The 60,948-nt window shown below is 40.9% G+C and overlaps 3 protein-coding genes across 6 annotated transcripts in view; 1 reads left to right on the top strand and 2 right to left on the bottom strand.

Moving 5' to 3' along the window:
• Positions 1-733: 733 nt before the first annotated feature.
• On the bottom strand, positions 734-24,094 carry LOC310925635 (NAD-dependent protein deacylase sirtuin-5, mitochondrial-like). 4 transcript variants are annotated; one of them, XR_014592805.1, is made up of 11 exons: positions 24,041-24,086; positions 22,947-22,978; positions 22,759-22,862; positions 22,547-22,680; positions 22,102-22,331; positions 21,904-21,987; positions 21,469-21,522; positions 21,250-21,373; positions 20,245-20,360; positions 19,608-20,152; positions 734-829 (listed from the first exon to the last, which is right to left on the bottom strand). XR_014592805.1 is itself a non-coding variant. In XM_083887622.1 (10 exons), the coding sequence occupies exons 3-10, from the start codon at positions 22,847-22,849 to the stop codon at positions 20,080-20,082; spliced, it is 906 nt and encodes a 301-aa protein (XP_083743748.1). In that variant the 5' UTR covers positions 22,850-22,862; positions 22,947-22,978; positions 24,041-24,086; the 3' UTR covers positions 19,165-20,079. The 4 variants fall into 4 exon arrangements, 3 of the variants coding, with proteins under 3 accessions (XP_083743748.1, XP_083743749.1, XP_083743750.1); XM_083887622.1 differs by lacking the exon at positions 734-829 and having other exon boundaries at positions 19,165-20,152; XM_083887623.1 differs by lacking the exons at positions 734-829; positions 22,947-22,978 and having other exon boundaries at positions 19,165-20,152; positions 24,041-24,094.
• Positions 24,095-37,752: 13,658 nt separating this feature from the next.
• Positions 37,753-39,163, top strand: il10 (interleukin 10; the record flags this gene model as incomplete). Its single annotated transcript, XM_083888304.1, has 5 exons — positions 37,753-37,920; positions 38,044-38,103; positions 38,274-38,438; positions 38,901-38,963; positions 39,056-39,163. 5 exons carry the CDS (start codon positions 37,753-37,755, stop codon positions 39,161-39,163), a joined length of 564 nt encoding a protein of 187 aa, XP_083744430.1.
• Positions 39,164-54,462: 15,299 nt separating this feature from the next.
• Positions 54,463-60,948, bottom strand: part of mapkapk2a (MAPK activated protein kinase 2a) — a 25,505-nt gene continuing 19,019 nt past the window's right edge. The window contains exons 3-10 of the mRNA XM_083888113.1: positions 59,421-59,485; positions 59,041-59,120; positions 58,813-58,939; positions 58,281-58,356; positions 58,064-58,188; positions 56,801-56,886; positions 56,616-56,696; positions 54,463-56,179 (exon numbers count right to left, since the gene is read on the bottom strand). Coding sequence (XP_083744239.1) covers positions 56,030-56,179; positions 56,616-56,696; positions 56,801-56,886; positions 58,064-58,188; positions 58,281-58,356; positions 58,813-58,939; positions 59,041-59,120; positions 59,421-59,485 — 790 coding nt within the window. The 3' untranslated portion in view covers positions 54,463-56,029. The remainder of the gene's footprint in view (positions 56,180-56,615; positions 56,697-56,800; positions 56,887-58,063; positions 58,189-58,280; positions 58,357-58,812; positions 58,940-59,040; positions 59,121-59,420; positions 59,486-60,948) is intronic.

Below are 60,948 nucleotides of genomic sequence, written 5' to 3'. Positions count from 1 at the left end.
GCTTTTACGAGATTTGTTTTTTAGGGGTCTGCTTTTACACGATTTGTTGTTCTGGATCTGCTTTTACGAGATTTGTTTTTCGGGGTCTGCTTTTACGAGATTTTTTTCCCTTTTTTTCTCGGGGTCAGCTTGTACGAGATTTTTTTTCCCACAAATATTTGACTCAATCAATATTGCGAAAAACCACCAGAAATGTGGCCCTTATTCTATAAAACTAACATTTCTTTCCCTCATCAAAATTTAAACAACTTAAATCTTTAAAAACAAACCTTAAATTTAACCATTACATTTACATTATAACATTTTTATTAAGTCAGACCACAAAGGTTGTTGTCTTGTTTTTCCACTTGTTTTTCTTGTCGGTCAATGTGTTCTGTTCTTGTCTAACGTAAATGTAAATTGGTCACTTATTTGTTTATTTCCTGTTCATTTGAACACAACTGTCGAATAAATGGGGTGAATGGGAAAAACGTGCAGTGTAAAGCAGCTCTGAGTGGTCAACAAGAGGAGAAAAGTGCCATATAAATACAGAGCGTTTACCATCAGAGTGGAAGATGACTAAAAATAACAGGCTTTTAAAGTTTTAAAATAGCTTCTCTTAAATGCACACATGCTTACCGTGTGTGTGTGTGTGTGTGTGTGTGAGTGATGGGAATCGGAGCAGACGTCATCAATGAAGAGTCATTGTGGAGCAGCAGCTCTGTGGTTCCTCTGCAGACAAAGTCTCTGCGTGCACACACTCAAACACTTCCCCGGTCGATATCCTCCCTCCATCGTCAGACGTCTGTGCAATCGATCACAGAGCAGCAGAGTCCAGATCACAGCGTCGCTGCGGAGAAACACAATCGGAGTTCCTGCGTTTAACTATGGAAGTGGAATGTATTCGCCTAAAATAATTTTTAGGCTAATGCAAATGTGGAAAATGCAAAAACTACGAGATTTATTTTCGGGATCTGTTTTTTCTGGTTAATTTTTTTCGCGGTCTGTTTTTACGAGATTTTTTTTACAGTTCATTTTTTTCGGGGTCTGTTTTTACGAGATTTTTTTCCGGGTCTGATTTTACAAGATTTTCTTCAGGTTCATTTTTTGGGGGATCTGTTTTCACAAGATTTTTTCTTCGCGGTCTGTTTTGACGAGATTTTTTTTACCGTTCATTTTTTTCGGGGTCTGTTTTTACGAAATTTATCTACAGGCTCATTTTTGGGGGGATCTGTTTTCACAAGATTTTTTCTTCGCGGTCTATTTTACGAGATTTATTTTTTGGGATCTGTTTTTACAAGATTTTTTTCTGGTAATTTATTTTTGGGGTCTGTTCATACAAGATTTTTTTCGGGGTCTGTTTTTACAAAATAAAAAATTCCCGTAATTTTTTTTCTGATTTTTTTTACAGGGTCCGTTTTTATATGATTTTTTTTCGGGTTCTGTTATTATAAGATTTTTTCTTTAGGTTCGTTTTTTCCAGGGTCTGTCTTTTACAATATTTTATTTCTCTACAGGTCAAAGTATCAAGTATTTAGTTACACTCGACTAACATCGACCCTGGCCCTCCAAAAACTGGAGTGGAATCAAATTAACCTTAAGTGGAACCTTATTCACAGTCACAGCTAAAACCTGTTTAACCACTGTTTAATGTCGACAAATATCTGCTGTGAAAACGGTCTGTTACAGCAGCTTTAGGCTGAACAAACACACGTCGTACAAGTTTAACTCGTTGACTTTCCATATACCAACAAGTATAGATGGGTAATAGGGAATTCCACCTCTGCATAAAATCGGCAGTGGGCTGCACTTGACTGGGTGCTGAGATTGGGTGCCTTGCTCAGGGCGGGGGGGGATCCCATCCACAGGGTTTGAACTGGCGACCCTTCTGATTACAACCTGAGGTGACCTGAGACATTACCACAGTACTGTACATACACACACACACACACACAGATCCATGTCTGTCTCTCTTGCAGTAGGTGACAGCTGCAGTTTTTTTTTCCTCTTTTTGGACCATCCCTCCTTCCACGATGCCTGACAGTCCTCCGTTGCCATAGCAACAGAGGCAGTAAGGCTAGCAGTTGTGACTGATAGGCTGCTGAGGTGTTTCCCAATCTGACACCCCCCCCCCCCCCTCCTCCCTCCTCCTCGCCGCCTCCTCTCTTCATCTTTTGTCTCCTCTTGTGTTTGTCTCTCTCTTGTCTTTCAGGTGCTGTGAGCTGATGATGGGGCTGATGTGTTTGCATCCGTCTGCAGTCACCGGCGACGGTGACACAGCGGCCCGGCTTCGCCTGCTCATTGTGCTCACTGACATTTCTCTAAATTGAGGCTCTGACATGAAGGACCGGGGGGGGGGGGGGTTTGGGAGGTTTGGTGCAGATGAAACGCTTCAGAGGTGACCCGATCCACAACAACCTGCCCGACAGACGACACGCACAGTGGGTGTGGGCAGCAGCGGTGTGTCACAGGATTGAGAGAGTGTGTGTGTGTGTGTAGTGAGTAAGTTCATAAATGTATAATAAACTTTGGAAATGTCAGAGCAAGTCTCGCGTCGCCTTAAACCCCAGGACCCCAGGATGAAGCTTTGATTTGCCGGGTGCCCTGTTCACATCATCACAGCCAGGTGATTTCCTGGTCACGGACCTAGTGTGTATATGTGTGTGTGTGTGTGTGTGTGTGTGTGTGTGTGTGTGTGTGTGTGAGTGTGAGATAAGAGCCAGCTGGCAGGGAGACACAGAGACAGATAAATGGGAAGTGAGCAGACTGGGCTCTCCAGCACATTCATGAATAGGATCTCTCGCTCTCTGGGGCTGAAGAAGCCGCCGCTGCTGCTGCTGCTTCAGTGTTTGCATTCATGAATAAACCTGCTGCTCACACACACACACACACACACACAATTAGCTCCATGCTTCTCCTGTGGAGGACGCAGAACAGGTCAACACTGAAACCACCGTGTGCATAAATGCGGAGGATTTATTCAAACGCTGAAGGACCAGGAGGAAAGCACATTGTCCACATAATTGCTCAGCAAACACTCGATGGACATATAGATATACTGTATATACGCTCACGTCTTCACATGACGCAAACTCACACTTCAAGTTCGGGAAAAAACAGCTGAAACTTAACAGGGAAGTTCTGGCTAAAGGCCTGGTGTGTACGAATTGTAATGCTGCTTTTCGTACCAGCACGACGAGGCACAGCAGTTTCACTTTTTCACTAGCATAGTATCTGGTACTTTATTTTAGAGCAGGGGTTCTCAAAGTTTTGATACCTGAGGGCCAATTTAGGAACCCAACATTGGACTGAGGGCCGCCAAAGGAAAAAAATACAAAAAAACCCACAAAGAAATCCCATTTGTAATAATTTAAATGACCAGATTGCAGTTCTACAATTTAGCGTTAAGTAATATGAATTAATATAATGTAATTTAAGCGTTATAATATAAAAATATAATAACGCTTTGTAATTTACTGGGTAATTACCCAGTATTTTGGCCATTGTTCTTAGCTTCTAATTACAGGTTAATACCAAGTAACACATTTCTGTTACCTTATATTTACTGGGTAAATAGCTAGTAATTGGGGGCTGTAGCTACCTGCTTATTACCAGTAACACACTAAAAATCACCATATAGAAACCAGGTAAATACCCAGAATTTTTGTTTACACTTATTGGTCTGTATCCAGTAATGTCCAATAAATTTAACAAGCTAAGTAGCTCCTGGATTAAAACTATCAACTGTAATTAATTGCGGGCCACCAGAAATGTTTCTGCGGGCCACCATTGGCCCCCAGGCCGCACTTTGAGAACCAATGTTTTAGAGGTTCCAATGCCAGTGATTGGAGTGTCGTCACAGCGAGATTCAAGCGTGGAAAAGCATAATAGATCGCAGACCGTAAGAACAAGAGGACTGTGACGGACTCGCAAGTCTTCACGCACGGCCTACGTTATGCGTTCGTTGGTCATGGGCAGGTACTTCACGAGCCCCGCCTCCAACCTCCAAAGGGCCACACAAACGCCACAACAACCTCAGATCACATAAAACAAACCCGCTGAATTTAAACATAGCATGAGTAAAAGGAAAGTAAACTAACCAGGATTCTCTCAGTAGCAGCGTGTGATGATCGAGGTCCCAAAGCCAAACTGGCCGCCCGGTTATGATGAAAACATGGCCCATGACCTCACCGTCTTTTAAACACAGTGTGTAGCTGAGACACAGCTGCCAGCGAGGTGATAGAATATAATATATTTGCTATAATATATGTTTGCTAACAATGTTTTTTATAACAGTAATAATATGACATTTGGTCATAATTATCCCATTATTAAATGTATCATATACAACATTCAATTACATATATAAATACACTTGTTAGGGCCCAAGCCACGAATGGAAGTGGCCGAAACAGCTCCTGGTACGAATCTTAATTTCAGTTGTCCACTCTATTATCTATGTAATTTAAAATAAATATATATATATATATACATATATACATATATATATATATATATATATATATACATATATACATATATATATATATACATATATACATATATATATATATATATATATATATATATACATATATACATATATATATATATATATACATATATACATATATACATATATATATATATATACATATATACATATACATATATACATATATATACATATATACATACATATATACATATATATATACATATATATATACACATATACATATACATATACATATACATATATGCATATACATATATATATACATGTATACATATATACATATACATATATACATATATATACATATATACATACATATATACATACATATATACATATATATATACACATATACATATACATATATATATATACATATACATATATATATATATACATATATACATATATATGTATATATATGTGTGTATATGTATATATATACATACATATATATATACATACATATATATATATTCCCCCTGTTGTGCATATGTGATGTGAAATGAAAGATAAGACAGACAAGAAGAAAAAGGAGTGTTCAGCAGTCGGCTGCTGCACGTGAAAGGTGTGCGTGTGTGTGGGGGGAGTGTTATTGAGAGATATTTTTAATTCCGTGTGTCAGCTCCTCTCACCTCCCTCAGCGAGAGATGTCGGAGAGAGAAGCTGAAAAACATTTCCAATGCAACGATCACTTAAAGACACACACCTAAACACAGTCTCAGAACGCCTCGATACAACGCCGGTAGAGTTAAAAATAAAAAACGCATGCAGCGCTTTGAGAGGGCCCTTTTACACGAGGATGATTAAAAAACGTGAATGCATACAATTTGAGATTAATTTAAGTGATTGAGGAAGGGGGGGGGGGAAAGCTGCCTGGGAAATCAGGAATCAAAGCTTTTAGTTTGAAAGAAGAAAAAAAGAAAAAAAAGGAAGCGTTTAATTCTGCCGACACCTTGGAGCTGCAGCGACGAGATAATACAGCAGATGATGACACTGATAATTCCCCCGCAGAGCAGCTGCAACACACTTAATGACTCGTCTTCCTTCCACGCGACTGCTTTAAGGACGGAAACGTCACCGTGGACTGCAGAGTAGGATTAGGGCTCATCCTGGTGGAATACAGGTAAATTGATTCACACAGCTGGGCCTCCACTCTGTTCAAGTGGCCAATCACAACAGTTAAGAGAGGTGAAAGTGAAATTCACTCTCAATGTTTCCGCCCCGTGTTTGTCTGCTCGGGTGTGACGGATGTGAAGGAGACTGATGTACGACCGAGATGTTTTCAAAGCTCAGCAGCAGCAGCAGAAACTCAGCGCAGCTTCAAGGCTGTTAAAAAACACTTGAGCCGGATCCCAGAGGTGAGTCACGGGGAAAGATTAAAAAAAACGGCTCCTCGAGTGATTCCAGCGATCTCAAACGATTTAACGGCTATAAATAAACGCGCACTTCAGGCTGCCGGGGTCGCAGATTATCATATACTGTATAAGTACTGAAATCAATCATGTGACCGACTGTGAGATTAAAACACTTGACTGTCAGCCTCATTAAAGCCCCCCCGAGTCCATCGTTTGTCTCTGTAACACTACATTATCTATAAGCCTGTGGTTCTCAAACTGCGGTGAATGTCCCACCAGTGGTACACAAGATTCCTCTGGTGGTACTTTGGGATACTGTTCTTCTATATGTACAAAGAAAGCCCGTAGCTAACTTTGCTTAATCTTTTTACACCACTGTATTTTAACTTTGGTGCAAAGTTATTGAAATCCTATTAGCATCCCTATAGATTCAATAAAAAAAGAAAAACGCCAGTATTTGTAGCCTCTATTATAGTGAAAGGCCAGGGCTACACCGGCTTCCTTTACTAGGAACTAATCGAACCCTAATCCGTTTGCTCGGTAAGTCCGGTTCGTTTGGTGAGGTCTGAATGCTTAACCGAACTCTGAGGTGCACCAAAGAAGCGAACTCTGGTTCCGCCTAAAAACGTAGGTCTTGGTTCGTTTCGAGTGACCCAAATGCTGGCAGTGGACTACAACGCAGGGCACTGTGGGTACAACACGGCAAAAACACATGCGCATGTAGAACGATAGCCGGGAGAAATTGTCTATATTGCGCATGTGTGTCGCATGTTCACCGTTAGGATTTGATGCAGCTCCATGTTTTGCTCGTACGTAGAGGAAAAAATTAACCAATAGATGAGTTTTCTTGTTGATTGTTTGTCTCCTTGAGTGATTCCTGATGCAGCGCCGCCTCAGGCGAGGAGGGGAATACGTTATTCAAAAGGTCCGGTTCATTTTCACTAAAGTGCGAAAGCAAACTCGGGATGTTGCAACCCCCAATTGAACCGAGTCTAGCGGAGACTATTAGGAGTGGAAACGACCAAAACCTTACTCTTGTTCTTCAACGTACTGAATGGTCTTGGACGAAAAATACATCCTAGAATTATTAATTCCCAATGAAGCATCCAGAAAACATCGACCTAACATCATCGCGGACAGGTTTACTGAGTGTTTCTCAGAAGCAGAACCGAACAAATTGAATCGGGAACAAACTTCCTGAACACCTGAGGTCTACTCTGCTCTTAATGTCTCGCTGTTATTCTGTGATTTTCTTATCGTATTTCTATGCCTTTGTGAAGCACTTTGAGTTACCCTGTGTATGAATCTCACATAGGAAGTGTATCTACACTATGTAAACAATGAGTCCCCAGCAGTTTGCTGTTGTCTTGGTTAAACACTGTTTTTCCAAAGCAACCTTAAATAAAATACAGATAAAATGACGCATTACGATGCTGTAAAATGCTATTTTAAAATACCCTCTTAAGATGCTTTCAGGCTGTGAGTGGTTCCTGCTGTGTCTGCTGCACAACAAAGAGCTGATATACGCTGTGTTGATTTATTTATTTATATATATATTTTTTTTTTTTTAAGCGGGCAACAACTCCATTACTGTGCCCATCAGCTCCCACCCATTCTTCACATGATCTGTAATTAGCCCAGACTGGATAATCAGACTGTAAACGCCGAAGCTGCTGCAGAAAATTTTTTCATTGTTTGTTTGCTGCTGCTGGTGAAGGTGGTGAAGTGATTGAGTAACCATGTTACAGTGAAATTAGCCATTGTTGTTTGTTTTTCTCAGCATGGTTTCTCTGATTGACAAAGGGGGAAAAAAACAAAAAACAAAAAACTTAAACAGCGGCATTGAGAAACTCTTTGTATCCACACGTTTTGTGAGGGAGCCCCTGAAATGCAATGTTTTGAAAATGGGTTTGTTGAAATTGTTGACCCTAGTGACCCAGACAAAGACTAACCCAGTATTGCTTGGTAAGTTGTGATCACACTAATGCTTGTGTTTTTTTTATATCATTGTACAGTTTGGTTTGGCTCGGTAGGGTATGGTTTGGGGGTCACATGGTTGGTATAGTGGTTAGCAAGAAGCAAGAATAACCAGATTCTTCGGAACAAGAGCCTTTCTGCATGGAGTTTGCATGTCCTCCCACAGTCCAAAAACATGCTAAATTGGACAGTCTGAATTGATCCATGGGTCCCTGTGATGGACAGGACTCGACTTTGCACACCCTCATGTGGAGGATAAACGGTAGGAGATGGATGGATGGTGGGTCAGGCTTGCGTTTTGACAGCATCAGGACTTGGTAGGTGGGGGAGTACTCATGGGCTGTGCCATCGATTACCGGTGCGACAACAACTAACAATGACGTTAAATGTGACACACAACAGACTACAAAGGAGGACGTCCAGTAGCTGGTGGGATTTTTTCTGCTCGGTTTGTGGCTGTTTGTGTCAACAAGACATCAAGCTTTGTTCGAGAGTAGACTGCGGTTGCAAAGGAGTGACTTTTTTATGCAAGTCTGGATATAACTTAGGGACTGGAATCATCCAGATGTGGTTCCGATGTGTTTGGTTGGTATCATAGGCTAACAAGTTGAAGATAAACTGAGCTGTTGTCCAAGACCTTTGAATGACGTTAATGTTTGGAAGCCAAGGTCGGTGTGACCTCTCTCCCAACATGGTGTGTTTTATGACAAGGTATGGTTTCCACCCACAACAGCTGCTCTAGCTCCACCCTTATTCTACCGGACCATTGTACTCTGGTACCAAAAGAATAGAATGTTTGGGGCCGCTTATTTTGCTACTATTCCTATTGGAAACGCAAACAAATAATTTGTCCACATGTTTTAAACCACCACACGCACCATGACCTGATTCCTCTGAAACGAAAAGACCTGTGTTCTGAATGAGGTTCAATAGTTCCATTATTTTTTCAGATGGGGGAAGGAGCCAGTGGCCATTCTGATCAATGAAGGAGCCGAGACCCGGAGAAAAGCCTGAGTGACCGTGGTCAAACTGGTCAGGGATCGACTTCACAATCAACCTGACACATCAAATATTCAGCAGCGGCTCGGTGACTCTCTGAAACCACTCACACTGGAGACAGAGAGCAGGAACATCATGACAAACACTCATCCTGACTCTTTGTCTCTGTGTGTGTTTACTGGACTATATCAGGACCTCATGGAGACCAAAAACCTGGTCCTAATGAGGCAGAACATCCTTTCTGAGGAAGTGATTATGGTTAGGCTGTCCAAATGGAAGAAGAATAGCTGCGCAAACCTCTGTGTGTGCGTATGTGTATTTAACACCGGCACTTATCCCCAACAGATTATTTCACCACACATCAAATATTAAAGCAGAGGTGTGAATTATTGATTCCAATCAATGTTTGGAGATCAGAGTGCTCAGCTGGCAGAGGAGGAGCTAATGAGCGGGGGCTAAATGAACCACTGTGCAGAACTGAGAGCCTCACTTTCACTGCTGCTGCTGCTGCACTGACTTTTTGATAACCTTGATTACCAACGTACATGTTGGTCCCGTATTTAAGTCCCTGCAGAAAGTTCTAACACAAATTAACCGGTCATCATAACAAGACTTCCACATGATTTTTTTCTTCTTCAGGACCACGAGCCAAAACCAACGACATCAACAAAAAACAAACCTAGCTGTAACTTCACTGAGACACTGAGAGACATTTGTCTCACGCAAACAATGCACTTAGACGGAGTAGTGTGCCAATTCAGGGGCTGCATTCTTCTAAGAACTCATGAATCCATCCTTTAGAGGAGTCATGCTTCCCTTAAACGATAGAGCCCAAGAACTTGGACCCACTTGGATGTTGACCGATCCATCTACCGACAATACCTACCTACCTAATAGCTTTCAATTTAAGTAGTTAACAGCACTACAGGTCAGTAGGAAATAATGCAAACATGCTTTGTCAACTTGGATTTGGCACTTTTAATTCAGTTACTCGTTAAAACAATTCACTTCCTAAAACAGAGAATCAAATCTGAACAAATATCCAAAACTTCATGTTTGACTAAAGGCTTTTCACAAACACATGTGACTACACTACGACGAAGCAGTCAGGTCGACTGTTCCGACACCGTTTATCCAATATGAACAATACACCCTCAAAAAATCCTGAGAGTCTGCAGCCTTCGCCTCTTTTAAAATCAATTGCGCTGAAAGACAGAGCAAGGCTTACCCACACATTGAAACTTCTTTTTATATCTATGTGAGGACACATCATAGACATAATGCATTCTCTAGCTCCTTACCTTAAACCTAACCATCACAACTAAGTGCCTAACCCTTAACCCTAAAACCAGGTCTGACCACTGAGAAAGCCCTTAAAAGTTGTTTTAAGTTTAAGTTAAGTTGTTATAGTTTTTCACATTATTTGGACATTATTTGGACCTCACAAAGATATAAATACACAAACACAGACAAAGACTCTCATTAATTTCTACGGAGCCCCCGCAGTGACATGAGAAAAAAAAATAATAATTGAAATCTCGAATTTCAAAGTCGAGATCTCGAGTTTCCAAAGAAATTTGAAAAAACATTGAAATTTTTTTTGTTGTTTTTCATAATTTTGATGAAAAGAAAAAAAAATCTTTTCATATCTTTTGTAAAGTTGAGATCTTGAGTTTCCAAATTATTATTTTTTTTTTTCTAATGTCACCTGGCTCCGTAGATTTCCATTCATTTGGAGGTCAATGACGGTCAACCTGAACCTCATATGCCAGAAAAGGTCCTGAAGAGGAAACACACACGCGCACACGCGCACACGCGCACACACGCGCGCACACACGCACACACACACGCACACACACACACACACACACACACACACACACACACACACACGCACACACACACACACAAAGAGGGGTAGAGCAGCTGTGAGCCTCACATCTGATTATGTTACTGACACTGGGCAGGAAGCACAAGTGTAAACGTGCCTCATCCGAGTGTAAAATACAGAGGACGACGCGGCTCCATCACATGAAATGACATAACTAGTTTACATCACTGCTGCTTTACTGCATGCGGGGAGGAGAAGTGACAGATTAGCACACAGCGGAACCGCGCGATCCATAAATCAGTTTGTGTTTTTTTTTGTATCGGAGCATAACTGTTCATGCGGCGCTGCCGTGGTTCACCAGCCCTGTTGTGTCTGAATGTCTCTCAAACCCCAAGGGCCTGTGCTACAACTGATGATTAGCATTTACATAATGAGCTAAATGTTAGCTGCCACCGTAAACTGCTACTCCTCAGCTGCAGGGGGTAAGATGACCTCCAACAGCAGCAGCAGCAAACACGGAGGCTCTGGGAACACGGTGGGACAAACGGAGAAGCCGATGTTCAAAATGATGGATTAACTCTTCATTTAATAATATATTCCTCTATAAATCCTAGCTTCCAGACGACATGATCTTTTTCTTTTCTGTTGTGAAAACCTTTTTTGGAAAGAAAGCACTGTTTCAAGAATGACTTCATACACAAGAAGTTCAGTTCTGAAATTTGAAATATTGTAATTTCAAAAATATGAATTCTGATAATGTGAAAGGACGTGAAAGAAAGCTAGAATTCTGAATTGATGACTTTATTTGTTCATTTACTTTATTGGTTTGAAATAACAGGTAAGTTGCCATTTTAAGGTTGGTTCATATAAAGTGCGCGCTTTTTTTTGGTTGTTTGTTGTAAACTTTCAAGGCCTGTATGAGGCGCTGTAACGCATTACGAAGAATAAGATCATGACGACAAAGATGGCGACATCGAACGCAAGAGAGAGGTGGAGCATTGACATCTTGCATATAATCTTGTATCAGTCCCATAATGAGGATGTTTAGAGTGTTGCAGGAGTAAAGAAAGTCAAGGTAAAAGGTAATAAATCTATTAACGTACACTCACAATCACTCGCGCTCACACAAACTCGACCTCAATCTTCGTTAATCTTGTTCCTCTGAACAAAACACACATCCTTTGACTGTCGTTGCTTCAAAACAAAAACACTTCCTCTTCTCCTCCTCTACTCGGTCACAGTCTCAAACACAGACAGCCTAGAATACACACTCAGATCTGCTTGTCACTTCACATTTCCCTCGTCATTGTCTTTTTTCCCCCCTTCCTTTCTACCTCTACCTCTATCCGTCTACTTCTCTTCTCCGTAATCTCTCCATCAGTCCATTTCATCCCCCAGCCTCATGCGACCGTATACCGGTCAATAGAGATTTCCTGCTTTTAACTCCTCTGCTCGGGAACCGAGGGAAAACAAGAGGACGGGGGGGGGTTTAAATCTGAAGAAAGGGGGCTCTAAATGTAAACAGTGGCACACAGAGCAGCTTAAGAGGGCTATAAATAGAGCGATAGAGCAAAGAGAGGAGGCGAGCAAGAGAGAGAGAGAGAAAGCTTTGCTTACGGAATAAAAATTGCTCCCGACAGTCGGGGATTAGTGCTTCCCTGGAGGATTTTCACTCCAAAGCCCAATCTGGGGCGACTGGGAAGAGCAGCAGCTTCAGTCATCTTGACTCAGTGAAGCTCTACCCTGCCCGGGCACAGAGAGACAACACAGATGATGCATGCGAGTTAACACGCAAACGCATACATTTAAGACTGTAAATACAAACACGCAACGCAGAAGCAGCGACGGCGAAGCAGGATTGGCTGAAGAACGGGGATCAGACGATGGGAATTTGAATAAGGCAAGAAGGATGTTGCTGTATGAGAAGCTCATACAGTGTGTGTATATGTGTATAATGACATACATTCAATTCATTCATCCATCTTCTACCACTTTATCCTCCACACGAGGGTTGCAGGAGAAACTCACTCATTTAAAGCTCACATAGAGTGGTACTGTTGCACATATATGTTAGTTATGGAGGTCTACTTACATACATTAACTTGTTTTTATGGTCAAAAACCTCCTAGTTGCTGTAAACGAGCCGATAGAAATCCTCTTTTTTGACAGTGCTCCCAAGCCGATATTTCAGACTCAACTCTCACCCCCAGAACACAGACTGTCTTGTGATTGGCCAATACCCGGAAGTGACATATTCAGCACCCACTCTCAGAAGCACAGCTCCCCCCTCCTGAACGGTGGATGCACTGCTACTCATTATCAAAACAGTGTTTTAACAATGTTTACAAATAGTTTCTTCACGACTCCCCGCCGCAGTCCCTTTTATGACTTTGACCCGGAGTCAGAAGACACTGTCGCTCGTGAAACACCTCCACTACGGACGTTATTCTTCTTCTGCGGTTCAATGTACGCAACCGGATGTGCCCAGACTAGTGCCCGGAGCAGGACGATCTGCTGTTGCGGAGAACCGATGTTTACGGAACCGGACTGGGTTTTTTCAGAGATCTCGCTGAGCCCGAGATTACAATACAACACAGCGTTCTCAGCAGTGGCTGAACTGTTCGTTTTGAAGCTTCAGGGCTTCTTAAACAAGGTAATGACCCAGATACGCACTAAAAAACAGCATTAATTGGAACTTCCGGTCTAGGTTCGCTTTAATATTTTACAGCCATAAAATCAATAAAAATCCAGGCAGCCTGAATATCATGATGGTCGTCAGAGGGTTAAATGTGCAAATGTGCAAACCTGAGTTCCAGCATGTCGGTCCATAACCCCTGCACGTGTGGAAAAAAATAGAATAAAACATACACGAAACGTGATGTGCATCAAATTACTGATGAATTTGAGACGGAGAAGGGCGTCATTTCTGCCACGACTGCTCGGCGTATTCAAGTGGAACTCATAATCGTGACACGGGAAGTCGTGTAGAGGAAACATTGCTCTCTGAGCGATCGGGAAAATGTAACACGAGAGCAGCGACCAAAACAGATGCTCGACAACAGCACGCCGAGGAGTGTGATGTCATGTCTCTGCTCAAGACATGCAGAGCTCTCCTTGTTTCCTGGTGTTTCAGAGAACAAAGCAAAATGTTGCTGACAGGGTTAGCGTGAGCAGATCTGAGACCCGTGAAGGTCTAAAGGCTAACGACGGAAACGGGTAAGCATCACAATCCGAGCAAACACACAAAGCGACAAAATAAATCACCAACGATGGCCTACGACTGCAAGTGAGAAGATTAGGGTTCACGACAGATTCAATCGATTTGCGACCGATGGACGGATTTGAAATAAGCATGACAGAGGAGGAGGATATGAGGCTAGCAAACAGGATTACGCTAATCTATTTGAGCTGTGGTGGGAGGAGCCAAATCTGATCAAAAGAAGAGAGGCCAGAGTTGAAGGGTGTCACGTTTCTGGATTTAGCCGTGAAAGAGGTTTCAGAAGAATATCCTACTGCAAAAAAAATGCCTTTTTGGGGGGTAAAACAACACATTTTGGTAAAACAAAGTAAAGCCTGGCTCTGAAGTAGACGCTGCCAAGATGTCAGTTGGTCAATCTTAAATTGGACGTGCAGAAACAGATTCTACAGACACAGAACCGTCATATTTCATTGGTCCAGTGCTCAGTCTGTTTTGGTCTCCACCATCTGCTGAGGGGGTGAAAACAAAAAAAAACATCAACTTTCTCCCTCTTTCTTCACCAGCCTGTCTTGAAAAAGCCTTTTTTTCACACTACAATTAGTGTAGAGTAAACCTGAGACTCGTGAACCTGCGTGAACTCGCTTAAAAAAGACAATTAACACCATTTCCACTGCAATGTAACGAAGAAAAAAAAGAAATGAGTAGGAGGGAGGAGGGAGAAACTCGGACAGAGAGAGAGAGCGTCACGGTGGTTACTCTTGTTTTTAGTAAAATTTTTACTAATTTTACTCTACTCGATCTTTCAATCCGTCTAAAAAAAGCCATCGAGCGCTGTCTCAAGGTGTTAAAACTAAGGTTAGTTCCAAACCTCCATGACTAATGTGTGGCAGTTAAAAATGAACACACGCCTTTGCATTCCAAACTACGTGGACCGGAGCCAAAAAAGTAATTTAATCAGGGAGTGAACGCCAATTAAACACATTCCAAATTGGTCAAAAACTGAATTTAAATCTGGCTTTTAATGTTGTTGTTTTTTGACCTCGGGAGAGCTTATTTGCTCTGTTGTGTCGGTCCACAAATACTTTGACGGTTTAAAAAAACAAAACAGGGAAAATCTGATTTGAAATCTCCAGGGTCGCGACAACAAAGTGGTTTTCTTATTAGATAAATGTCCATTTACGCGAGGCGTACGTGCAGCGGCCCATGCGCCTCATTACGGCTCAGCGGCGTGTGAGAAACAAGGTGGGAAGAGTCTGTACAGTAGCAGAGCTGCAGGCTGCGGCACACATCTTAGTTCCCACAGCAACACATTAGCACGCCACTCTAACATGGATGAGCAAGTCAACAAAATCTGTGCCTGTGTGTACTGGGTATTTATATCTCTGCGAGGTCCAGGAAACGGATCGCTCTCTTAGGCGACTTTAAAGGACGTCCTCAGGGTTAAGGCCTGGTTTTATCGGCAGGATTTTCAGTGTTTTGATTCCATTTTTTGGGATTAGAGCATTTTGTTAAATGCTAAAATGTCTCTTTTCCACTGCAGGGTTCGACTCTCCTCAGTTTGGTTGGTTTTCCATTCCAATATCTATCCTCCTGAACGTAGGCGGAGTCATCACAGCACAGCTGCATGAAAATGCCATGACGTTGTTGCCTCGACTCACACAAACTGCTAACTAGTGACTTGTAAAAGAGATATTTTCAATGTAAAGAATGATGAATCAGTTAATTACTGAAATATAGTGGCAGGGTTTGTGCTGTTGCTAAATACACCAGACTCCTCTGTTAAATATTGAGATTTTAGACATTAAACAAGAGGGGTGGGGGGGGGGAAATCGATTCACATTGGAATCACAATTTTAATCATCCACGATTCCGAATCTATTCATAAACTTCAAAAATAGTTTTTTTGTTAAAGTTTCTATTTCAAAAAACCACACAAAACACCAAGTTGTGTTATTTGTGTAAAGTTTATTTTTGCAACTTCTGGGAGAAAAAGGCAGCTAGCCTATGCTTTTATTTATGCTAGTTATTTTTTTTACAGTAAGTAAGTTTTTATTTGTTTTGAATGAATAAATGTTAACTTTTGTCTTAAGTTTGCCTTTGTGTGATCACATTATCTTATACAAACTGTATTGTTTTGATGCCATAATTTGCCTTAACACACTATGCATTGTATCAATTTTTGAATTGGAATCGTTTGAATCAGAAATCGTATGAATTGAATCGGTTTAATTGGGAATCGATTTTGAATCGAATCGTGACACTAAGAATCGGAATCAAATCGTGAGCCACCCAAAGATTCTCAAGTATAAGTTTTTCCTCACCAGAAAGAATAAAGTACAAATTCTCCTGAGTGTGAGTTGAAAAATCAATAGCTCTGAGAGTTGCGGCTGCAGGTGTGTTGGTGGTTTCCCGGGTTTTGGGCACCAGTGAAAATCACAGCTCAAAGTTAATTCACTTTTATGGTTTGCCAAAAAAGAAATACGACTGAATAAAATATGACGATGCTCCAGTTTGCAAAGATGGAGGGAAAGGAATGGAAAAATGCTGTTGGCTGGAAGGAGCGAAATCATTCATACAAACACTGTGTGTTTAATTATGCGGGTCAATTAGGTAAACCAACTCTATATGAATATGAACATCAAACTGGAAGGAAAGTGCTCAGCGCAGTCATTTGCTTTGAAAAATAGAACTTTAAACTGTTAGTTTTCATGTTAGTTTCCCTACTTTAATGAACAGGAGAGTCAAACATGCAGCCCGAGGCCATAACTCTGAACCAATACTCGTGAACAAACAGAAGCTCCTGTTCGTCAAAGGTCACAACACGGCTCATAAAAGCTGGTAGAGAGTTCCTGTCACTGACTTTTCAGGACCAATTCCCTCACATTCAAGGACAGAATATAACGGAAAACAGAATAGAAAATGCATAGAATTGCTAAGAAACACCTTTGCAAATATATATATATAAAAAATGTTTAATATTTTATTGGGCTTCAAGGGCCATACTTCTTTTTAATAGGATTTCAAGGACCCATGGGAACCCTGTTTAGAGCTGTAGTGTGCAACCTTTGACCAGCTTAAATGGAGACGGTGAACCAACGACAACAAAAAAGTCAGAATTTCTGTGAAAATAATCTGAATTCTGACTTCAGAATAGTGAGATTAAAGTAAACAAAATTGTGAGATTAAAGTCAGCTCTCTGAAATCCGTCTCTTATAATAAATAAATAAAAACTCATGCGGCACTAATCGTCCTCCACAGTCGACTGATGAAGATGTGTGTTTACAGAATGAATGACTTTTATTTAAGGTAAATTACACTCTGACCTACTTTTTTTTTTTTCCTTTTGCTTTTCTTTTCCACCTCGTCTCCGTCTCTCTCCCTGTGACAGGCCGAGCCGGGCAGGGCAACTCAGATTGGTGTGAAATCGCTGCCTAACAGCCGGGAAATTGGCTCTGTTATTTGTGGAGCAGAGTCATCGGGGACCGTCGGACCATCATCCTCTCTCTAATGAGCAGGTGATGGAGGCATAGCTTTGGGAGGAGGAGGAGGAGGATGAAGGGGTGGAGGTGAGGGGGGGAGTGGGTTGTGTGGCGTCTCAAATGCGGCACACATGGCACATGTTCAGATGAGAGCAGAGAGGGGAGGGGAGGGAGGGAGGGGGAGCAGTGAGACAGGTGGAGGACGGAGAGCAGGCGGGAGGCTAATATGAATAATGCCATCAGATTAGGCCAATATTAATAACGTCTGCTCCCGACAGCCTCCACTCCTGCAAATGAGCGTTAACGGAGCTTGGCCTGAGCACAGTGTGTGATGGATGTGTGGGGTGTGATGGGGTAGGCGTGGGGGGGTGGGGGTTCGGGAAGTGTCAGGGACAATAATGTCCTCGGCCAAAGCAGAACATCACCTTTACAGAGCAGTAACTCCCAAGCTCACAAACCTTTATCCGTCATAAAAGCAGCACAACAACAACAGTAACAAGCAGTAGCCTGATGCTGCGTCAACATCACCATAAATAACACTTCCATTTCTCTCCTCTTCAACCGATGCCTACATGGAGTCTGCTGCTGATGCGTCTTCCTGTACGGAGGGCGTGTGTTCTTTTAATTTTTATTTTCTCTCCACTGTTGCCATGTGTTCGATTACTGTGGCAACTGTTGAACTTAACTTAAAGCAGCAGTGTGTAATTGCTGTTGTGCAAGTTCGTATTCAGACTGAAATGATGCAAAGCTATTTGTTTTTTGCTTCATCCGTCAAGCAAAACTATCAAACCTGACTGAGGGAGTGTTTGTGAGTATACAACAGCAGTGCAGGGACAGGTAGGTACAAGAAACTGCTGAATGACGGGGGTTTCTTCGAACAGAATTCACTATTTGTGGATGCTTATTTGTATTTTCAGCATCTACTTCCTGAAGGAAGCTTTAAAAAATACACTGAATATTCACCAGGGGGCAAAATCTGTTTGGATGGAAGTCTATGGGGAAATGAGCTTCTACTTCTCTTTATAACAATAGTCTCAATCAGGTCTTCTTCAATACAAATTTACATGATGCCAATTTTGTAAATGATGTTCCCATTCAGAGTAAGTGGACACCAGTGTGATTGGCAGCTGCTTATACCCAATAGGCGCCTGGATGCAGGTGCATCGCAAATTGTGAGGATAAATATTTTGTTTTGAAAACCTCGACATGCGTCACTGTGACATCATCATCATCATCAAACACTTCTATCGTTATTATTCAGGAACAGAAGCAAAGAGTGTGATGTTTACTACCTGCAACTTGCCCTGGTGTCCAACTTATCCATCTCCTCAACATCTGCACGTGAACCAAACCATCTCAACCTCAACTCTTCTTACTTTTATCTCCTAAACCGTTCCAACCCATCTATCCTGGTCCATCAGCACCTCCTGTCGTGTGGACAGTTCCACCAAAACTACAAATAGTGTAATTCTACTTGCTTTCTTTGGCTGATTAAAACATTTCTGGATGTGATGAACCAGCTAAACTGAGCAGTAATACATAGAAACACTGCAGTGGACTTTAATCTGTAGTTTATGCTGAGGTGATGGACACTTTTTTAGACAGTTGGGGGAGCCTTGAGCAGCACAGTGTCACGCACAATCATGTCTTTGCTCAGATATACACTCACCTTCACACTGCGTACACACACACAACACCTATGACTGCAGTGCACTATTTCTGTTCTGTTGTATTTCTGTAGTTAATGCAGTATTTTAGACTTGTGTGTTTATAAGAGCATTTATTTATTTCAGTGGATTAAATTCCACATCACCCAGCCCCAATCGTGTCACATGCATCATGATTCTGGTTTGTTTACCTGGAGTTGACTCATGGCCTCTGGAACAACACAAACACAAACACATGCCAGGCAGAGCTCACATACTGTAGAACTACAGTGTGGAAATAAACAAGGAAGAAAGCTGCAGCGAGACACTGCCCCCTAGTGTCCCGCCTTCAAAGTACATGTAATGCAGAAAGAGTGGAATCTGCCTGTGGTGGAGACGTCAGAGCTCTTCATTTTAACGCAATAAATATTAATTTAGCTAATTAAATTCAACAAATAAATCTTTTTAATAAATATGTCAGAGTTGGCAGCAGGGGATTCATGTGATCCGTCATTTTTATTGACTTTCTTAAGGGTCCAGTGTGTAAGAATTGATGGCATCTAATGGTGAGGCCACAGATTACAAAATAAACAAGTGAGAACTCTTCTGCTCATTCTTACCTTTTACCGAGTCCTCAGAGGAGTACAGTGGCCTTCACAAACCAGGAAGGACGCTCTCTGCCGTCGCTTTGTCTGTAGAAACATGTCAACGCAAGACGGCGGCCTCTGTAAAGCAAGGCCTTTTACTTTAAGTGCATACATAAGGCTTATTCTAAAAGCTAGGAGCTAACGAATTCCTTGTTTTAAAGTGATTACACTTGCATAACAACACTTAGGGGTAGTATATTCACATTTCTGCCAATAAACCCTCATAAATTTTACACACTGGACTTTTAAAACTAAGTTTCTTACCATATCCTAAAAAAAATCTACTTGAAAATGCCAAATTCACTCTAAACGTAATTACTGATGCTAACAGTGGACAAACTGGACCGTCTTCTCACTTTCACATATGTACATTTCCACATGATCCGTGTTGGCTGCTCATGACTGATCGTACTTGTACTAACAAAGTTCTTTACTTTTCTTCTGTTCAAAGTTGCTCGGACTCGTGGCGCTCCAGTGCAGGTGGTAACGTGGTCCCACAGGGGCCGTGGAAGTGGAACCTGAGAGACACAAACAAAGATGTTATAAAAATGATATATATATATATATAACATGGAGGAGTTACGTGTGTGTGATAACAAGTGGAACGCACTTGAAGTTCATGGTGGCCGGTGTGTGCTCCATGTTAAATTCAGCCACGGGGACGTGTCTGGCTGCCACCTGAGGAGCAAACATGGCTGCTGGGTACACGACCGACGATGTACCAACCTGCGGAGGCAGAACATTTGTTAAAATATTGAGCAACGGGACAATATTACAGAAATTTTATCATCCACCCATTGCCACGTTGGTCTGCTCAGAATGCTAATTTGGTCACAAGATTCAACCAAGAAGACGGTAATGGAAGCCTGCTTGAGGTTATACAAGGATATCGCCAGCAGCCATACATGAACAAGTCAGTCCTCAAAGAATACAAGCACACACAAATGAGGGCAATTTCCTGCTCTAAAACTATGAGATTGCTGCTACATTACTATGGAAAATGTTATGTTGATTTCACCACAGAAGAGAGTATATGATGTCTGGTATCAGGTATCGGCAAAAAGTCCAACATCGTGCCTCCCTATTTTCAAAATAAAAGGAGGCTTCTTAGGTTTAAACTGATGGTAAATGGTCTGTATTTATAAACAGGGTTCCTACGGCTTAAACCAAGTAGAAATATTAAATATATGCCACTTGGAGTGAAAATTAAGACCAATTTTACGACTATACAAAAACAAGAAAGCTGCCAAAAACACATCAGTTAGGGACAACTTTGCCCAAATGTTTATTTCAACATATAACATGACTTTTTAGTCCAGTTAAGTGTCAAGTACATGGGCTTGTAGACGAGTGAATTGTGGGTAACTGAACCCACAACCTTCAGGGTGTAGAAAGACGTCTCGCTCTACAATTTAGCTACCATCGCTTCAAAGCAGACAACTCAGATCTACTCGCACCATTGTTCAATTCATCTAATTTATCTCTGTCCTGTGCACCAGAAAAGTGCAGCAATAAATCTCTGGATTACACCTCCGACTGACATTTTTATTGCGTTGGATTAAGATCGCCGTTTGAGTTTGACGCGTGACGTCTCACCCACTGTTGTGTCACTCACCACGAGGCAGAGGTCACAGCTGTCGAGCACTTTCTCCGCACTGGTGAGGATGTCGGAGTCCAGAGTCTCTCCGAACCAAACCACAGCTGGTCGGAGAAGACCGCGACAACCTGTCTGCTCACACCTGAAACACACACACACACACACACACACAGGGAGAGAGAGAAACCCACTGTCAAAACAAATCACTTAATTTGAAAAGAGCACAGTATTTCTTACCTGGGCAGCTGCTCGACAGGAATCTGGGCATCATGTGTGTCTGGGCTTGGAGCTCTGAGGAGGCAGATTGACAGAGAGGTTAGAGGTCACCAGAAAAGGAGTAAGTACACCTTCATACACTTCCTCTACCAATTTATGCTTTATCTAATCTGCAGTGCACAGAATATAATAGTGAGACAATAGTCAGTTATCAAAAACATCAATTGAAAATGTCAGCGTTTTAAATGACATTTAATTTTTGAGTCACAGTTCTCCTGCGTCATCACACGTTATTTAGCTCCGCGACACCTGCATTATCACACGTTATTTAGCTACGCGACACCTGCGTTCCCGTTCTCGCTGACATTTTGTGCACAAATGAAACGATCTGTATCTCGACAAACACACGTTTACAATTACTGCAAAAAAAAAAAAAAAAAAAAGAGAAGCTCTTACCCTTTACCCGCCAGAGCAGCGCAGATGGGCGTCTTGTGATTGGCTGCTTCATGACCACAGCTCATACAGCGGGTCTTAAACAGACTACCTGGGTTTTTCAAAAATAAAAAATAGAAAGGAGAGAGAGATTAAGTATACCAAAGTTTCAGTTTTTTACTGAAAAAAATACAATGTTCTCTCTGTTTCGCTCTGTTCTACTTGCCGTGAAGTTCCAGGATGTTCTTGGACCCAGCGCTGCGATGGAGCTCGTCGATGTTCTGAGTGATGACGGTGACCTTGCGCCCCTGCTTGGCGAGGCGCTCCTCGCACCCGGCGATCGCCAGGTGAGCCGTGTTGGGTTTTTTAGTGATCATGACCTCGCGGCGGTAGTGATAGAACTCCCACACGCGCGAGGGATTCCGGGAGAAGGCCTCTGGAGTGGCGAGCTCCTAGAATAACAACAGACTGAAGAGTTAAGACACTTAACGCTGAGCGCTTATGAAAATTTTGCTTCGTGGAAAATAAAACCAAACAGACAGTGTCCATTTAGATAACGGACTCTATCCTGCTAATTATGCATGACGCACATAAACGGAAAAAACAGGCAACAATTCGACATTAAACACATGTGGACAGGTGGTACAGGGATCAGGTTTGTGTTTACCTGTGCCTGCCACTTCCTCCAGTAGCCTCCTGCTCCTCTGAAGGTGGGGACTCCGCTCTCAGCACTTACACCTGCGCCAGTGATGATGGCGATATTCTTGGCTTTGGAGAAAATCTCCCTGAATGCTGCCAGGTCTGGACAGAATAATGCCAACAAAGTTGATTTATCCCATTTTTTTTATTTTCACAATGAGGAAGTGAGCAGGAGTTTACCTGAGCTGGGTCTGGCCATGACTTGGCAGCCCCAGGGTTTTCTCAGAAGGCCCGAGTTCAGTCTTATGACCATACAGGTGAACCGCTGCATCAGGCTGTGGGACCTGGAGAAGAAAAAAAAAATAGAAATCGATTCAGAATAAACACACTTCAGCTGTAGATAGTCACACACAGTGTTTTGTATAGACCTGATTCCAGAGGAGTAAATCTGGTCTATAACCTACAAAACAAGCACAGAGTCACTAAATTCAACTCTAAAATGAACAGGAAGCCAACATTAGTGATGCAAAAAATGTCATATTTCCGTTTCTAGTCAAGAGCTGTGGCAGCTGTTCTCCACAGTAACTGCTTTTTGGATAATCCTACGAAGAAGGAAGAGATATTTTAGTCCTCGTCAGAATCTGTCAACATTACAGGCAATTTCACTCCATGATGCTGAGTTAGGGGATCTGCTGGGGACTCCAGACCATATTCTGCAGGTCTCCTTGTTCCTCTGTCCTCCATAATGTATAAGAATCATTTCAAGAGCCTTGAAAGTAGAGTTGGTGTTTAAATGAAGAAAGGGTGCAGAACAATGGACTTATGCAGAGTCAGTGTGTGAAGGTTCTGTCATCCAGGTCATACACATGAAATCGTTTGGGGGCCACATGTGGTCCTCGGGCCACAGGTTTGAGACCTCAATGCACAAACCGTATTATGATTAAGTCTCTGTATAAGTACCAGGGATAACCCACTTCAAAAAATCCCAAACTTTCCCTTTAAAACATTAGCACGATGTACTACTAGCACTACTTCCGGCAGCTACCTTTAATTGGAGGAATACATTAAGTTGTGACGTCATGAAAATGTTTACTTGTGCAGCTTCATGATTAATTATTAGTTTTAAACCATTAAATATTTTTACAACACAGCCACGTTTATAGAAAGTTCCAGAAGGTCACACAGGCTCTGTGAAAGTTTAAAAGTCAACTTAATTAGCGTCAAGCTAACTTGTGACTTACAGTACGTGCTATTTATGACACGTAACAGCGTATTTTATTTAAATGTTTAACGTGAATGTCACTCAGTAGCGTTAAGTAATAAAGTGGAGCTAGTTTAGTGTCAGTTAGTGACAGTTAACCTTCCGTCACACCGGTTAAAAACACAGCCTGCGTTCGGTCAGTAATGCTAGCAGTGAGCTAACAAGCCAAGTAGCTCAGGTACCCCAAAGAAAGCAGTGAGTGAAGCGGCTCCAGCAGCGTCACAGCTCGGTGTGAACACAGCGCGTCATGCCGGTAGTTACGTGGTTATTCCCAGAGAACAGCCGTGTGTCCTTGAGTCCTTGTGTCCTAACGTCTGTTAACCACCAAGTTAGTTTACGAGAAGCTGATGAGGAACCAGGAAGTTCAATCTCAGTGTGGGCTTTTCGCATTGGTGGATAAGTTCAGCTGTGGAGGGCACCAGCCAATCAGAGTGAACAGCGAGGCAAAAAACAACACCAGGAATAAAAAGGGTATAATACATATGACCAGCAGAGGGAGCGCTTACACTACCTCCTGCAGCGTCTTTGCAGAATGCAAAAATGTCAATTTTGCCCCTTAAATTTAAATTATTTATTATTAAATACTAATGATAATAATAGATGTGTGAAACATTAATAGGACATGTACACTTTATATGTATTTTTCTTTAAAAAAAAAAAAAGAGAAGCTCTTATCCTTTACCCGCCAGAGCGGCGCAGATGGGCGTCTTGTGATTGGCTGCTTCATGACCACAGCAAACTCCCAGAAAACTGTAGGTCTGCTGAAACTCTCACCACTTTTAAATCAAGAGTGAAGACTTTTCTGTTTGCCGCTGCATTTCAATAATTTCCAATACTGCACTGTAACCTCTATTCCTTTGATACTCTTGATTTTATTTTTTATCTTTTTACTTTATTTGTATCTATTTTATTTTTTAATCTTAATCTTTAAATTTTACCTGCTTGTTTTTATTTTGATGTTATATCTGATTTTATAAATGTCTCTTTTTACTATGTTTTATGTAAAGCACTTTGAATTACCTTGTTGTTGAAATGTGCTATACAAATAAACTTGCCTTGCCTTGCCTTGCCTTGCCTTGCCTTGCCTTGCCTTGCCTTGCCTTGCCTTGCCTTGCCTTGCCTTGCCTTGCCTTGCCTTGCCTTACAGGGATCGGGTTTGTGTTTACCTGTGCATGCCACTTCCTCCAGTAGCCTCCTGCTCTTTTGAAGGTGGGGACTCCGCTCTCAGCACTTACACCTGCGCCAGTGATGATGGCAATATTCTTAGCTTTGGAGAAAATCTCCCTGAATGCTGCCAGGTCTGGACAGAAGAATGCCAACAAAGTTGATTTATCCCATTTTTTTTATTTTCAGAAAGAGGAAGTGAGCAGGGGTTTACCTGAGCTGGGCCTGGCCATGACTTGGCAGCCCCAGGGTTTTCTCAGAAGGCCCGAGTTCAGTCTTATGACCGTACAGGTGAACTGCTGCATCAGGCTGTGGGACCTGGAGAAGGAAAAGAAAATAGTCGATTCAGAATAAACACACTTCAGCTGTAGATAGTCACACACATAGTTTTTTGTATAGACCTGATTCCAGAGGAGTAAATCTGGTCTATAACCTACAAAACAAGCACAGAGTCACTAAATTCAACTCTAAAATGAACAGGAAGCCAACATTAGTGATGCAAAAAATGTCATATTTCCTTTTCTAGTCAAGAGCTGTGGCAGCTGTTCTCCACAGTAACTGCTTTTTGGATAATCCTATGAAGAAGGAAGAGATATTTTAGTCCTCGTCAGAATCTGTCAACATTTCAGGCAATTTCACTCCGTGATGCTGAGGTTGGGGATCTGCTGGGGACTCCAGACCATATTCTGCAGGTCTCCTTGTTTCTCTGACCTCCATAATAATCCTTGAAAGGAGAGTTGGTGTTTAAATGAGGAAGGGGTCTAGAAAAATGGACTTATGCAGAGTCAGTGTATGTGTGTGTGAAGGTTCTGTCATCCAGGTCATACATATGAAATCGTTTGGGGGCCACATATGGTCCTCGGGCCATGGGTTTGAGACCTCAATCGTATTATGATTAAACAGACTGTGGGATAATATATTATAATGAAGTGTATCAGCTACATTGTTATGTTTCACTTTATTTTGCACGATGCAATGGCAGCATGATAATTAGACATGATGGTGACATCTTTGCTTTTCATTTGTCTGCATCAGCACACCCAGAGCCAAAATAACATGTTGAATATAAACTAATGAAACTGTGATTCATCCACAAAATTACAGCTGAACAGTGTTGAACACTAAGGGAAAAAAGATGTCACAACGAGCAGCACTTACATAAGTGTGGTTAACACCACTCCAGGTACAGATACAAACGGTCATATGTACTCGTGCTTACGCACTTGCACACAGCGAACACACGAAAAACAAGGGGGAGAATGGAATGGGGTATGTTTCGAAAGTGTTACACCAGAAGGAATCAATCACCAAACACCAAAATGTACCCGTTACTTTATGAAGCTGGGGTTGCCAACACATTTTTGGCCTGTTTCAACAATAATTTCATAATAACTAGGGCTATCAAAAGATTACAATTTTTAATCAGATTATTCACAGGGTAGCTGTGGATTATTGTATGTAAATAACCTTTAAAAAAACTACACAAACGTAGTAAAAAATAAACATTACATTGTTAAGAACCCACATTATAAGACAATATAAATATATAGAAAAAATACAATACTGTAAATAACTTAAAAAAAAACCAAAAAACTATAATTATACATTGCACTGTAAATAACTCACACAACTCACAAAATATAAAGTATAGAAGTTAAATAGTTTTCTTGGGGGTACTAAACCCACAGCAGGAAATTCCTTATCAGCACCTTTGAAGCACTGCTTCGACTAGTTAGCTTAGCGTCAGCTAGCATCATAATGTAATGCTTTTCAAATCTGTGTCCCCGTTAGTTAGACAAACTAACTGTTCAGTAACAGCAGTCATTTACTGTTAATGTGATGATTATATCATTATCTGCGCCAGCAGCGCCACTTACAACTGTGTGTCTTTCTTTCTTTTTTCTTCATCCTCTTTTTTTCTTAACTTCACACAGGTTAACGTGAGGAGATGTGGGGCCTCGTAAGGGAGGTTTCCTACTGAGAGTCATTGCAAATCAACCATTGTTGTTTAAGGGGGACGGGGATGCGGCTGCTCACTGATGCATTTAGGCTCCGAGTGTCGGGAGCCCCCTATTGGCTTGGGGCCAATTTATCATCCTGCGTTAACACGTTAATTTTGACGGCCCCAATAATAACCTTTCAGCGTAATGTTAATAAAATGATCTGTGAAAGAACATGACTGTACTCTGCACTTCATTCATCTCTGAGATCTACTTCCAAACTTTCAGAAATGTGGAGACTTCAGAGAGAGCAGGGCCTCGTGTTGGCTGTTCTACTACTGTAAAGGCCAGTTCATACTTTTTGCGTTCCATTCATACTAAAATAAGCTCATTCTAGTGGCGCTTTTCCATTATACAGTTCTAGCACTTCAAGGTTTTTTTTTTTTTGCTTTTCCATTAGTGACAGTGCCTGGTACCTGGTGCTTTTTTATGAGCCGATACTAAAATGTGACGTCAACAGACGTCTGCCACTGATTAGTCAGAGTGTGTCGTCACTGGAAGAGTCATGAGTGTGATATCCGACACATCACAATCTTTTTCTGTCATTTTCTGTCATAAATCTGTCATTTGTTTGTGTGTTTGTGACGTATAAAAAGACGACACTGCACTTTTTCTCAGCCCTGCTATGACCACCATGCCCATGTTGAGGATGTACTATGGAAAAAACTTAAACTTTTTCTCTTTTCACAATTTGGGTCACAATAGTTTGCCATCTTTAAAGCTCCCATAGAGTGGTCCTGTTGCACATATATGTGAGTTATGGAGGTCTACTTACATACATTAACTTGTTTTTATGGTCAAAAACCTCCTAGTTGCTGTAAACGAGCCGATAGAAATCCTCTTTTCTGAGCCGGGAGATTTGAGACCCAACTCTCACATCTCAGAAGAGCAGCTCCCCCCTCTGGAACAGTGGATGCACTGCTACTCATTATCAAAACATTGTTTTAACAGTGTTTAAAAATAGCTTCTTCACGACTCCCCACCGCAGTCCCTTTTATGACTTTGACCCAGAGTCAGACCCAGAGTCAGAAGACACTGTCGCTCGTGAAACACCTCCACAACGGACGTTATTCTTCTTCTGCGGTTCAATCTACGCAACCGGATGTGCCCGGACTAGTGCCTGGAGCAGGACGATCTGCTGTTCAGGAGAACCGGTGTTTACGTAACAGGACCAGGGTTTTTTCAGAGATCTCTCTGAGCCCGAGATTACAATAAAACACAGCGTTCTCAGCAGTGGCTGAACTGTTTGTTTTGAACCTTCAGGGCTTCTTAAACAAGGTAATGACGCAGATACACACTAAAAAACAGCGTTAATTGGAACTTCCGGTCTAGGTCCGCTTTAAAAACATTTGATGTGTCTATTCATGTGCACATACTAATTCTCGCTTGTCATTCTAATGGTGGCGATTTCTTATCCAGAGTTTTCCCCAATTTCTGTTCACTCGCTTCTAATTCTTTAGGCGCTAAGTTGTACATGTGTATTTTCTCTCATAACCTCGAGCAAGTGTAATAGCTCGTTGTTGTGATCGTAACTTCTCAATAAGGCACAGGAGGTGTTAGAGGTGTCAATTTATCTCACACTCAGGTATAACCGAACTTCAACGGGGAGTCACTTTACAAACCGCACGTAACACATCATTGCGCATGTCACATTTTACTTTCAGTGTATTAGTGCGCGTCACTATATACTACATCCCCCTTTATTAACATGGAGATTAACCTTCATGGCATTTGCATTGCATACACATCTATAATGAAATCATGTGCTGTACTAACAAACTCAATTCGGTAACACATTTGGTGTTGTTCTTCCAGTATGTAAATACCTCCAAGACACAGATTGAATAACATCTACATTGTGTCAACTTCTGTATAAAGCATGTCAAATACAAATACTTAACTTTTATGCTAAAGGAACACATTACAAGAGACTTTCGCTTTAAGATGTCACCGAACAAACATCATTTCACATTTCGTTGTTTTATACATTCTTCGTACTTTATACATACTTTACTTTTTTTTTTTTACAATTTTCAATTTTGCAAGAATCACTCAAATTATCAGCGTTAACCCATTTGAAAGTCTTTAAACCTCTCAGGCGGTCTGACGACTCTCCCACTCCTAGTGTGAGTTGGATTGAGTGTGGATGAAGGCTGAGAGTCCATACTCTCTGCTGCGCTCATACCTGCCGAGTCCGGCAGGTCCTCATCGACCACGTCAGCATCAGCAGTAGCCTGAGTACAGACTGGCGTTTTCCTCAGATGGCGCCTGTTGCGTCTGTAGTGCTGCCCAGAAGACGCCACAATGTTGTAGGAACGAGGTTCACCTCTCTCTTCAGTGACCACAGCCGGACGCCAGCCCTGTGCAGTTTCCATGTGCACAGTGGTGCCTGGGCTCAGCTCAGGAAGCCGCTTGGTACCTCTGTTGTAATACTGTTGCTGTCTTTTCTGCAGGTCTTGGAGAACAGAGTGTGCATTCTGGGGTACTGCAGGCTGGAGAATGGAGCTGGAGCTAGGTAGAGTGCTCCTCAGAACCCTGCCCATGAGCATCTGAGCAGGAGAATATTCCATACCTGTGACAGGTGTGTTCCTCAGGGTGAGAAGTGCAAGAAGAGGATCTATGCCTGTTTGTTGTGCCTTTTTGATCACCTGCTTCACGGTTTTGACATTTCTCTCTGCTAGGCCATTAGACTGTGCAAAGCCTGGGCTAGAGTGAGTGAGTTGAATGTCCCATGATGTTGCGAAGCTATGCATTTCCTGACTTGCAAATGGAACATGGTCACACACAATCTCTTTTGGAACTCCTAGTCTGGAAAACACTGATTTCATTTTCTTGATGACTGTGTGTGCTGTCTTGTCCCTAATGTTCAGTACCTCTGGGTATTTTGAGAAATAGTCCACTATCAAGAGATATGACTGACCTTGAATTTCAAAGATGTCTGCTCCCAACTTGAGCCACGGAAGCTCAGGTATGTCATGTGAGATCATCGGCTCTCTGTGGTTTCTTGGCTGGAACTCTTGACATGCACTGCAAGTCTCAACCATTTGCTCAATGTCTCTCATCATTCCTGGCCAGTAGAAGTATCTTCTGGCTAGTGCTTTTGTTCTTTGCATCCCTTGATGTGCCACATGTAGCTTGTGCAGCATGTCTCGTTTGAGCACACTTGGAATGATTATCCTGTCACCAGCAAACAAAATGCCGTCTCTCACTGACACAGTATGTCTGACTGGCCAGAACTGTGTCATACGAATGTCCACCTGTTTCCTGTGATGTGGCCAGCCCTGTCTGTGTCTGTTTTGCAGGAGCTGTAGGGTCTCGTCTGTCCGTGTCACTCTTGAGCTTTTCCAGAGATGCTGTGCTAAGAGCCTCCGTGGGCTCCAGAGTGTAAATCACCTTCTCATCAGCCACATCATCTTCTATCCTGTCTTGCTCTTGTATGACTGCCCGGGACAGTGTATCAGCAATCAGCAGCTCTTTACCTGGCTTGTAGAAGACATTCAGGTCGTACCTTTGCAGCTGGAGTAGCATCCTCTGCAGTCTGGACGGAGCTGTGCCAAGGGGCTTTTTGAGGATATTCTCCAGTGGCTTGTGGTCTGATTGAACATTCACCCTCACGCCATAAGCATATTGGTGAAACTATTTAACTCTGTCAACTTTAAACTGTATTTTGTCTTTGTTGAATTTTACGTTTGCTTCCTTTGCTCTTGCTAGCACTTTCTGTAGTATCTCGTCGTGTTCTGTCTCTGTAGAAGCCGCAATGATCATATCATCGGCTATGATATGTACTCCTTCTATGTCTCCAAAGGTTTCACAGTTCCGTTGCTGAAAAACTTCACTTGCTGACTTGATTCCAAAAGGAAGCCGTTTGAATCTGTATCTCCCCCATGGCGTGTTGAACGTGCACAGCAGCGATGATGCTTCGTCCAGCTTCACCTGCCAGTAGCCATCTTTTTCATCCAGCACAGAAAATATTTTCTTACCAGCAAGCCTGCTCAGTACCTCATCTGTTGTTGGAATGGAGTAATGCTGTCTCAAGATCGCCTATTTCAAATCACTGGGATCCAAACAGACTCGCAATTTATTCTTGTCTTTCTTTTCAGTGACCACCAGGCTGTTTACCCATGATGTGGGCTCAGTCACACGTGTGATCACATCAGCTTGCAGCAGGTTGTCTAATGTGTCTTTGAGTCTGTCCATTATTGCCAGTGGTATCTTTCTACACCCATGTATCACCGGTGCGATGTTAGGGTCTGTGTGGATGTGATATTCGCCATCGAACTCACCGAGACCTTCGAAGACTGTTGGGTGCTGGATAAGCAGGTCCTCCTTTGTTGCTAAGCGATCCACATTCAACATGACCACCTCCACTTTTTTGACCAGGCTCAGCTGTTCACATGCCTCTCTTCCTAAGATCGGTACTGAGGAGTGTTTTGACACATAAAATGTAAGCTTTGCTCGGGCCCTAGCTGTGGAACATGCGAGCATGAGCTTGCCTTCAGGCTTCAGTCTCGCCCCTCCATATGCAGTCAGCACAGTCTCAGTGGGTATCAGGTTAAGCTTCGTTCTCTTCTCACGTCTGGCCTTCCTCACCATGCTTTTGAACACTTGAAGTGGCAGGACATTGGCCTCTGCTCCTGTGTCCAATTTGAATTGGACAAGTGTATTGTACACAGTTATGCTTGAAAACCAGGACTTGTCTGTTTTAGCATTTGATTGTTCTGTATTCACTGTTCCAATAAACAGGGCATCAATTTCTGCATCTAATTCGTGCACAGTCTTTCTTGTCTGTATTTGACCTGTTCCACACACCCTCGCATAATGGTTCTGCTTACCGCATCTGTTGCAGGTCACTCCATATGCTGGGCACTGGCGTGGCTGGTGTGACTTCCCACATCTACTACATGTGTTGTTCAGTGCTTTGCTTTGTGTAAGAAAAAAATACACGGGAAGGTCTTCTTTGTCTCTCAGATTGATATATTCCTTTATTGCGTTAAAGGTAGTTACAAAGATTGCAATTGTTCAATGAAAGCATGGTTTACCCTATGCCCTGCTTAGGCATACTCTATCTGGTGTTGTCTCTTTGGTCCTGTCTGAGTGCACTACTTCCTCACAGTGAATTCTACTAACTCCACATAGCCATACATATTTGTATCCAAACAGTCAATGAGTATGCCCACCCACATGTGCAGATTGGCTGACTCAATCAGTCCCATAATCTCCAGGTCTGAGACTGATGTCTCCTCCAACGTGTGATCACCTTTTGTCTCTTCTAACAATGAACGTGTGATCATCTTTTGTCTCTAACAGGATTCCGATGATTTAATCAAATTCGTCTGGAGCCTCTTCCTTCCTCCTTCTTTTACAATTGATAGTAGTCGTTGTCTCCCTTTGTATTCTAGAGACTGACTCTTACAGCAGAAGGCAAAGGGCAGATCATAGGCAACCCGAAGTTGAACAGTATTGGTACAACCAACCTGTTAGGCAAGACATGATTTCTTACATATGTGTCCATTGGGTTGACTGTTGCATTATTTTATTCTGTGGTTGCTTATCATTTGATTTGCGTTTGTGGAGCACATGCACCTCTTTCTCCTGGTTAGCTGCTCCCATTGCCTGTCGCAGTTCCGTTACATATTTTTCAATGGAGATTTTTTCTGCCATAGGGTGCGCCCAAAACTTATGTCTTTCAAACACTGTATTTTTCTTCGGCAAACAATATGCCTTGAAAGCATCCAATATTCCACTCACCGTAAGGTCACCGTCTTCGTCGACATCAACATCCAGCGTGTTGTATACCTCCAATGCTTCTTCGCCTATAGCGTGCAGCAGAATAGCCACTTGTATTTTCTCATCCTTTTCCTCTGCACCACTCGCGGTCATATATATGTGGAAGCGATGTTCCCACCGTCTCCGTTAACACCAGCGGTGACGGCGGCTTAAACTGTTCCATCTTCAGATAGGCTAGCCTGTCGTTCGCGGTTAATTCACCTGCTGGTACCTGTTAGCTGTAGCTCCTCTAACTCCGTTGTCTGTTACTCCAGGCAAGATGACGAAATGGACCATCTTCTGACACCATGAAATAGCTCGTTGTTGTGATCGTAACTTCTCAATAAGGCACAGGAGGTGTTAGAGGTGTCTATTTATTTCACACTCAGGTATAACCGAACTTCAACGGGTAGTCACTTAACAAACCGCACGTAACACATCATTGCGCATGTCACATTTTACTTTCAGTGTATTAGTGCGCGGCACTATATACTACAGCAAGAGTCCATGGTTACAGTCATCTTAGTTGTCTCTTTTGACCAAAAGCAAGAGTACACCACCAACTGGACTGGAAAGTGTTTTGCAAAGTCAGTGTCAGTTCTCGTTTTACATTGCTGATCCAGGTCAAACTGAACATTGTGTACAAAAGGATTTTTGAAGTTTCATCTCCTCCCAGAGAAAGACTTGCTCAGCAGAAGGATGAGGCTACTCTAGTTTTAGGTTACAGCAATACATTCACCTAATGTTGCAGGGTAAGCTTGGCGAGAAAAAGATACGGTTTCAGAAAAAAGTGTCCTGTCGTTTTTTTTTTTAATATATATATGAGGCTTTTAAAGGTGAAGTAAGTAGTTTATAGTGCCATCTAGAGGAGAGGCTGAAATTTACAATAAACTGCTCCTCTGCTCACCCCCTCCCTTCCCTGAGCGCTACGGTATCCTCAGCCGGTCAATTTACATTCACTCTCACATGGTGCATAACTGGGGAAGAAGACCGATGACTGAAGAATTCAAGTGAAGTATGTAGGAGTATTTGAAACTGTATATTCCTGATAACAGGCATCAGATATTAGCTGTCATGTATACACACCCAACAGCATGTGGTGAATGGTTGTATGGCTCAGCAGGGTGACTCTATTTCCTCTTTCCTTGTAGCCTCACTGATACCAACCAACTCACATTTTATATTTGTACATATCATCATGTAATAACAGCAATTTGACACAAAAACAACAAGCAGACCTCTGAAGCATTCACTGCAACAGAGCTGAAAGCACAAAGCCACACGACCGGTGTGCAAGTGAAACTGACATGTGGTGAATCTATATGTAAAGATGAGACTTGGAGCTATGCAAGCACATATAGAGAATGTAATGCATACAGTGAAGGGAATGTAAAGGCAGTCAGAAGTGTAGCTTATCTAGTCTGCAACGGTGACTGCCATCAACGTCAAACGTCAACAATTTTGATCATTTAACATGTACCTGTGAATCATGCTTTGAAGTGGGCTGCATTAACTGGGTATGGGTCATGGGTCATGTTTCAGGTAATGTGCTAGTGACTGTGTGCTGGTAAGTGGCATCATCAGAAACTAAGGTTAGGAGGTAAGGGGTCACCTTCCCCAGACTCACACCTGATCACCTCAGATTACGTCTTCTCACTGTTACTCACTGACTGACGACAATGGGAAACTCATGAGATAAGAATTGACTGCTTTAGATAATGTGGGCAGTGTGAAAGGGGCAGTGAGTGGCACATCGTTTCCTGGCAGAAGGAATAGGCTGTGGGACGATCACTGAACTCAGCTTTTAATTACACTGTTAAAAATTAATTTGCTGACACTGTTCTTTCTCTCTTCCCCATTTCTGTCCTCTCTACCCACCTGGTCATGACAGCTGCTAAACCCAAGTCTGCTTCTGCTAAATGTCCCTTCTTTGAAAATGAGGGGTTTTTTGTTGGCTCATTGTGGGAACTTCTATCTATCTATCTATCTATCTATCTATCTATCTATCTATCTATCTATCTATCTATCTATCTATCTATCTATCTATCTATCTATCTATCTATCTATCTATCTATCTATCTATCTATCTATCTATCTATCTATCTATCTATCTATCTAACTGAATTGAAATGATTTAATACTAAATCCATGTGGCGCTGACACATTTTTAAAGCCACAAGTCTGTTAGTTTATCAGAGAACAAAAACAGCAATCAAAGAAGAGAATATTGAATTTAAGTTTTTTATGTTACAGGGTGGTGGAAAAGTTGCTGTGTCAACAAAAGATTGATGTAGATGAATAAATGGAAACACATTTAAGGTGCACTGCACTTGCTGTATTCGCTCAATAGCCGTCGATGGAAACTCAGATAAACGAAAATTCAGGAAGCATTTGAAAAATATTTAAATGAAAAACTAGCCTGTGAGTGGAATCACAGTCAGCTTTTCTAAGGGAATAAAGTGTTGAATGTTGAAATCAGACCTATTTGGATCACTTCCTGTGTGCTGTGCGGGAATGATCACCAGGGGGCACCCAAAAGTGTGTGGGGGCCTTAAGTTATATTATTTTGTAGTTGTAGATTTTGTATTTAGTGCACACTTTTTTAAGTTTTCAAAGGTCACTAAACATTAAACTGGTAACTAACCACACTGAGTGCCTCACTTGGAATACAATAGTGCAAATGAATACTCATTTTTTATGATTTTACTGCGAATTCAGCTTCAGGCCATTTAAAGTCTTGGGCCGGCCCTGCTGAAGCAGATAGTCTTAATCAGTATCACAATCAGAACTTATTTGACAATATTTTAAATGTAACGTTTATATTTTAAAAGCTATGCAGTATATATAGTTCTAAAGCTCTGTGAGCTCTATTTCAGGCACACACAGAAACTGTGTGACGTGTCTCAGCCTCTCACAGCTTGCTGTTGTGTCCGTCTGGAGCAACAAATAATACAATCATGGTGAAATGCTAAGACGGCTTGAGAAACGTAACAAAATTAAAATGTCACGTGAAGTTCCTAGAAACCAGGAAATATTTTACATGAAGAATGAAGACTGAACTGGATAATGACGACAAACTCACTGCTGACGCTGTTTTCGTGAAACCCAAGTTCCTTGAACAGCTGACCCGAGGGCCTCACTGAGCGTGGTTTTTAATTACTAAGCAGGAGTTTTTTTTTTGAGAAGCATCTCAAAAATCACATCCAAATATGAGTTATTAATGAAAAAAAACTACACACTATGACGCAACTGAGAACTGAAAAATCTCTCCGACACAGCAACTGAAATGCTGGGACTGGGAAGCGGGAGGTTGAATGAAATCACACATGCTGAGAGTAGACACGCACGCACAAACGCACACACACACTCATGCAGATTTTTCGGGGGTTTTTTTAAGCTGCGTGTATTACGCGATTTGCAGTTTTCTAAATTCAAATTCAGCAACTTCTCCCTTGGGGACGCAGACGTCCAGATTTAAACTGGCTGCAAAAACATATTTAGACTCTTTGTGGTTTATTGAACCTTTGTTCATTTAGTATTTGCAGGTCTACACTACTATTTCCTGGTTTCTTTGCTCCATATAACAAGGAAACCAAACATTTTGGTTTGTGGACAAAAACAAGCCGTTCAAGAATATAAATTCCAGGTTTAACATTTTCTTACATCTTCCCAACCTTCCCAACAAGTACTCTTTATTTCTGAAATTCTGTAATGTTGTTGTTGATGTTTGTATTTTTTGATCATATCAAACCATGAAACAACAGAGAAAAAAAAAAAGAAATTGTCACATTTTTCACAAAGAAAAGAATATCATTTTATTTTATATTTTTTGGTGGTACAAGTTGTATTATACGTTTACTGCTTATTATGATTATTACATGTGTGTATGTGTACAACATATACAGTGTGTATTTGTAATGTGATATGATTAACCATCAACAGATAAAACAATATTAAAAGAGCTTCTCAAAGAAAGATTTATTTACACGCACCCTCCTATTTGTTTCATTTTGACAGCAGCACATCGTGTCCTCAGTGTGACATGCGCTTCAACCGGCGCATGAACTTTGAACTGTACCATGACAAAATCCTCTGGAAGGATATTCTGTGGAGCAACAATCACTTGGGCTGATTTCAAAACACCAGAGTTGCTTCACATAGAAATGTAAAGCAGGCTAACGTGTTGAAGAGGTGTTCTGAAAAATACCCTTAGAAAATACATGCACCACTGCCACCACCACGATTCCCCTTGTCTATGGCATGTCATAATCGTTATAGAGTTTCTTCTTCACATAGTTCATACAGTTTGTGATTGTATACTATTGTACACATTTGCTCTCTGACAAACATAATGGAATCTCTTGAGAGAACACCTGCGCTGCTGTCGCTCGCTGTGATTACACGACGTCTGACATAGAGAGGGAATCCACAGCGTCATCGACCTCAAACCACTATTTCCTTTGTTATTGTGACAGTTAATGGAATAATACGGCATGATTTACGGCAGTTAATGCCCTTTTAACCACAAATAAAGTTTCAGTTGTAGCATTTACATCATCAGTGGACAGTGGCATTGTTGCTGTACTGTACTCATATTAGTATTTGTGAGTGTGTGCTTGTGTGTATATCTTTGTGATGACCAAATATGTACAAAAGTGTGTGTGCGTGTGCGATGAAACGTGATACAATGATGTCAAATCAAAAAAAAGTACCGTCATCCTATTTTTTTGTCTTGCTCATGACCTACAGTGCCAACCTGTGTCATGGGAGGAGTTACCCATATGTTGTATGATTCTGAGAAAAAAAATCCTCTCACATGTGTGAGGCTTTTCTTTTTTCTTTTTTTTTTGTTGTTATAACCGTTTCACTTCTAGTAAGTCTCCACCCTATCATATCCAATAGGCTATAAAAGGGCAAGATGTGTCTGGACATACACACCTATCTTCAGCAAGAAGATTCCTCCTCTCGGAAGACAGAAAAACGGACCCACGCTCTTTCTCTCCAGTCTCCAGCCAGAAGATTATAGTAGCTTGTGCATCCACCATGTCTCCACAGTCTCTCCTCGTGTCCATCCTGGGTCTCGTATCCCTCCTCAGCTCTGCGACGTGGAGTAGCCCGATGTGCACTAACCAGTGCTGTCGTTTTGTGGAGGGTTTCCCTGTCAGGCTCAAGAAGCTCAGAGAGAACTATTCACAGATCAGAGACTTTTATGTGAGTAAAAACATGTGCTCTGCAAGTGCTGCACCATGTGGAGAGTGAGACCACCCCACCACCTCTGTGGCTGCTCACAGTCTGTCGGTATCACTGACCTCATCCTTCTTTGTTCTGTTGCAGGAAGCATATAATGACTTGGACTCAGCTCTGCTAGACCAGAGTGTGGAGAACTCTTTTAATGTAAGTTTGCAAATCATTTGTCAACAAAGTCTGACTCTTTTAAATGCAGGCTACATGTAGTTCATATATATATATATATATATATATATGAACTACATATATATGTATATGTATATATGCTTAGCAAAATGACATCATGTAACCAGGCTGCTGTTTTCTTCTCCCTTCAGAGCCAATTTGCCTGCCAAGCTATGGACAGTCTTTTAGAATTTTACCTTACAACAGTGTTACCCACAGCCATGGCAGAGGTGACAGAGACCATCAGGGACCTAAAGCCTCACGTAGAGTCCATACTGCAGATATTCGACGAGCTCAAGGACGATGTCAAAAAATGTGTGAGTAGCCAACTCACTCGTTAGTTTCACTCCAGCACAGTAAAGAAAATATGCTGGTTAAATGTCCAAGTATGCAGCATGTGATGAGTTAGGTCCCAGTGAAAATCCTTGACATGTTGTCTGCCAGAGCGTTAGAATTACATCCAAAATGTGTCAAAACATCCCCAGCAATTTTTGACATGAGGCAAATAGCTGACTGTGACCTAAAGAGGAAGAGATTAGTGGCTCACCAGGACAGCTCATCTTATTGCATACGTCAGTGATTCCTACACTGCAGCAGTGTGCAGTTGTGCGTATACACACTTGTTGAAAAAGAGGAAGAGAGAGGAAAGCTGGTCATGTAAAGACTACTTGCAGCCCAAAAAAAACACTTTATTCACCGGGTCCAAGAAGGAGCATAAGAATCTGCAGAGCGTTGATAACCTCCATGATAACATTGTCTTTCCATTATTTGTCCAACAGAAAAACTATTTATCGTGCAAGAATCCCTTTGACATCACAAAGTTGAACTCCACGTACACTCAGGTGAGTAACAACACCTCAGCTGTAGCACACGTGTGCATGCTTGTGTTTGGGGGGAACCTTTGAATGAACTGTGAACCTGTGTTTGTTCACAGATGGAGGGCAAAGGTCTCTATAAGGCCATGGGCGAACTGGACCTGCTGTTTAACTACATTGAGAAATACTTGGCTTCGAAACGCCGGAGAATCCAAGTGACACACTGACCTCATCAAAATGAAAATGTTCACCTCAGGGAAAAAAAGTAACTGACTCTTGCACTCATTTGCATCCAATCCATTCTGTGTCAGTGGATATGCACATTGTTGAATTCTTGTTCTTCTTGTTTGAGTTGGCTGAACTCGTGTCTTTGTTCTTTTAAGACATCTGTGTACTTTTTTTGTCCTGCGGACAAGTACCAGTTGAGGCCCATATTGAGTCTCACAGAGAAATTGTTTTACATACAAAATGTTATAGTTTTATATTTATTCTTCTTATGTTGTATTTATTATATTTTGTATTTTATATTGTGAAAAGCTGAATAAAATGAACTGAACTCACAACCACGCTTCCTCCTCTTCAGTTTCCCCTTCACACGAGGACGCAGCTGCTGTCGTGTGCCATTTTATTGGGAGTTGTTAACTTGTAGAGCAGTGAATGTCACATCCTGCTGCGCTGCACTTACATACATCTGTGGGGAACTACTCGAGTGTCAAACCAACAGGCTGATGCTCTAACCTGAAACGTGACCCATATCACATCACTTACCAGCAGCCTTGCTGTATCTTAACTTTCCGTAACTGTAAATAACCAACCTCACACTCATGACATATGCATATGTGCACATGCAACAGCAGTCTCACTTAGTCACACACAAACGCAGGGTAAAAATCAATCAGCCCTGCATGAGAAAAGTAACATCCTATATGCTTACAGGTTGATATGAGAACCAGTTTTAAAATAATCAACACAAACGGCACAAAAACTTGCTCTGCATCTCTGTCGTAACGCTTGAACGCATCAATGCAGTCTCACAATTGTCTGTGGTTCTTGACTCAGGTCTGCACTGAAACTACTCTTCACTCACTCCTTTAGCAAGTGTGGGACGATGTGAATAGTATCATTACAGTGCTTCATGCCTTCAGACATAATTCATATCATGTTTTTTTTTTTTCTGATGGAGAACCGTCATAGCCTTATGACCAATGTTAATAATCACTTTCCTTAAGGATTAATCGCGTCGATTACATCTCGTGCACACATGTCGCACAATCTTGTTCTATGACTCAGAGCTACTAAAAACAAGTGTTAACATTTTGAATCACCTGCCTGTTAAATGGTTACGAGCATGTCTGACTGTTATGACTGGATGTCACTGTTCAGAGAGCAATGGTTTCAAGACCGGGTGGGAAAAAAAAAAATCCATGTCAGAGTATTACCAATGAGCAATACACAATTCACCCAGTCTCACCAAAGACCCACTTAACAAACCATCGCAATTCAAGCGGAACTTTGCACGTCTGGTCGCTTTTTTGCCTTGTTCTCTGTGGGTTCGGAGTACATACATATGACAGTAAACCATCCATTGTCTCCCGCTTAAGCATTGCCATAAAACTAAATGTCAAAGCTTTCTCCTCACCTCTCCTGGCCATGTGCATTTGTTTTCAACACAGCTGGCAAACACAAGCCTTGAAGCCATGCTGGTCGACATCCGTTCTGCATGATTCTGCGTTTTTCAATTCTCGCCATTCCAAAAAAAGCCGGTCCAAAGTTATCTCTTCCCCGTTTTCTCTTTTTTGACAGCTTTGCCACGACGAACGCCTAAAATAATGCTAATATTGCCTTGAATTTGCCAGACCTACTGATTCTGAGGGCTCTGGGTCGATGGCCCTGATCTTGTAAGGCTGGTTTTCTGCTAACAAATCATAGGAGAGTGGAGACAGCCCCCAATCTCGCCGTCACAAGACATTTAACCATCATAAATTCTGCATAGTTCCACTTTTTGACTAGTTCCATGGTCAAAAATTAACATTTTCGATATCTAGATCAGAGGTCTACAACCACTGGGCCACGGACCGGCGAATTGGTACCAGCCCACAGAAAGACTGAATAAAAAAAATGATATTGATTATCAGAGTCTGAAAGGTTTTTTATTTTGAACAAAAAAATGGTTCGGGAAACATTTAGCTTACAAGCTAGCAAAAAATAGTAAAAATTAAAAAAAAAAAAATAAATAAAAAATAAAAAAGGAGGAGACAAAAGAGTCTTTGACTTCCAAGAAAAAGCAAGCTACAGGTGATTCTCACGCACCAAGCCTGCTCTGCATCATATGGTGCAACAGGCATTCTTGTATAAAGCATTGAAAGCGATACTTGAGCAAAAGTACAAGTATCTTACCATACAATTACTTTGATAGAAGTTAAAGTCCCCTTTTGAATATTATTTGAGTAAAAGTCTGAAAGTACCTGACATTTACTGTACTAAAAAGTATTGGTTGGCCGCTCAGCTTAGAGCTGAGAGCTGAAACATCACACTAAACAACGAGCCATTGGTGTGTTTTAAGTCCACTTGGTGCCGAAATCTGCGGCTAACAGCTAGTGCCGCTAAAAACAACTAGCAACATCCAACAGGCATTACGTCACCAACTCAACTTTTATTTTGTAGTAACGAGTAACGAATATGGTAAAGGGAAATGTATCGGAGTAAAAGACATTTTACTTAGGAAATATAGTGGAGTAAATGTAAAAGTTGTCAGAAATATAAATAACAATGAAAAGTACAGATATGTGAAAATTCTATTTAAATAAAGTAACAAAGTCTTTGTACTTTGTTACATTACAACACTGGCAACAGGGTAGAGTTTTATTTTTACGCATATTGTTTTTAGTTGTTTCGGTCCGTGAAAATATTGTATTACATATACATATACATATACATACATATGTTTATTTTTATATATGTATATATATATATATATATATATATATGTACATATATAAAAAGTTTTAATAAATGATAACAAACATTCTGTAGAAACAAATACTACTTCTTTAAAGGTGATGACTATAGATTGAAATTCCACTGACTGTTCCACAGCATTTTTACTGAAAGTTCATATAAGTCATTAAGCCCATTGCGTCTTTTCATAGAAGAAAAAAAGTGAGTTTTGTTTTCTTTTTACAAAAGAAGCATGTTTTTTTTAAATAATCAGCACAGAAATGAACAGAAATTGGGGGAGAAAAAAAAAATCAAAGCAACCCACAGCGACCACAGCATGTACCGAGAGCTGTATTTGACAGGAAGAAAGGTCGGATTCCAGCACACGTGAAAAAATAAGCAAGTGCTGCTGCAAATGTAATCTTGACAGTTTCCATTCCGGGGATGTTTGAAGATCTCACCGTGGTTCGCTCCGACATGTGGCTTTCTTGCTGAGGAAGCGTGTGGCAACTCACTACTGCGATCTTGTCTCAAAAGGGTCAGCTTGCACTGTTGCACTTGCTCTGTCTGAGATGACATTGTTAATGCTCGCCTGTGTCATGCTAATGTTGATAGTGATAGTGGCATCGAAAATGTACAAATTATCATGCAAAATGATTCAAAGTGTGTAATATCTTTAAATTCAAAACTAATAAACACTCTAGAAGTGTCATGGATAACCTTAGAGCCTTGAATAGCATTATATAGTGACATTCCTTGCAGTTGTGCCACCTGATTAACAGTTGAACCACCTGACAATTGTAACTAAACTCAAATTAAGCAGCTTCTGTTTGGATGCATTATTGTCTACCCTTGTCATGAAGTTCACACAGAACACTTTTTAAAAGTTTTGTGATAATAAGTTAAGTTAAGAGTTTTGTGATAAAAAAATAAATCTAATTTTACATTGGTTGTACCACCTGACATGGAAAGTGTACCAACCTAGTTAAAAGTAGTTATTTTTTATCAGTATCAGTACTTTTAGCTGAGTCCCAATGGTCTCTGGGGTCAGTTTACAGCTATTGTCTCTTGACTTCAAAATAAAGTCCAATGTTTATGGTTGCACCACCCTGATATTTAGGAAATGTAAATTTCTGGACAAAAGTTTTGCAGTTATTTTAACAGCTTTAAAACTATTGATATTAGGAAAAAAACATATTCAAAAGACTTCAAACATAAAATAATGCCAGAGTATTTTATTTTTAATTTATCATTATTAAAATAACATTTTTAATAGTTTTCTTAGTCTGCGCCACCTGATATCTTAGGGGTTTGAGAAGCCAAAACATAAAAGAATATCATTATTTGAATTTACTGAAAAATTTATGAAAATGAATAGGTTTCAAAGAATAAAGTGATAGATGTCATAAAAAAATTAAAATTATTTTTGTTTTTTTGTTTTTTAAATAATGGACTCAGACACAAAAATATGCACATCATGTTGTTGACCCAAAACTGAAACGCTATAAAGTGCTTTTGTTTACAGTGTTTATGTGCAAACGAAAATGGTCTATGTCGCCGAGCAAATAACACACAATGAGCACTCCCAACTTCCCTTGCAAAATCCACACAGGACTGAGGCAGTAAAGGCTCAGGGTCAATCAAAAACTTGTTCCTTCTTTCAGGCAGTTCCTCCAATCATCATGCAGAAGCCCAGCATCCACGCCCCCCAGCCACTCTTGTGGAAGCCCAGCTTCCCTGGAAGTGACGTTCTTGTCGCATTTGACCAATTACCGTCGCGCTCACTGCAGTGACAAGAACCTCTTCTGTGAGCTGAGCTTCAAGTGGTGTTACAGTTTTTCTCAATTGTTTACACACAAATACTGGTATTTGAGACACAATGACAGGTAACTCATGCACCAACCCCCTGAACCAACTCTGCTAAACTACACGCACAATTCCTGCTTTACACTCAAATTGAAGTTGTAAAACACACTTTTTTCAAAATACTACACACAATTCTCTGCATTTGGCAACATTTTCATGAAGAAAATCTCTTGTTTTCACAAGGAAAACACTGTGATTCAAAATTCTAAAGTTAATTTCCCTACTATGCAAACTGACTCATCACATGGGAAAACACCTGTGACAGGTTTACAATTTGCAATCAGGTCAACAGGTGAGCTCTTCTGTTTTGTATGCAGACCACTGAATGTACAACTTTGTGTTGGTTGGGATGTACACTGTGTACATTGTTTTTGTAGGATATAAATAGTAATAAAATATAATTGTTACTGTGTATTTGTGTGTTTAGAGTATAAAAACAATCCATCCATTATCTACCGCTTCATCCTCCATCATCCATCACAGGGCCTATAAAAAAAAATATTCTAAAATATTTTACACACTTATGTATGTACTGTCTGTAGTAAGTGTAACACTAAACAAAAAATGCCTAAGTCATTACAGTTTTTCTCGATTGTTTACACACATTTTCTGAATGCATGCCTCATGCTCTCACAACTCTACACACAAATCCAAAAAACACACACACAATGGGCAAAACCCCTCAATTCTCCTGCAAAATGAAACTTTACATTCAAGACAATGTTATTTCTTCTCAAAATGGTATTTTGTTTTCAAATGACACACAAACCATCATATGAACAGACATTTATAAGAACTAGTTGAACACTGATGTGCTCAATGTAAAACACTATGATGAATGAAAAACACTTCTTCTTCATTGATCATAATGACTTAGGCCTTTTTTCGTTTAGTGTTACACTTACTACAGACACTACATACATAAGTGTGTAAAATATTTTCGTCCTCGGTTCGTGGCTGAGCGTCAGGGATTCCACGTTCCTGCAGGGCCTGGTACGGTTGTCTACGGTGGCCCTGAGGTGCAAAACACAAATGTAAAACGCAAAAGTAGCAACACCAAAACATTAGCTACATTTGTGTTTTTTGATTTGCGTTTGCGTTTTGTGATTTGCCTTTTTTTTTTTTTGCGTTTGTGTAAAATATTTTAGAATATTGTTTTTATAGGCCCTGTGATGGACGATGGAGGATGAAGCGGTAGATAATGGATGGATTGTTTTTATACTCAAAACACACAAATACACAGTAACACATATATTTTATTCCTATGTATTTCCCACAAAAACAATGTACACAGTGTACATCCCAACCAACACAAAGTTGCACATACAGTGGTCTACATACAAAACAGAACCCTTTTATGCTAACGCACTGATTGCAAATTGTAAACCTTTGTGACTGGTGTTTTCCCATGTGATGAGTCAGTTTGCATAGTAGGGAAATTAACTTTAGAATTTTGAATGACAGTGTGTTCCTTGTGAAAACAAGATATTTTCTTCATGAAAATTGTGCCAAATGCAGAGAATTGTGTGTAGTGTTTTACAACTGCAATTTGAGTGTAAAGCAGGAATTGTGCTTGTAGTTTAGCATAGTTGGTTCAGGGGGTTGGTGCATGAGTTACCTGTTGTGGTCATTGAGTCTCAAGTACCAGTATTTGTGTGTAAACAATTGAGAAAAAACTGTATGATCAATGGAGAAGTGTTTTCCATTCATCATAGTGTTTTACATTGAGCACATCAGTGTTCAACTGGTTCTTATAAATGTCTGTTCATATGATGGTTTGTGTGTCATTTGAAAACAAAATACCATTTTGAGAAGAAATAACATTGTTTTGCATGTAAAGTTTCACTTTGCAGGAGAATTGAGGGGTTTTGCCCATTGTGTGTGTGTTTTTGGATTTGTGTGTAGAGTTCTGAGAGCATGAGGCATGCATTCAGAAAATGTGTGTAAACAATCAAGAAAAACTGTAATGCCGAGGCTGCTACGGGAATACAAAAATCATGTAAGACGATCCATCATCCGTGATAAACAGCTGATTGGTCTTTGGCTCCTGTATGTTGTTGTAGTTTCGTCAACTGCCATCTTGATATGTAGTCAACCTCTACTTGACTTGGCCATTTATTCTGTATGCACACACACACACACAAACACACACACACACACACACACACACACACACACACACACACACACACACACACACACACACACACACACACACACACACACACACACACACACACACACACACACACACACAGTGTATATACATTTAGTAGATTGTTGTTTCAAGCTTTATGCCTTTTTAATAAATGTTTCTAAAATATACAGTCTGGTCTGATTAATATTGCACAAATATGAATACTGGCAGCCTCTTTCCAACTATTGATGTGGCATTTAAAAATTAAGTTAATTATAATCATAATCCAAATTGGTAAACGGATAAATTCATGAAACTGAATCATTATTTCAAAGGGTGGTCCCCCCGAGGAACCTAGCCATCAATATAATATTATTATTTTTTAATGTTAATGTCATGTTGTTATTAATCTTTAATGGTTGTCAGATGGCAGCCCGTGGGCCATGTTGAGGAAAAGATTGTAGTGGAACTGTCTCAAATTGGCATGTTTAACCAAATTGGGATATTTAACAAAATAATAGTTTTATAATAGTTTGAGAGAAATAAAGAGTCTCTCAGGTTGGTGTGGGGGAATACCAGTGTTACTATACTCCAGCTGCAGGAGCTTCATGATTTCTGATAACATCCTAGGCCAAATTAAAACAGGCTCCTGTGTTGTTTTCCTAACAGGCTCCTATGTTTTTTGAAGTCTGTGAAACCAGCTGATGGGAATAGTGAAAAACTCTTCATGAGACTGAGACAGGAGAAGTGTGTATATTTGAGAACTGTCATACTGAAATGCTTCATTATAACCAAAAGATTTAATCTTTTCATAATGAATGTGTGCACCAAGTTTGTATCATTTACAGACAGATGGGTAAAATTCATAACCAAAACAAGAGGAAAAAGCAGGGTATCAGCCTCAGATAAAATGAGACAATTAAAGGCCTCAATGTGTAGTGAGGATTTGAAAACGGCAAAAAGTTATGTGTAGGGAGAAAACTTGAGAGTACAATAGCTCACCTCTTGCTACATGAGTTTTTGCACATACACACAATGACCTCATGCATTTGGACAGCGACTGCCCACAATCTATTCACCAATCAAGGCGTTAAGGTGGAGTTATTAAAGTTGAAAGAAAGAAAAAACAACCAATCAGACTATTGAAAAAGGGTGTGAACTAAACGCTAATGGTGGAAAACTTGTGGTAGGCATGGAAAAAATGGGTGAAACTCCACCCTTGAGCCAGAGTATAAAAGGTTGTGCGCAGCGAGTGTGAGCTCACTTGTACCGGTACTACTCATTTTGGTATTTCTCTGTGGATCCTCAATAAATACCTTTTTGACTTGGAGACAATGGACTCAACACTTTGTCATTTATTCAAGTGTGGCAACGGACCAAATACTTGGTCAGCTTTTACATTGGGACTACTTAACTTTTCCTGAAATTGATTAAAACAAAAGGACTATTTAAGTTTTCTTCAAATTGATTCGGAAATGTCTTCAACGACAGCCACATGCGGCCCACCACTTAATATCATGTGACAATGGAAACATGTATTACATCCAACGTAAAAGCACATAATTAAGCTTCTTTGCAGTTTTAATTAAAGTTATGGTTTACTTAATTTTAGATTCATTCATTCATTTTATTGGCATCATAAATGTTATGTTGTTTTTTTTTCCTGTGAAGTACACTCATTGGTTGTTTGGATACAAAATTTCAGTTAAACGGAGTGATATTTGAGAAGGGATCTGCTCTTCTGAGTGGCAAGAGGGTAGCAACATGGGAGCCTCATAACAACTCTCAAATGACCAGAAAACAATGATTGTTCAACATCATGGTTTAGGGGAAGGATACAGAAAGCTATCTCAGAGATTTAAGCTCTCAGTTTCAACTGTGAGGAACATTGTGAGGAATTGGAAGACCACAGGCACAGTTCTAGTTAAGGCCCGAAGTAACAGACCAAGAAAAATATCAGATAAGCAGAGGTGAAGGATGGTGAGAACAGTCACAGTCAACCCACAGACCAGCTCCAAAGACCTACAACATCATCTTGCTGCAGATGGTGTCACTGTGCATCGTTCCACTATTCAGCGCACTTTACACAAGGAGATGCTGTATGGAAGAGTAATGCAGAAAAAGCCTTTTCTCTGCACCCGCCACAAACGGAGTCGCTTGAGGTATGCTAAAGCACATTTGGAACAAGGTGCTGTGGACTGATGAAACTAAAATAGAGTTATTTGGGCAAAACAAGGGGCGTTATGCATGGCGGAAAAAGAAGACGGCATTCCAAGAAAAACACTTGCTACCTACAGTAAAATTTGGTGGTGGTTCCACCATGCTGTGGGGCTGTGTGGCCAGTGCAGGGACTGGGAATCTTGTTAAAGTTGGGGTCGCATGGATTCCACTCAATATCAGCAGATTCTGGAGAACAATGTCCAGGAATCAGTGACAAAGGTGAAGTTGTGTCGGGGCTGGATCTTTCAACAAGACAACGACCCTAAACACTGCTCAAAATCTACTAAGGCATTCATGCAGAGGAACAAATACAACGTTCTGGAATGACCATCTCAGTCCCCAGACCTGAATATTATTGAAAATTTACAGTGTGATTTAAAGCGGGCTGCGCATGCTCGGAAACCATCAAACCTGACTGAACTGGAGATGTTTGTAAAGAAGAATGGTCCAAAATAGCTTCCTCCAGAATCCAGACTCTAATTGGAAGCTATAGGAAGCGTTTAGACGCTAATAATTCTTGCACACTTTCTATAAATCATATAAACTTTATTCACTTCTCAAATATCACTGTGTTTGTCTCCTATACGATATATTTAACTGAAATTTCTTATCCAAACAACCAATGATTTATAAAGGAAAATCATGAAAATTTACAGGGTGCCCAAACTTTTGCATACCACTGTATCATCATGAACATCTTTATCGCGATATTATGAAATATTATGATGAATTGTCCTGTTCCTGTTTTTGGATTTCAGCCCTACTTTTAATACAGTGATTCCAGTTCTGCTACAGGACAAGCTCTCCTAGCTGAAAGTGCCCGTCTACCCCCTGTAGGTGGATCACAGACTTTCTATCTGACAGGAAGCAGCAGGTGAAGCTGGGAAAACATGTCTCTGACAGCAGGACTATCAGCACCAGCTCCCCACAAGGCTGCATTCTTTCTCCTCTGCCTACAGCTTAAACCCAGAAAACAGCTTAAAGCTCAACACTAAAAAAGTTTGAGATGGTTGTTGATTACAGAAAAGATACCGTCGACCCAGCCCCCATTACCCTCTGCAACTCTTTTTCATTTCCACCATGGACTCTCTCCGCTTCCTGGGGACCATCATCACCCAGGACCTCAAATAGAAGCTGAACATCAGCAAACAGTATGTACAGCTGAAGAAGTTCAACCTGCCAAAGACGATGGTGATTTCACTTTTACACCGCCGTCGAGTCCATCCTCACTTCCTCCATTACAGCCTGGTATGCCTATCATCCGCTCTGCAGTGCACAGAAGGCTATCGGCTGCAACCTCCGACCTCTCCATGACCTGTGTACCTCCAGGACCCCGAGGTGTACAGGTAAATTCATGGCCGACCCCTCTCATCCCAGACATCGTCTCTTTGAAACCCTTCCCTCTGACAAGAGGCTGTGGTTCATCGGGACTAAAACCTCATGCCACAAGAATAGTAGTAGTCTTCCCCTCTGCTGTCAGTCCCATGAACAAGGTCCCAGCCCTGCCCACACCCCCATATAAAAACAGACTGTCCTCCAGCCAACCTTATATGAACGTTAACAAATGCAGATTTATGCATCATATTGAGAAAAACCTATAAAATAAAAAAAAAACTAGAAAAGCACTCGGAGAGCGCAGACTTCAGCCAAAGCTGCTCAGCCCCTGTGTGAGCCCAGTTCTCACACAGCACAGTGAGTGAGACAAGGCGCAGTCAAGCTGAGGCAGGTGACGAATGCAGTGCTCGACTGACAAGTAACATTGCACGTCAGATAACGCGCCGTCAAGCTGAGGCAGACAATGATTGCAGTTCCCCCAACCACAGGCTGTTCACCCCACAGGCTTTACAGGTCTCTACTGAACTCTAGCTTTACATCCCGGTGACAACCAACCATCTGTTATGCAACCATACACTTCAATTTTCACATGTTCACATACACACGTGAACAGTCACAATGAGCAATCAAACACACCAAACCAACAATTACTAAAAACACACACACAAAAGAGATTTTACACGGACACTGCACTAGTATATATAATCTTAAATATAATACGGGCAACATGACAACATTGTTGTGTAAAACAGCACTGTATTACAGTATAGCCTACAATTTAAAGCTCCCATAGAGTGGTCCTATCGCACATATATGAGAGTCGTGAAGGTCTACTTACATACATGAAGTTGCTGGAAACGAGCCGATCGAGAAATCTCTCCTCACTGAAGCTCTCAGTCGTCAGTCGCGCTGTTTCAGACTGAAATCTCACCCCCAGAAGACAGACTGTGTTGTGATTGGCCAACCAGCGTAAAGCCTTCCCAACTGTCTTGTGATTGGCCAATACCTGGAAGTGGTAATCAGCACACCCCGCTCTCAGAAGCGCAGCTCCCTCCTCTGGAACAGTGGATGCACTGCTACTCATTATCAAAACATTGTTTTAACAGTGTTTAAAAATAGCTTTTTCACGACTCCCCGCCGCAGTCCCTTTTATGACTTTGACCCAGAGTCAGAAGACACTGTCGCTCGTGAAACACCTCCACATCGGACGTTATACTTCTGCGGTTCAATGTACGCAACCGGATGTGCCCGGACTAGTATCCATGAGATCTGCTGTTCAGCAGAACTGCTGTTTACGTAAGCAGAACAGGTTTTTTCAGAGATCTCGCTGAGCCCAAGATTATAATAAAACACAGCGTTCTCAGCAGTGGCTGAACTAATTGTTTAGAACCTTCAGGGCTCCATAAACGAGGTAATGGCGCAGATATACACTTTTTTGTTTTGTTTTTCTTTTTAAACATTTTTTTATGTTTTTTTTTTTTTCTAAATCAAGCCTGGATCCTCGACCCCTTCTCTGTGGCTCTTGGTTCTGGCACCCCCTATATCAGTTCCTGGTTAAGTTCTTCATATTCATCTGATAAATCAGGAAACTGTGAGTTTGTGCAGCTAGTACCACGGCATTCTCCGCAAATGTCAGTGCAAATGTACTTTATAACAGAATCGTCTGTATCTCAGCATATCCAGTGATTCATCTTTTTCGCCCCCATACAGTGATACTAGAGCTTTTTCACCTGCTGCAATGATGATGCCTTTTCCCACATTTTCCTGTGACTGGCTGAGCACCTTGTTCGAGAAAGCTGACGTCATTCTTTACTTTATTCAGTGCCATTCCCTTTCCAACGCCAAATAGACGAGATGTAGAATCACAGCCTAATATGGCATGGATAAAGAAGAGATTGTCACACACCTTGGGACCCAATAACTCCTTCGTCTGCTTTATACACCATATCTTTCTTGTTTTGTTGCTTTCTTTGGTTCTGGTGCCAGAAACTACGGTGGCCCAGAGGTGTCAGGACAAATACAAAAGCCACAACACAAATACAAAAGCCACAACACAAATACAAAAGCCACAACACAAATGCAAAATCCACAACACAAGCCACAACACAAATGCAAAAGCCACAACACAAATACAAAAGCCACAACACAAATGCAAAATCCACAACACAAGCCACAACACAAATGCAAAAGCCACAACACAAATGCAAAAGCCACAACACAAATACAAAAGCCACAACACAAATGCAAAAGCCACAACAAAAAATTGTGTTGTGGCTTTTGCATTTGTGTTGTGGCTTTTGTATTTGTGTTGTGGCTTTTGCATTTGTGTTGTGGCTTGTGTTGTGGCTTTTGTAATAGCATTGTCAGTCATCTGCCCCAGTCCGGTTAGGCTCAGCGAAAATATGAAGAGACGAATTCTGTAGACAACAGACTGGAGCCGCTGCTACACGAGACTGCTGTGATTAGAGAGTTGCGGCGTGCACCGTCCTGAATTGTTTCGGCTTGTGCTTAGGAATGGTAGCTGATAACGTTAGAGAAGGCCGAATAATGTTTTTCCCTTGAAAATCAAAACCATGTAATTATGCATCAAACCAGTTTCTACTGCTTTATCCTCCACCAGAGTGTCGCACCAATCTCAGCTGACATAGAGCGAGAGGCGGGGTACACCCAGGACAGATCGGCAGTCCATCACAGGGCCACATATAGAGACAAACAACCATTCACTCTCACTCACACTTACATTCAATTTAGAGTGACCAATTTACCTAATCCCTATATTGCATGTTTTTGGACTGTGGGAGGAAGCTGGAGAACCTGGGGAGAACATGCAAACAACTCCATGCAGAAAGGCCCTTGTTCCAATCAGGGCTCGAACCTGGGTCTTCTTGCTGCAAAGACAAGAATGCTAACCACCATGCCAACCGGATGGCCTGTACATGTTACCGTAACATGTATTTTTTTTTTAGAATTACATTACATGTTATTCAGCTGACACGTTTATCCAAAGTGACTTACATTGATTAATTCTCACATCTGAACCCCAGCCCTCCAGACCTGAACTACACCAGCTGCTATTTTACAATAGTAATACAGATGACACGGTTAACCAACTGTAGGGGAAATAGTTTGGTTGCCATTTTTCTCTACAGAGCTCCACCTACAGTCTTGGAGTATATATTTTTACAACACCACCATAAACATGTATCCATCCATTGTTTATACCACTTCATCCTCCCTGTCATAAAAACTCACCTTCCCATCTCCTTGCCATGAGCATTTGTTTTCAACAGAGCTGGCAAACACAGGCAAGTGGAGCCAAGTCCATGTCGGTCGGTATCCATTTTGCATGCTTCTGTGTTAGCACCTTGCCATTCAAAATAAGCCGGTCCAATGTTTACTCATGTGGCCAGTCGTTTCCTCTTCCTCGCTTCCTTAGAAAACAGTATTCCGTTTGTTTTTTGCCAGCTCTGCCTTTATGAATAGCATTTCTAAAATAATGCTATCTTTGCCTTGATCTTATCCTGCCTATGGGTTATGTGTGTGTAGCAAAACATGCCATGTCTGAGCCTAACATTTGAAATGAATTTCCATGGTTAAATGTAGGTCTAATGTTAGTATTATTTACATTTTAGGCTCTGTAGTTTTATTTTCTAATTTTATTGATGCCAATTATAAACCATTCAGTTACATTGGACCATGAAGCATTCCTTACAGTGTTTCTGTTACAGATTAAACTCTAGCAGTTCAAAATGACCATCTTCACTATACTAAAGTGTGGAATATATGGGAAATATCTGCTTGATTTAAAACAGGGCCCTGATCTTGCAAGGCTGGTTTTGCGCTAACGGGGAGTAGGGGGAGTGGAGACAGCCCCCAATCTCCCAAAAGCCATTTAACAATTACAATGAGGCCAAAGCTGTAACATTGTGGTATGGTGGGTGGGGGGTGGGGGGGCCTCCACAGAACAGACTGTGAGGGACTCCCCTAAAGGCCAAGTTTTACCCCCTTCTCACGCCAACACATGGCTGAGAGAGAGATGACTGGAGGTTTCAACATATTCAAAACTGAAAGCCGAGAGTCATCGTCTGACCAGCACCTGAGGAGAAATAAACTCGCTGCTCTAAACACACCAGTGTTGACAAATGCCTGTGTTGACTCAAGGCTAACATGCAGCTCTGCTACGCAAATGCGTATATTCCAGGAGTCACTCATGCAAGCACTAAAGGATGATAGGTTTGTCACGAGTTGTCTGTGCACTCCGTGTCAAAGCCGCAAATCCCAAACCGACCCAACAACCCGAGTCATAGCTGGGGTTGTTGTGACTCAGCCGAAGAATGCCCTAGATGTGGAGACAGTGAGCCAAATGTGAAGTTCTCATTTGCATCTCAAATAACACCTTAGGGATTTGATCGAGACAAACCGACAGTGGTTGTATATTTTTAGCAGCACAGATCTAAAACAGAAAGATAACAGCTTTAACATTTTCATTTGGATACTGATTTTGACTGAATTCTTATGAAACAAACGTGGACGTTACTCAAAAATGTATTTCATCTTTCAAGACTGACGATAAAATTTCCAAGTCAATCGTCAACTATTTTAATTATTGATTAATCTATTAAACCAAGTTCTGATTTTTCAGCTTCTTCAATGTGAATATTTCCTGGTCCCGTTGCTCGAGAACAAAGAAGTAATAATGATCATTTTAAATTGTTTTCTGGCATTTTATGGACAAAACTAATGACAGATTAATTAATAATCAAAATGAGTTGCCTTATTATCATTTTTTTTATTATTATTATTATTATTATTATTATTAATAATAATAATAATAATAATAATAATAATATAAAAATAAAAATGATAATAAGAATAATAATAAGAATAAGAATAATAAGAATAATACATACAGCATGTACTGGTTTCCTTTTTACACACATCATAAAACAATGAGAAATGAGTGAGTAGGTTTGTGCTTTATGTGTTTTTTTAATCCAAAGCTGAAGCAGAAAGTATGGCAGGTAGAGCTGAACAATGAAAGGGGAGAGAAAAAAAAAAACATCTGTGCCTCCACTGCAGAAAAGTGTTAAGGGATACAAACAAAACAGACAAATAAAAAAAAGAGAACATTCCCCAACACATGAAAATGTATACAGTGAGAGATTTGTAGGTGCAATAAGACAGGTAATGTGAGTGTGATTTTACAAGTGAACCAGACAAACAAAAGAAACGGCTATTTCCCATGACCAAGTGAGCTGAAAAGACGAGGAACTGTCCTTCACACCCTCTTTGAATGTGACAACAGTTTGCTGGTGGTATGTCAGATTCTGCTCGGGGGAAGAGCGACAGGACGGCTCTTCAGTACTTTCTGCTTCCTCTATTAGTCCTCCAGGAAGTGTGGAGGAGATACACCTGGTTTAGTCTCACTGAGACTCCTGAAGGTTGAGCTGGTGTAACCAACAGTACCTCTAAAAAAATGACCAATTGGAACCATTTATTCCCAATGAGGGCGCTACTGCTTACATAAATCACACAAAGTCACCCTACTGTTGCTCGACGCTTCTGCAAACAGAAATTGCCCTAGCAGAACTTCAAGCTGACAGACACATCTGCATAGCATTGACCTGAAATATAATCTGGCAATGTTATAAATTCTGAAGGATAACATTGGTAAATGCCTGAACCAAATGGTAGGGTAGGGGTTAAAAATTATTTGCTGCTTTAGCAATACTCAGTAAGGCCTATGCTAAAAGGTTCATAAAATCCATGAAAAAATACAGTATCCTTTGTCTCCTCCTCTCCTATGAGCTACATGCAGGAGGAAGTGGAGCCCAGTTCTGTTGTGAAATGTGCCCTCCTTCTCTGCCCTAAAACTATGTACCTGAAAAACAAGCATACATTAAAATAGGAGAGAGGGACCGTGAGTGAGGTGCTGCGTCTGAATGGCACATGGCCCTTCTGTGAGTGCATAGGCCTCTGTTCGACATTCACAAAGACAAACTGAACCTGATACCACAATCCAAATCAATGAGCGACTACTTGCGGCCAATTCTAACGGGTCAGGGTCAGAGTCCTTACATTCTGCTTGTCAGTTCAAAATACATCTGCTTACTTCCCACGTATGTAAAAGATAACTTTCCCTTGCTTTTTTTTGGGGGGGGGGGGGGGGGGGGGGGATTTAGCCATTTAGCCACATGTGACATTCACAGAATTTGGGCTAGAGCTAGAACATGGCTGTGGGGTGAAAAACTACTGCTAATGCTAAGGCTTTGTGTCCTCTTCCAACATCCAAGCCCTTCCGAGCACACAACCTGATATTTGGGAAAGGGGATGAGAGGAGATCGCGCCGATTCCTCATCTTCTCCTTTTAATCTCTTCTCTGGTGTACAAACACAGATCAACATCCCTCTCTGCTAAAGCAGAACGGTGAATTCATTAAAATGGTAGAGTAATAAAAACAAACACTCTTAAAAAACATTAGAATTTTGCCATGAAAAAATAAAACACTGAGAAAATCCATGCAATGCAGATCATGTGTCGACAAGTTATTGCTTCCTTTTACAACCTGTTTTTATATGTGCATGCATGCGTGCATCTTTCAGTGGGCAGCAGACTGTGGGTCCTCAATGGTGTGACTGGCTTTCTTCCTCCGTTTCGTTAGCAGTGGATTGGTCGAGTCCTCAATGGTTTTGATCTTGATCTGCTCATAGTCAACCCTCATTGTTGCCAAGGCACTGGTCATTTCCTCCTGAGATAAGAAAATGATGAGCGTGTTAGACCACTTGCTTGACCCTACCAGTCCAATGCTTTGCTGCACTCTGGTGACAGAGGATGATGTCTGCCTCAAGCCAATCTTCTGCCAAATCAGTCAAACCTTTTGCATATAGTAGCTTTTGAATTACGTAATATCTACAGCAGCAGTATTCTTTATGACTAAATAACAACAAGTGTATAAGTGTAAATTAAAGGACCTAAAAGCATAGGGTACATGTTACACTCATTAAATGTGTTGTTTTTTTGAATCTGATATAACTGTAAACTACTGAACATAATGCAAAGTAATGCATCTATAGAGGGCTTTTACAGTGTTGATAGCCATGGACACATCGGCATTTGTACTAAAGAAGCATAGGATTGAAACTTTGACCTTCCAGTTGGAAGGTCGACCTACAGCACGTCCTCACCTTGACCTCCTCCCACGTGTCCTTCTCTTCCTTTAGTACACGGCTGGTGTGAAGTGGGGTCTGTGGAACCTCCATTGATTGCTTTAGGAAGAAAAACAGAACATTATGATTTTATTTCAGTAAGCCTGAAAAACTGAGCTGAACATATGGTGTGAAACGGATCCAAAGAGAGTTTATGTTCTCACATTGATCCATGGATGATTCATGAACTCTGTGATGGTCATCCTTTGGGTTGGTTCAGTTTTTAGGAGGGTCCTTATCAGTTGTTTAGCTGCAAACATAATTTAATTAAAAGCGTGAAAGATACAAGATATCCATATATAACTTGTCAAAGGTTGAAAGGAAAATCAAGTTTTCAGTAATTACAAGTAGAGTAGGGCTGCAATGATTGCAATGATGAAATAATTATTGTTGGTGACGTCATCACATGGCTTTTCACGCTGTGGACTGGTGTTAATATCGACTGTTTTTCACGGACGAGAACGAGAAGTAAATCAAAATGACGTTTATATGACAAAATCTATGACTAAATCGACTGAAATGACATTCATGATTGAATAAAAACTAGACGAAAATGTTACGTGGGACGAACTGGGATGAGAAGACATCTAATTAGACTAATCTCTGCGAGGTATGGAGGTCGATCTACTCCGGCGACAAGGCGAAGGAGGAGGACACACGAGCAAAGTCGCAGAAATGACAGTGTTCTACTATGATATTATTGAAACCTTTGTAAACCATGTGGAGCCAAACTAAAAGGAAAAAACAATGACCCTGAAGCGACATTTGGAGGCGAGTCATCCAGAAATCCACGCAAAGGTTTGTTAAGCACACACACTAACGCTTTTTCATTGTTGTTAAACTTAAACTTATAACTAAAATTAAATCAATCAAATCAAATCGCTCTCAAAATGAACATTGGCCATCGAGTAATTGTGTGATTTATTATCCAATTATTATACACAGGCATAGATGTTCTTGTGAAAGCAGCCTTTAGGAAGTTGAGTATGACGTTAGAATTCCGACTACGAAAGAGTTGATTGGAACAACAGTAAAAAACGTTGTAAGATTGTTACATTCTGTTCTGTGTTTTTCCCCTAAGACAGCACTTTCATCTGTGGAGAATTTGACTAACAGTAGCATATCAGTTAGTTTCAATTTCCTGGTCAGAAAGTTGAGATGTGCTTGTTGCACATTTGGGTGCAGAAACTTGTGAAACAGTAATGTCAGAAATTCTTGTTTCTGAAACACATGAAAGTATTTTAATCCAACAATAATACATAGGTGGTGTTCCTCATGGATTTTTACATTGTTGCTCTTAATTTAATATTTCAAACAAATGAATAGTTCTTATAAATTCAGTTTTCAAACCATTTGTAGAATGGCTGCCACATCTGAACTCAAAAACTCTACTTATGAACATATATAGTACATAAACATAGGTTTACCTTCCTCTGATACGTCAGACCATTCAGGGTTAGGAAACTCATACTGGCCCATCTTGATCCTTTTCTTCATCCCAGGAGAAATGGCAAGACCGTGGTTAGAATAAAAGGGAGGGTAACCGCACAACCTGGTGAGGGGTTTTAACATGGTAATCTTAGTTAGTGCATTCAATAAAGAAAGAAGGGAAGCGAGGTGAGAGAGATACACAAGATCACTTACAAGATATACATGATAACTCCAAGCGACCACATGTCACATGACTTGTCATATTTCTCTGGGCCCAGAACCTCTGGAGCTGAAAATAGAAAGGGAGTGATAATGGAAACAGTAGAGATGTCAAACGTGCGACATGCGACTGCGCAGTACTGTTGTCGCAAATCATACAGCGGCGGCGTTGGCGTCTTACTTCAGACAACGTAGTGACCACAAGAGCCACACTCGAGCTAATTTAGATTACGATTAACAACATGAACAAAACATACAGAACCACAGCGCGAACCATCTTGTCATTCTGTTTGTTTTACTATGATGCAAAAGTCAACAAGAATCTGGTTCAATACGCACTAGCTAATAGAGATACAGCACTACCTACGGAGCCGGAGTCAGATGAGAAAGGCCAATAAATCATTCTCTTCGACAAGTTGTCCAATTGCCTTAGTCAGACTACGACCTTATCTTGGTTAAACTGATGTTTTTTTTTATGAAATAAGTAAAGACATCACAGAAAACAATCCAGCACTTGAATTCTTACCAACATAGTAGGGTGTGTAGCAGGGAGTGGCTAACGAGTTGTGTGAGGTGGTTTCCTTGGCAAAGCCAAAGTCTGTGAGTTTGAGCAGAGCACTAGACCTCTTCGTGGAATACAGTAGATTCTCCGGCTGCAGCCAAGAAGAAGAAAAAAAGAGTGAGACACTGGAGCTGTGGAAATCATTGTTTAAAAACGTATTTTCAGTGCGACGTGCAAAGTTAAGATACAAACCTTGACGTCTCTGTGTGCGATGTTGATGGAATGCAGGAACTGAATCGCCTCCCCTATGTTCTTCATGATATCAGATGCCTCTGAAATAAAGAGACAGAAATGCTGTGACGATTGGAGGCCACATAAACCACACATGTAAACAATACATGACGGTAAGTAGCTTAGCTGTGATCTTTTTTTGTATTGATAACAAGCCTTCTGATTATTCAAACTTGATAATAATTGATAACATCATCACTTTGATGTTTAGGAAACAGCATAATTTTCTACATTATCTGTCAATTTTGTGGACGAAAACAACTCGTCGATTCATCAGGAAAATAAAGAACAGATTAATCGATGAAGAAAATAATTGTTAGTTGCAGAGCGACATGCGTTACCTCTTTCTGTGAAGGCCTGGTCTCCTCTATCCTGGATACGACTAAAAAGCTCTCCGCCATCCATACTGGAAAAGAAGAAGTCAGAATCAAAGATTTGTAAAACTCTTACTCGCCCATTTTCTGATGCCTAGGCTAACACAGCATTAAAGAGAAGTACATGTACTATGTTGTTGTTGATGTACTAATGCTCATGTGTATGCCGATCGCTTTTCATAATGATTTTCATTTTAGAAATTTTAGAAGTATCAGTTATTTCATATCACAGATTAATAATGTACTGATGGTGATTATGAAAGGAGAGGACAGGCAGTCTCTCTACACAGTACCAGACAGGCTAACCCTAACCCTCGGGGGGGGCGGCGGTGCAGTGCTGACAGGAATAAGACGAGAAAGGAAATTGTAAATGAGCAAAGAATTGTATTACTTGACTTAAAACCCATGACTGAATCACTACATAGGGTTAGGCTTGAATGAATGGCCAAGCCTAACTTCTCTTCAGCTGTGTGAAACATAAACTAGTGGCTTCCAAGCAAAGAGGATGTGCTGGAAGAGATGGTGGTGTGGTTAGTGTTAGTTGGTTGACCAACATAGATGATTAGTGCAGTCTCTGGAGTTTTTCAGTCATCCAAGGTCACAGTTGAGAAACCCTAACCCTAACCCAGGTTCAGTTGCGGTTAACTAAACATGGCTGCAGATACATGAAGATGATTCACTTCTCATCCAAGACAGTTCTTTAGCTCCGAAATGAAGAGGATTTCCACACACGGACATGTTTCCCCTAATTCAGCTCTTCTTGGGAAAGCACATGACCAGTACATAACCTAAACTAATCCAGAGTGAATTTAATAAACGGCCAGCTGATAAGACATCTCACATGCAATGCATTTCCAAATTCCTGAATTCTTTGAAAAGTTGTTGGCAATACTAAAGGCAAAGACGCATCACATTCTAGTTATCTCATTTTATTTCAGAAAACATGTTTTCTATAGAAAAATAATGACAAATCTACATCTCTCAAAAAGATGTCTAGATATCCACTCCAGGACACACAGATTGCATCAATGAGGGATCATGATTTTAATCTAAAAAAAACCTTATACTTATACTAGTATAAGTATAATTTTTTATTATTAGTATACACTAATAATTAGGACAATTAAAACTTAAACTAACGAGAAAAAATGCTGAAATATCTGGATTTGAAGTACTGACATCTAGCCAACCTGTAGCTATATTGTTCCAGCCAACATATAGATGTCACATTATCAAGGTGGATATGACGTAAAAGCCCTTAGCGTAAATTGGTATATAATCTTGAACCACTGAACATAGCAGACATTTCGATTACAGTTTGGTGGCACTGGGACATTTAAAACAAAAACATGCAGTTTCATTCTGTCCTCTTGTTTGAATTTGTCTTTTAAAAAAAAAGTAAAAAAAAAGTAATATTGTTATATGTAAGATTAAACCAGTGTTTTTAATAACATTACCACTTGGGATCCCACAAAATACCCAAACATTCATGCTT

This window comes from Microchirus variegatus, assembly GCF_963457635.1.
Source record: "Microchirus variegatus genome assembly, chromosome: 4".
NCBI lineage: Eukaryota > Metazoa > Chordata > Actinopteri > Pleuronectiformes > Soleidae > Microchirus > Microchirus variegatus.
Note: the sequence above shows the minus strand (reverse complement) of the source record. Positions and strands in the feature narration are given on the sequence as shown.

Bases quoted from the DNA above. Each gene is read 5' to 3' on its own strand.
- LOC310925635 (XM_083887623.1), bottom strand. From the start codon at position 22,849: ATGCAGCGGTTCACCTGTATGGTCATAAGACTGAACTCGGGCCTTCTG. The intron at 22,681-22,758 runs GTAAACTCCTGC...TATTCTGTCCAG, and splicing joins CATGGCCAGACCCAGCTCAG to ACCTGGCAGCATTCAGGGAG. The intron at 21,988-22,101 runs GTAGAACAGAGC...AAACCCAGGTAG, and splicing joins ATCCTGGAACTTCACGGCAA to TCTGTTTAAGACCCGCTGTA.